This window comes from Trachypithecus francoisi, unplaced genomic scaffold (genome assembly GCF_009764315.1).
Source record: "Trachypithecus francoisi isolate TF-2019V2 unplaced genomic scaffold, Tfra_2.0 Lachesis_group3, whole genome shotgun sequence".
NCBI classification, from domain to species: Eukaryota; Metazoa; Chordata; class Mammalia; order Primates; family Cercopithecidae; genus Trachypithecus; species Trachypithecus francoisi.
This window is the reverse complement of record NW_022681468.1, coordinates 34,789,740-34,861,828: the sequence shown is the minus strand read 5'-3', so window position 1 is coordinate 34,861,828 and position 72,089 is coordinate 34,789,740. Positions and strand designations below refer to the sequence as shown.

The following is a 72,089-nucleotide window of genomic DNA, read 5'->3' as shown; positions in this document are numbered from 1 at the left end:
ATGCTCAAGTGTACAAAGTTCTCTTAAGTGTTGTAGAGTTATAATGATCAGCTGGGATACATCTTGAAGTTACACTAGAATACAAAGTAGTATCAGGCGGAGTTCAATTTGGACTGTAAGAGAGTTACATAGTATTCAAAGTATAGTTGCATAGGTTTCAGAGTTAGAGTATTCAAAGAAGTAAATCAGTCAGATCTAGTGAAGTTATCTAGAAAGGCCTTGTCAATGAAGTGGCACCTAACTAAATTTTTTTAATTTTAATGCTACTTCAGTATATACAAATGAATAGTATGTTTTTATTCAACTCTAACTTTTTTTCTTTTTTTTTTTTTTTGAGACAGTCTTGCTCTGTTGCCCAGGCTGGAGTACAGTGGCAAAATCTCGGCTCACTGCAACCTCCGCCTCCCAGGTTCAAGTGATTCTTCTGCCTCAGCCTCCCAAGTAGCTGGGACTACAGGTGTGTGCCACCACGCCTGGCTTATTTTTGTATTTTTAGTAGAGACGAGGTTTCACCATATTGGTCAGGCTGGTTTCGAACTTCTGACCTCGTGATTTGCCCGCCTTGGCCTCCCAAAGTGTTAGGATTACAGGTGTGAGCCACCATACCCGGCCTAAACTCTAACATTTTTTAAATGTGTAACATTAAATACAAACTAAATGGCAAAACCAATAAAAATTTAATTTACAACATATATGTGATAGGCAGTAATGTGTTGCTAAAATAAAATCCTTGCTTGCCATGTAAATTAATATAGGTTAGTGTTTTAAAGTGAAGGCTTTTGGGCCAGCCTGCTTGAGTTTGAATCCTTGGCTTTGCTGCTTTCATTGTGTTTGCTTATAGATAAATTGATAGCCTCTCTATACTTCAGTTTTATCACTTATAAAATAGGGGTTCCTAACTTACAGAACCATTGTGAAGACTAAATGAGTTAATACATGTAAGATGAACAGACAGCTCCAGACATGGAGCTGCAATAATTCTCTGCAATTATTACTGACTACTATGGCAAAGATTATTTTAAGCCCAGTATTTCTACCATTTAATGTGGTGACCCAATTATCTCATTTGCATTTATATTACTATGAAACCCTGGCTCTGATATTGAGCTGTGACATCATTTGGCATTCATTGACATGACTGCATCATTAACTTACTTGTCTGCCTCTAAAGAAAATACTTATTTCTTTATAATGAGAAATACAGCTATCACATGGGCTAGATTACTTAAGTGAGCATTCTCATGACGGTCAGCAATCTCACACCTATTCTGTCTCCCAGGAGATAACTAGAAAATTGAGTCATTGAGAATTCATTGTGATAGTTATAGAAATCCTAAAGTTCTTTCCCTACAGCATAGCTACCAAGAAAACCAAGGCATAACATGAAATTAAAGACCCTCAACTAGAAAACTGTATTCATTTCTACACTGTAGGTAGCAGGACTGATCCTTTTTAAAGATCAATCTTGGAAGATAAATAGAATTTTTCAAAAGAGAAAGGCATCTAGGTGGTAGATACAGTTTGAGCACAGGTATAAAGATAAAACATATGTTTTATGTCCCAGTCAGTGAGTTATGTGACTTAGCTAGAGTATAGGATATAGTAAAAGAAATAGAGATTAACCTGAGAAGGTAGGTTAGAGCCATTTCCCGGAAGACTCTCCATATCAGCATAAAAAACAAGGTGTGTACTCTTTCCTTGCTCCCCAATTTTGTTTTTGTTTTTTGAGCAGTAAAGTGGTACTAACAGAATTGTACTTTAGGAAGATTAATCTGGAGACCTAGTGTTTGAATCGGTTCGAACCTAGAGAAAAGTAAATCAGAGAGAAGTGATCACAGTAGTTCAACCAAGAGTATTTTAAACCAAGAGTCTTCTAAATTGATTGAAGTTTCTTTTGCCAAGGTTAAGGACACACCTAGGAGACAGGTATGTACCTTTCTCCAAAGATGATTTTGAGGGCTTTAATGTTTAAAGGGGAAAAGTAGGCTGAAGAGCAAAGAGGGAAGGTGTGGTAATCCACATGTTGCCAGAGGAAAGGAGCAAGAAAGGGAATAATCAATTATGTATTTTCTTTTGCTTAGTAAGTTGGGACTTTACATAAGATAAGGTGAACGTAGAGTAATTACCTGTGGAGATAGTTAACCTGTTATCTGTAGCTATCTGCTTAGGAACAAAAGGAAAAGCAGTTTATTGCATGACTCAGCTTGCAGCTTAATTTTTTTTTCTTTTGATGTAGTGGATTGGGGACCCAAGTTTTTATTTTATTTTTAGTGTCAACAGTCTAAAACAGGCAAGAAAATACTTTGTGAGAGATGTCATGGTGTTAGACTATGGAGTTTGGCCATCTATTGTATATGACGGTTGACAGCAGAGAGACAATTTAAAACTGTTACCAAAATTGTAGCCTGGGCTAGGTACAATGTCTCACACCTATAATCCCAGCACTTTGGGAGGCTGAGGCAGGAGAATCACTTGATCCCAGGAGTTCAAGTCTCCAGTCAGCCATGATCACACCACTGTGACAGCCTGAGTGACAGAGCAAGACTCTGTCTCAAAAAAAAAAAGTTTGAAGGAATGATAGTGGCAATAAGAAGCCAGGTATGTAGTCTGATTTTTGTGGAAAGTAATAAAGAGGTTTTGGATATGTGGAATTAGGGTCTAGCAGAGCATACACATATAGGCATCCAACAAGTAACTGGCAAATCCAGAAGTACAAGTAGGGATACAAATTTGGGAGTTATCTTACAGATTATCGTTGAAATTGTTAAAGCTCACGGTGGGGAGAAAGAAAGAAGATAGAGGATTGACACTGAACAACCTTGATTCACCTTCAGGAGAAAGAAAGGGGAGAGGAAATCCGGAAAGGAATAATTTAAGAACTAAGAATGCTAAGTGTTCATATGCCAAGATAGGAGAAAATTACAAAAGGGAGGAGGTGGTCTGAAGACAAAAAGGACTATAGGATTTGGTGATTGGAAGTCATTAGTGACCTTTAGAAAAACATGTTCTTCCCTTCTACCTCATATATTGTGATATTACAGGGGAATAGAGAATGAATGCTGAAGAAATAGAGGTAGTGCATGCAAACTGTTCTTACAACAAATTTTGCAGTTAAAGAGGAAAGAAGATGGGAAGAGAGTGATAATGGGTTCCAAGAAATAGTTGTTTTGTTTTCTTTATAGAGGTATATAATTTTAGTTGAGAGAACGAGCAGAGAAAGATAATAAGTAATCAAAAGGACAGAGTGTCTGCGTGAGTTTTGTAAGGAGGCTACAAGAAGTATGATCAAGATCACCAATGGATGGTTTCACCTTGAAAAGGAAATAGATCTGATTCAGAGACTAGGGGAAAGGAGTAGTGAGAAGATGTAAAGAAACTTTGAAGGAGAAGGAAAGAAAATGTAGAAAGCATTTATCAGAAGTCCTCAGTGTTCTTACAAAAGATAAAGGAATTAGCTAGGGAGAGAGGTAGAACTGGGGTTGGAGATGGTGGTGGAAAAAGGTCTGGAACAGCCATCACTGCGTGTTTATTAAGGAGTTCAGTAAATGAGTAAAAGGGGTTTTAAGGATGAGCTGGAGTCAGCTAGCATGGTTATATGGTGGAGAATGAGAATATATCTTTTTCCCAGAATATTCAACTCAATGATGGCAAGAAAAGTATTGCAGAATATGGCCCAGGACTGGAAAGATGGCAGAAGATCATGGGGACAAAGGATTCTAATGATTTACCAAGTACTTTGTTGAAATTACAACAGGAACTCCTAGATGGGCAAGGATGCAAGTGAAGTCTAAAAAGGTTACAAGGAGGAAATTCAGTAGATGAATAGAAAGTGTGAAAAGAGTGGAAATTGCTGTCAGGTTTTTAAGAGTTTGAGATATTGGAGCTGAAGTATGTCTTAATATTGAAGTCTAAGTTTATGTCAATTGGTGACTGAAGTGAAATGGAGTTGAAAACTATTGGTTTACAAAGATAGACAGTCTATAGGGCAGAAGTGTTGGTAGATTCATTCACCAAGTGTATTGGCAAGAGAGAGAGTAGAGGGAAGATTATGAATGCCTTGGAGAAGGAAGATTGTGACAAGGAAAATGAGAGAGTTCAATAAGTGAATGACTTGAGCATTAGCTGAGCAGAGGATAGTTGGTGAGTCAAGATGGAAGAATAGTAGTACAGAAGGAACAATGAAATGCAAGGGCACTTTGATCTTTCTTTCATTATTTACAAATCCTAGCCCTAGCTCCAGCACGAATCTCACTGAGTTTCAAGTTTCTTCATCTGTGGAAACAAGATAAAAATAATGTCTACCTCATAGGGTTAGCATGAGAATTAAATGAGATAATGTATGTAAAGTACAGAACCTATCAAAATAAATATATCAGATGTTCTTGTCGCTGCTGCTGTTAACGATGACATTGACATTTATAAAAGATATGTAATCTTGCTGTGCCACTGAATACAGCGTAGGATAGATTATTACATGTGACCGATGTCACTCCTAACAGCAAAAAGTATTAATACAAGTATTCCTTCACATCTCTCACCTCTAAGTGGTAGCAGTGACCTACATGGAAATTTTTTTAAGGATTTATATCATCACAGGAATATGGTTTTTACTAAATTTTGATTAAAAAATGACTAATTCACTAATTTGGATGTAATGGATAGGAGTATCCGTGGAATCACGGGAAGTTGTTCACTATGAAAAGCCCAGTAGAATGGGCTAGTGTAGATTTATACCACATCAAAATAAATTGGTGGAGAGTTTCATAGAGTTATATTTTTACAGTTGCAGCTGGCAATGCCAGGGCTTAGGAATATAAAGGATAGGGTGGTAACCTGGAAGAACATGCTGTCTGTAAGGAAGCAGGTTAACACTCATGGAAGACATACTAATACAGTAACAGATTCTCAAGTGTCAAAACGAGACAGGCATAGAAGCTAAGAGGAAGGAGAAACCACTTTTTATTTTACCTAGGTTCTCTTCAGACAGCCTGTGGAACTTCAGTTCTAGGAAAACAAAATTTTGAAAATGAAAAAAGTTCTAAGTTCTGAGCTCTAAGTAACTTTGCCCATCCTCCTAGTCCTTGCAATTTGCTCTGAATGAGTTTACTATTTAAAGTTTGGCCATTTGAAAATAAATTGTTGGCTTGTAATAGCTTTCTTCCTTTCTTACTACTCTTTTTTGCTGTTTTGACAGGTAAATGGCCAAGACCTAAAGAACCTGCTGCACCAGGATGCTGTAGACCTCTTTCGTAATGCAGGTTATGCTGTGTCTCTGAGAGTGCAGCACAGGGTAGGTATCACCTCGAGCCAGAAACCTGGCACCAGGCTTTCGCACTGTACTTTGAATAAACCCAATGTGTGTAATCTTCAGTGTTGCTTTTTGTTTGTTCATTTTACACTCATTCCCCTGAAGAGTTTCTCAGGCAAAGGGAGGGATCCATTGGTACTTCTGCTTATCACTGAAGGACATTCAGGCCAGGCACGGTGGCTCACGTCTATAATCCCAACACTTTGAGAGGCCAAGGTGGGCGGATCACTTCAGGCCAGGAGTTCGAGACCAGCCTGGCCAACATAGCAAAACCTCGTCTCTACTAAAAATACAAAAGATTCAGACACAGTGGTGCACATCTGTAGTCTCAGCTACTTGGGAGGCTAAGATGGGAGGATTGCTTGAGCCCAGAAGGTGGAGGTTGCAGTGAGCCAAGATCATACCACTATACTCTAACCTGGGCAAGAGAATGAGACCCTGTCTAAAAAAAAAAAATAGAAAAGGAAAAAAAAGGAGAAATTCACAACAGTAGGGCTTATAACCGAGGTCCTTGCTTCAAGGTAATATGCCTTAAAGATAAAGCTTGACAACCAAATTAAAATTAAAAAAGAAAAGCCAGGTGTAGTGACTCACATCTGTACTCTCAGCACTTTGGGAGGCCAAGGTGGGATGATTGCTTGAGCCCAGGAGTTCAAGACCAGCCTGGGCAACATAGAGAGACCTCACCTCTTAAAGTAAGAATAATAATAATAAAAATAAAGAAAAGATTTTAAGAGTCACATGGACCAATGGAAAATAAAGAAAGAAAGAAAGATGGTTAAAAAAAACATAGCTGATTTTACTTTTTGGTAGGGAAGGAACCATATGTCTACCCTTGAAAACTTATTTATAAAACCATTTGATAAAACACTACAAAGATGGTGGGTTTTCTGGTACCCACTATATGCTTTTCCCTGTCACTGCCATGAACCCTTCATTTATCAACTTGGTGACCCTCTTAACCAAATCTTTAGTGTTCATAGGGGAACTCCAGGAAAAAGGAAATGAAATTCAGAATTCAGTCAAGGCAGCACCTATCCCTGCATCTGTTTCTTATTTCCTAGTGTTTTATAATTTGGATGATGATATAAAGGGAAGCCTGGATATGTATAATTCCTCCTATAGCATTGAGAATTTCTGAGTGTATTCACAAAATAGGTTCCATGTGCCTTTAAAGTAAATCCATTTGCTACTTATAGGTGCACTCTTTTCCTCACTCAGTGGCTAAGGATTTAGAAGCTTAAGAAGATTTAGAAGAGTTCCTAAAAAAGTAGAGAAGGCAGAACGTGAGAGATACCTGAGAAAACAACCAGTTGCAAGCAGAATCTGGGTGTAATGGATTAGAAAACAGGTTAATAAGAGATAATATTGGTCATCAGTTGCTTCTGCCTTGGCTCTTCTCTTTCTAAAGCATGGGAGCATTTGTGCAGTAGATAAGAACAAGTAAATATAGGCACACACTTCAATATGATTACAGTTCTTTTGGAGGGTATGTGAGAAGTTATTTCCAGTGTTCACTTTTAAGGAAACATCCATAAATAATTCCTAATAAAAAAGACCCTTCTGTTCAGGGAATTGTCCGATCCCTAAAAACCTGTTCTTTCAGGACAGCTCATCAGCAAATGAGTGAAAAATGTAGAGGTGGAATAGAGGGTATAATGGTATTTCGTGCAGTCTTGCCTTTCAGATTGAAGTGTCAGTTTTATGAGTTGTAATGAGGAAGTTAACTCTAACTGAAATACGATGGTGCCATAATTATTGCAACTTAGCCACTAAAAGTTGATATTAACAAGAGCTACCCTGAAAACCATCACTAAAATGAAGACCATCCAGCCTCAAAAGGAAACACTTAGCCAATAGAAAATTATAACTACCAGGATATAATTTCCTTTTACTTTTTTACATCTGTTCCATATAGATTCACCTTCATCTCTCTCTAGTATTATAAATGAACAGATGAAGGGCAAAACCCCGTCTTTGGAGGGAGTTGGGTGCCTTCTGGGATTTGGAAAGCATTTTTCAAGTAATGGCATTGGACCTATGTTGGTATTGCACCTATGTTGACATTGCCCACATCTGCTCTTACTACATTTCGATGACTGATTAAGTAAACATTTCCAGAAAGATCCCCTTCTTCCTCACCAAGTAATATCCAAGTTCTCTATGGATCATAGGTTTTATCTCATGTCTTCATTTTCCTGATACGATATACAAATAGCAAGGTAGAGGCAGTACAGAAACAGAAATTGCCTGACTTGCCTTCACGGGTCCCTTTAGGTCAGCAAGGTTAAATGCCTCCCCATCAGACCTATTTTCTTTCCAAAGATCCTGTGACACTGATGAATCAGCTCAGGACAAAGAGAGGACTCCTGCTAGGTATTGCTGGGGGTTACAGTTTTGGGTGGTCTAGAGTCTACAAACCCAGGTGATGTATCAACCTGGGAGTTTCAGTTGTAAACACACATTAGTCACCAGAGTTAACATTTTTCTTTCCCTTCCAGTTACAGGTGCAGAATGGACCTATAGGACATCGAGGTGAAGGGGACCCAAGTGGTATTCCCATATTTATGGTGCTGGTGCCAGTGTTTGCCCTCACCATGGTAGCAGCCTGGGTTTTCATGAGATACCGGCAACAACTTTGAAAAACTTGCTCTCTTTCAGTACTCCCAATGAAGATACATTTCACTCACCCTCCATCCCTGCTATTCCGCCATGTCTTTCACTCTCTGCATAGCCAGATTTGAAGTGACTGATACCCACCCCAAACCTTGCTGTTCAGAATCTCCAATTCTTCGTATTCTAATGGGAAAGTAAAGGTATTGTTTGAAGGAAAACTGAAGAAGAGACTTGCTTAGAACAAATGAGTTATATATTTTACTAGGACTTTCGATAGAAATTCAGCTACAACCCAAAGAGAGAAAGATTGAGTCTTCGTGTCACCATAGGCAATATCATTTTTCTTAGCTGGCATGCCATAAAGACCAGCTGTGTGATATTAGAGGAAGAGAGGATTTTTCTTTTTAATGATCTTCCTTGGGAAATTATTGTGGCCTTTATTTAATTTCTAATTACATACCTGGGTGCCTATATCAGACAAAGGAGAGTAAGAAGAGCATTTTTACTTTTTTAAAAAAGCAAATACATATATACACATACATATGTAAATATTATAGTATAATAGTGATACCGATGGAGAATTAAAGGTGAGAAAGCTACTTTGTGGTGTCTAAGTTTCTGATAAAAGGGATGATCTTAATTGAAGAATTTAAAGAGACACTTAAAGAGCAAATGTAGGAGCAACAGAGTGAGCCTTAGAAGAGGACGTTCAGTCTCATTTATTAAAATAATGACTGAGACTGGGAGAGGTGGCTCACACCTGTAAATCCCAGCACTTTGGTAGCATGAAGTGGGAGATTGCTTGAGTCCAGGAGTTTGAGACCAGCCTGGGCAACATAGCAAAACCTCATATCTATTTTTAAAAAATAGAAAAAAAATGTAGTAACTGAAGCAACTAATTAAAAATCTTAGAAGAACAATATTTCTTCTTATAACAACCATGGTGGGTTATTATAAGGTAGATTGCCATAATCCAGCGCTGCTCACATCTAAAAAACTGTGAGGTGTGAAGGTAAATCGTACCAATCTCTGGGCTGCCCTAGTGAATTTGTTGATACCTCACAGTCCTGCTGAAGAACAGTGGAATGATTGTGTTAAGGGCTATGGTGCTGGGGCCAAACACCCCAGCACGAAAACTCCAAAAGGACAGAAGATAGGGTAGTGCCTCCAAGGTGGCACCTGAACCCTCTCAGGCTATGTTTTTGGTTCTAGTACCAAACAAACCTGAGGGAAGGAGCTGCCTCCCTGGCAGGATGGGCATCAAATCAACTCTGCTTCAGATTTAGTTAAAATGAGGCCGGGTGCAGCGGCTCACACCTGTAATCTCAGCACTTTGGGATGCTGAGGCAGGCAGATGACAAGGTCAGGAGTTCAAGACCAGCCTGGCCAACATGGTGAAACCCCATGTCTACTGAAAATACAAAAATTACCTGGACATGGTGGCGCATTCCTGTAATGCCAGCTACTCAGGAGGCTGAGGCAGGAGAACTGCTTGAACCAGGACCTGGGAGACGGAGGTTGCAGTGAGCCAAGATCACGCCACTGCACTCCAGCCTAGGCTACAGGAGTGCATTTTTTTTGAGATGGCTACTCCATCTCAAAAAAAAAAAGGGGGGGCATGGATTGCTAGTATTTTTGAAAGGCTTTATACACTACATACGGTTTTTAATTAATAAACCTTTTTGCAGCAAGAGGGAGGAAATGAGTTTTGTTTGCTTTAGGAGGTAGGGAAATGTGGTAGGTGTTTCATGTGGCCTGGGAGGAAGGTATGAATGAATGAATCCTACAGAATGCCAGTGATATCAATAAGGTGGGAACCATCCTGTTCATGTTCTTTTAGGGCTGGTTTTAAGCACTGTGGGTAGCTGTATTTTCTGGTTTTAAGAAAATCATTTCCATTAGCCAAATATATTGGCCATACTATAGGCCTTATATAATTTTGACAGCAAGATTATCAGGACTCAGGTAATCAATTGTATTTCATTTTTAGCTTGAACAGTCTAGTAATTAAACAAATGTTGATTGGACATCAGCTTTGTCAAGACACTTTTACAAAGAAGTACAGTGCATATCCTCCATCCCATAGGGCTTTTGGGTTCCAGCTGCAAAGAGAACACTCTTATTAGCCACATAGGTAGGACAGTGTAAGTAGGGGTCATGTTTATATTACAGACAGCAAAAGAGAAAAGTTACTGAGAACTGGGGCATTTGAGAAAGTTATGTGGAGGAAAGGGACAAGTTAAAGACCCTTGAGCTCACAGCTTAGTTAAGAGAATTCATAAACAGGTGAGAAGTTAAAAGTATATCAGCAGGCTAAGTGTTAAAAACAATATTAAAGGGGTACCATGCAAAACATGATGCAGCAACAAAGAAAATATGCAGATAATCATCACATTTTCACGCCTGTAATCCCAGCACTTTGGGAGGCCGAGGCGGGCGGATCACAAGGTCAGGAGATCGAGACCATCGTGGTTAACATGGTGAAACCCCATCTCTAGTAAAAATACAAAAAAAAATTAGCCAGGCGTGGTGGCGGGTGCCTGTAGTCCCAGCTACTCAGGAGGCTGAGGCAGGAGAATGGCGTGAACCCGGGAGGAGGAGCTTGCAGTGAGCCGAGATCACACCACTTGCACTCTAGCCTGGATGACAGGGCTCTGTCTCAAAAAAAAGCAAGTGAGAAAAGATGTCACATAATGGCATCAGGCTAGATTGGAAAGGGAAGGCTTTTAAAAATAAAAGGTCCAGTAAGACCTTGCCTCTGGATCACTATTGGTATAGGGAGAAACTTGCTTTAAACAGTCCTGACATAAAGTGCCTTTTGACATCAATTTTTCAATACCTATGAGACTCACTTAGACAACTGGAGTCATTGTAGGTTCCCCAGAAAAACAGACAGTATTCCAGTTGTCACTCCAACCAGCCACACTAGGAGGGCACAGCCTCTGGTACCCTTCCTGTTTCTGAAGGCATGTACAGTGGCTTCTACAGCAAGCCTGCTTACCTCCCAGGATTCACCTCATGGTTTGGACACTAATTCCTGAGAGAACCTTGAGATGCACAAAGTGGAAAAAATGTCAAGCAGGAATGAAAGCTCTAGTTTTTTGCTTGTTGGTATATGTAAATTTGTTTAAAAAGTATTCGTCCTCTCCTGTCATTGGTAGAAGTTTTGCTTTGATAATAGGGATTCTGATGTACTCTTATAACTTAGGTTTTCTCAGAAATTAAATAGCATTTAAGATCAGTGTAATACAGTTTTAAGCAGGTACACTAATTATATTATTGATTCTATAGAAAACTAACATTATAGATGAGGTATCAGAATCCATTATAGGTTGTAAAAAAATTCATGTTCTTCATAGATTGAGTCTAATATTTCTTCTACAGATTGTATCTGATGTTCCTACTACCTAAATTATTACGTTCAAAGTTTTGAAAATTGAACAAAGGTATTTTTAAGTACTTAAAACATTTCTCTATGTTTATAATTCTGTATTACATGTATAATTATAAGATATTGTTTGCTTTGACTATCTGTACTTTGTTTTCCTGTGAAGTTTCAACTTACGTGTTCTTGATTTAACTTAATTGTTCCATGTAGCCATGTATAATGGAAAAAGGAAGTTAATATTTGTTATTGTGTTCTATGCCAGGGACTGTACCAAACTCTGACTGGTACATTATTTCATGCCTCACAACTCTGGGATCTAAGTATTGTCAGAAAGAGACTAAAAATGAGAGAAAAAATTACTTGACTAGGATTCCATAGGTGGGAATAATAGAATCAGGATTAAAACTCAGGACTTCAGATGCCAGCATCAATGATATTCTGTCACTGGAAGTGGTTCTCAAAGCAGGGTCCTGACAAAAGCATCAGCATTACTGGGGAACTTGTTAGAAAAGCAAGTTCATAGGCTGGGCATAGTGGCTCATGCCTGTAACCCCAGCACCCTGCCTAGGTGGGTCACTTGAGCTCAGGAGTTTGAGACCAGCCTGCACAACATGGTGAAACCCTGTCTTTACTGAAAGTCAGACAAATTAGTGGTGCACGCCTGTAGGCCCAGCTACACGGGAGGACTGCTTGAGCCCAGGAGATTGAGACTGCAGTGAGCCGTGATTGCGCCGCTTCATTCTAGCCTGAGCAATGGAGTGAGATCTTGTCTCAAAAAAAAAAAGAAAAGAAAAGAAAAGAAAAGAAAGCAATTTCCCAGAAAAGAAAAAAAAGTCCCAGACCTACTGAATCAAAAACTCTGAGGGTGGCATCTGGCAATCTGTGTTTTAGTAATCCTTCCAGGTGACTGATTCCTGCTAAAGTTTGAGATTCATTGCTCTATGCCAATCATCATTCCCTTTGCTCAGGTTAGAATCATCGGGAGAGCTTGTAAACGTCCCCATGCCCAGGCTGCACACAGATCAATTAAAAAGAACCTCTGAGAGTGGGACTCAAGCAGCAGTAAAATAAAGTTCATTGGGTGATTCTGGTGTGCAGCCTCAGTTGAAAATATCATATAGCATTTAAACCAGATACTATTTAATTAAACTAAACACTATTTAAATTATTAAATTACATACATTGTTTCAGGCAAAACAACCACAAACTTGGGTCTTTAGAGCCCAGCTTTCTGAGCTTCTGCACGAAGTAAGTGGAACATTCATTTCTTCCTGATTTGCTAAGGATTGATCAACCTCCAGCAAAATGTATGAGTAGTGAGTGTTTCAGTTTGTGCATCTGTTAAATGAGAACCAATCATAGAACACTGACGCTAAAAAGGACCAGAGAGCTTCTAGGATGAATCTGTCATAGAGATGAGAAAAATCAAGGCTCAGAGAGAGAAGCTAACTGAACTCTGATCAGACTTAGTTTGTTGCAGAAATGACCTTTCTGTCTCATATTTGTGTCTTGAATATATTCACTACATGAATACACAAACTACCCATTTTATCTTAGTCTACCTCTTTCTTCTCTCTTTGGGCCTGAATAAAGACCAGAAGAACTGATAGACAGCTAAAGGATATTGCAAGCATCATTACTGGAATTGGGAGATTCCACAGAACAATCTGAGAATGATCTCATCAAATCCAATGAGATGAGTTATTCTGAGACTAATTCCTATAGTTCTAAACTAGAGACTTTTTTTTTTTTTAATGGTGGACATTGTTTTTATTGTGTAAATAAGCATTTTTTAAAGTATATTTAAAGAAATGAAACATAAGGAAGTACATAGGCTGTCAAGTATGTGGGGAAGTGAAGGTCATGTAGTTTCCATGTGGAGCCCCATAAAGATTTTATTATAGTCAATTTTAGAGAAATGTATCCTTGGTCAGATGAAGGTTTTTTCCTTTATTCAGCAATAGCTAATAAGTGCCTACTATGTGCTACGTGCTGAAGATACAGAGATAAATAAGACTTAGTCACTCTAAGCTGAAATTGCCCAGCATATGAAAGTGGAGGAATATTTGTAGGTGATTTTGATGTTAAAGTATTTTTCTAACATCACCTAGAAGTAGAAGATTGAGTTATGAAGCTCTCTACCTCTCACCTATAAGTTTTAGAGTTGGTTGCTATTTTGGTGTAAGTCTCTTTTGCTGGTCCTCTTTTAACTGCAGATCTTTTTGAGACCAGCACTCACATCCAAAAGGGCAGTTGTGGTCAAAAAGAAGACAGCATTTTAAGGAATTCTGATCAGAACCAGATTCTTTTTTTATTTTTGAGATGGAGTCTTGTTCTGTTGCCTAGGCTGGAGTGCAGTGGCACCATCTCAGCTCACTGCAACCTCTGCCGCCCAGATTCTAGCGATTCTCCTGCCTCAGCCTCCCCAGTAGTTGGGATTATAGGTACGTGCCACAACGCCTGGCTAATTTTTGTATTTTTAGTAGACAATGGGGTTTCAGCATCTTGGCCAGGCTGGTCTTGAATTCCTGACCTCGTGATCCACCCGTCTCGGCCTCCCAAAGTGTAGAACCAGATTCTTAACTGCCACAGACTCTTGTATTATGTAATTTATTTTATACAAAACACAAAGCACTTGATTTGCTTAACTGATGTACTTGATCATATATAAAACCTGTATTTTGAGAAAGCGTTGCTCCTTCAAAGGAATCAAGTGATAGCAAACACTCAGTCCTGTTCCCAGGTTTTCCTCACTGTTCATGTTCCCTTTGTTCTTGCAGGGGGAGAACAAAAGGGGCGCGGGCTAAAGTTTGATCTCAATGCAAGTCAATCATTAACCAACAATAATTTACAAAAGAACTTTGTATTTGCTGTAATCATTAAATTTAGTTACTAATCCCAGGAAAAAGGGTTAGTCCTTCCTAGTTTGTAGATTAGCAAATAGAGATGAATAATTGAATCCTATTTTAATCTTTTATCTGCAGTAATCTGGCTTCTTATTACTGGATATATTTGCATTTTACCTCCAGGCCACGTTAGTTCTTAGAAGATTATTTTCCTCATGAATCTTATTTTGTTTTGCTTCCTTTCTGCTTCGATTCTAATGTCACATTGCATACCTGGATGTAAACAGCAGTCAGTTTCTCAGATCAAATAGGGCCCTGTAGCAGCTTGGAAGACACAGAAGACACACAGACATAAAACTGTATTTATTATCCAGGGACTGTCACTACAGAGTAATTATGTTAATGAGGCCATCAAAATCTATGGTAATCTTTCAGGCTTTGCTGTTTGATACCAGATACAGCACATGAGATAATAGTGTGTCTAATTGTGCCTAGCCAGTATTGGTATTTAATAAAACTTTGTCATTGAATCTTTACAATCTTTTTTTCACCTTATTTTGAAGACTGTTGATTAAATATCTCCTTTTTTTTTTCTGCCAGATGAGGGTTTTTTCTTTCATCTAGATGTTCTTAGGGTAACACCTCTGACAGAATCGTGGAAAGAGGAAGAAATCTAAATGATCAGTTTGAGGCTTTGACATAGGAGATAAGGAACAGGACATTGATATCCTGTTAACAATTACTGAGCTCTTATCAATATTCCAGCTTTTGTTCTAAGGCCTTTGCATGTATAATATTTATTTAAGCCTCAAAAAAACTCTTAAGATAACTACTGTTGTTATCTTCATTTTATAGATAAAAAGCATAGAGAGGTTAAATAACTTGCCCAAGTTATACAGCTACTAAGTGCCAAAGCTGTGATTTAAACCCAGGCAATTTGGCTTCAAAACCTGCATTCATAACTATAACACCTTACTGTCTCTACTTTCCATGGTACCAGGCACCGCATTAGGCTGTCTTTTTGTATGACTTAATGCCAAATTCTCATATCTATGCAAGGCAGTATCAATATTCCATTTTTATAGGTGAGGTAACTCGATGCTTAAAAGAAGTTAATAACTGGCTCAAGATACATAACTAGTCAGTTCCAGACCTGGGAACTTACTTCAAGCCAATGAGGAGTCCGCTGCCCTTCTACTATTCTAGAAAAGTAAGGTTTACTATACTCAATTTGATTCAACCATGCTATCACATCCTTCCATTATGGATAATAGGAAATTGACTGCACTAGGTTAAATGTTCTATAATAACAGTAGCAGTATCATTGTGTGTTTATTCGCAGTGTTTGAAAGCAGTTGCCACCATATACTATCTTACTTGTATCCCCGTCATCACCCAAAGCCTTATAAGATACATAGAAGGCAGAAGTGGGTTTGTGCCACAGGATGAATAAGGACTTGTCAGAACTGAATATTGTTGACCTTTATTCTAAGTTAGTTTGCATATAGCTGACCTTGATATGAAGAGAAAAGGCAGTTTACATTGGTCATCATTGCTGTCACCCATGTTAAGCAGTTCAGGCCTGAAGTCAAACTGGTAGTCTATAGAATGTATAGAATGGCCTTGTTCTTTCTTGATAGGCAAAGGTGTGTCAGTTACCAATTATGTAACAAACCACTACAAAACATAAGTGGCTTAAAGCATAGTAATAATTTTTTAAAAGATTTTGTCAACTGACTGTTTCTTCTGCTGATATCACCTGGGATGGTTTTACTAATCAATTCTTATATTTTTGCTTGTTTCCTATTTTTTAATTTAGCTTTTATTTTGATTAATTCCCTCATTATGCTTTCTTTTGTTTGTGTTTTTGGTTTTGGGCTTTTCTTGTTGTTCTTTTCCTTTTCATAAGTTGGATATTTGTTTTCAGTCATGTGCAATCATAGAACTTCATATGAAGTTTTTTCCTTTTTGTTAACTACCATATAACATAAGTTCTATTTTGATATCCTCCTCAGTTTGGGGGTTATTCAAAATGTTATTTAATTTGGAAGTGATTGTTTTAGGAAATAGATTCATTTTTGAGGCATCAAGTTCTAATTCTATTAGATGTGCATTGTGTTTTGTTTTATAGGAGACTTTGGGTGTACAATGGTATTTGACTAATCTTTTTTTAAAAAACCAGTGGTAGACAATAGATGTGATTCAAGCACGTAAAACAACACAAAGCACACATACAGACAGGACATTTTTTAATGGTTTCCTTTCAGAAAGTTTATCTTGACATAAAAGTGCACTTCACTTGCTCTCAATTCAAACATTTGTCTTGATATTTCTAAATACAAGTGTTTCTGGAAACTTTTTTTTTAAACATAAAGTTCAATAGATAAAATCCTGTTTCACCACTGACTTCTATTACAAAAGCACCCATCCAGCTACCCAAAAAGGAAACCCTAGTTAATTAATAATATTTAGACAGAAAGCTTTCAGATAGGGCTTAACCTTGTGACAACCAGCAGGCTAGAGTTCCTGCTTTGCTCTACCTGACGAAATTTGTAATCCAGGTAATAGTGTACTCAGGACATTGCAGTTGTCTTTGGATTCATTTCAGTTTCTTTTGTCTGTACAGAAGAGACCTCTAGCACTTTTGTATGGAATAGTTACCTTTGATTCTCTCCAATGTGTTACAAAGCAGGTTTTTGTTTGGTTTGAGAATTACTGGCCGGGCATGGTGGCTCATGCCTGAAATCCCAGCACTTTGGGAGGCTGAGGTGGGAGGACTGCTTGAGCCCAGGAATTTGAGACCAGCCTGGGCAACATAGTGAGACCCTGTCTCTACAAAAAATGAAAACAAAAATAGCCAGGTGTGCTGACATGGACCTGTTGTCCCAGCTACTTGGGAGGCTGAGGTGGGAGGATCACTTGAACCTAGGAAGTTGAGGCTACAGTGAGCCATGTATTCTTCATCCTTCACTGTATAGCATGATATGGGAAGATCCTGCCATTTCCTTGTTGTTGTTTTGTTTTGTTTTTTTGAGACAGGGTCTTGCTGTGATGCTCAGGCTGGTCTCAAACTCCTGGGCTTAAGTGATCCTCCCACCTTGGCCTCTCAAAGTTCTGGGATTACAGATGTGGGCCACCACTCCTGGCTGCTCCTGTCATTTCATTTGTTTTTCCAGAAAATTATGCATTGTGGTTTTACACTATGAAGGAAGTCATGGAAAACAGAAAGGTATTAGACATGATCTCATTTACCCCATATCTTATACTCCATAAAAAGTAATAAGGCAAATACAGCAGTAATTCTAAACTTGGAATGCTCATGATCACTATCATAAGAGAATGTGTATTAAAGAAGAAACAGTTAATTTTCTAGCTGAACAATATCAAGGACAGTTTTAACTGGTTTCAAGTTGGACTGAACTAGACCAACTCTTAGCTACTCTAGTTCTAGCCATAGAAATTAGATTGAATGGAGAAAAGGATTAAAATAAACCTTGGTGGCATGTTGACTTTGAGGTGTTAGAAAACCTGGAAGTGTACCAGAAGTCTTCCACGCTGTGATAAAATTTGAAGCCAACATGAAAGTGGAGTTTAACTAGGGAAAGAGGATGGAACAGTGGTTGTCAGAGTGTGGTCCTCAGACCAGCAGCATCACCCAGAAGCTTGTTAGAAAGGCAGATTTTCAGGCCCCATCCATGATCTACTAAATCTGAAACTCTGGTGAGGGGGCCCAGCAGTCTGTTTTAATGCTTTCCCAGGGATTCTGGTGCACACTGAAGTTTGAGAGTAACTGAGACAGGGAGAAAAGGTGGGACAAAGGACTCCAGTATAAGGTTTGTAAGTTTGAAGACAACAAAAAGAAGTCTCACCGTTGGAGGGAGCCATGGCAGTGAAACTTCCATAAAAGCCACAGGAGGAGTGAATTTCAAGGAGACAGTGTTGTCCAGTTCTACAGGAAATTTAGTTCTGTTTGGGATATTTGTACCACTTCCAAAGTGAGACCTTGTGTTTGCCTCTTACCTTTTCTGAGCCTCAGTTTGTTAAGATGAGTCTGGCATCATGTTCTGCCCCCAACTTCATAAGGTTTTTGAGTGAATCACATTAGATAGTAAGCCTAGCATGGTAGCACACACCTGTAGTCCCAGCTACTCAGGAGGCCAAGCCAGGAGGATTGTTTGAGCCCAGGAGTTCAAGACTGGCCTGAACAATATAGCAGACCCTGTCTCAAAAAAAAAAAAAAAAAAAGTAGATTCAATGGCATTATCAAAGTAAATAAAGATTCATGAAGTAACTAATCTTTCCGTTACCGTAACCATGAATTCTGGCCATAATTCTTTCTCTCTTTCTCTCTCTTTTTTTTTTTTTTGAGGCGGAGTCTCGCTCTGTCGCCCGGACTGGAGTGCAGTGGCCGGATCTCAGCTCACTGCAAGCTCCGCCTCCCGGTTTACACCATTCTCCTGCCTCAGCCTCCCAAGTAGCTGGGACTACAGGCGCCCGCCACCTCGCCCGGCTAGTTTTTGTATTTTTAGTAGAGACGGGGTTTCACCGTGTTAGCCAGGATGGTCTCGATCTTTTTTTTTTTTTTTTGAGACAGAGTCCTGCTCTGTTGCCCAGGCTGCAGTGCAGTGGCACCATCTCCGCTCACTGCAACCTCCACCTCCCAGGTTCAAGTGATTCTCCTGCCTCAGCCTCCCGAGTAGCTGGGATTACAGTCATGTGCCTTCATGCCCAGCTAATTTTTGTAGTTTTAGTAGAGACAGGGTTTTACCACGTCGGCCAGGCTGGTCTCAAACTCCTGACCTCAGGTGATCTGCCCGCCTCGGGCTCCCAAAGTGCTGGGATTACAGGTGTGAGCCCCTGTGGCCGGCCAGTTCTGGCCATAATTCTAAAACCAAACTTTAGGACTAAAGCTCTCAAGAAGACTGGTGTTTTTGTTTTTGTTGTTTTTATTTTATAACAATGCTCCCACGTACTTGCATGAGTTAAATGCCGGTAGAGCAGATACTAGAGGATACTGTAACCTGCCTGGATATCAAGTACATACCAGTCCTCGGGGACTGGCATAGGTGGTGGAGATGCCCCATTTCCTGAATATACATTTTTTTGTATCTTCTTACTTGGAAATGTGACAGTTAAGATAGCTGAGTCAGCATTTTAACTGTTTATTAACAGTGGAAACAGATGGAATTTGAGTCATATTTCTGGGAAGGCAACAGATTCCATACTGATAAGAAATTTTGTGTTCCCTTTTTGTGGGAATTGTAAAATGATAACAAATATCACTTACTATGATTTAACAGATGGAAAAACTGAAGTATACAGTAGTGATGCTCAAGAGGGGCACTATGCACAGACAATGAAATTTACCACCTATGCAGTATGATTTGATAGGTGTTTACATTCCTCGGGATCACAGATTTGGTCCCCTGACAATCTGCCAGCATACTTGTAATTCCTGCTGTTCACAGTTAATCTTTCGGGGCCACATCAAGGTTCTCAATAAATGCCTATTTGAGTGATTGAACAAACAAGATACTAAAGACATAAACTCCCTTAAATTGGATAGCTGCCTTATCTGAAAAGTGTCAGATTATCGACTCCAGCATTATTCTGAATATATGTATATGATTTAACCCATTATTAGCTACTACTTAGATGCAGGGTTTTGATGGAGTAGTATCCAGTAGGCTGATGTTTTGTGTAGTGAAGATGTAGGAAAATGCTAGAGTTTTAGAGCAGTGCCTTTGGCTTCTAGGATCTTAGGGAAAGTAGGAGATGTGATATGCTTAACTAACCTGGATGCCACGTGAGATTTATTTATTTTTGAAACAGGGTCTAGCTCTGCCACCCAGGCTGCAGTGCAGTGGCATGATCACGTCTCACTGCAGCCTGGACCTCCTGGGCTCAAGTGATCTTCCCACCTTAGCTTCCCAAGTAGCTGAGACCCCACCATGCCCAGCTAATTTTTTTTTATTACTATTTGTAAAAATGGGGTCTTACTTTGTTGCTGAGGCTGGTCTCAAACTCCTGGGCTCAAACGATCCTCCTGCCTCAGCCTCCCAAAGTGCAGGTATTACAGGCGTGAGCCACCATGCCTGGTCTGCATGAATTTTGATATATCAAAAGGAAGTAAATAAGATGGGAGAGATGCACCGTTCCTGGGTTTCTGGAGGTATTGAAATACAGGTTGATGTGTAGAGTGGCTGGAGCAAACTCCTATTCCATCTCCTTGCTTCAAAAACCCATTTAACATATTTTCCTTGGATAGAGAATGTGGCATATTAAACTGATAAGAACAGATACTACACTTGATCTTAGCCAAAAGGATAAGTTTCACTGGAGTAGCCTGCAGTAGACCTGGACTTTCTCCTCTGGAGACCACTTAGGAGGCTACTTTAATAGGTGAAAAGATGATAAGGAATTTAAAAAGGAACATTGCAGTGGTAACAGAGAGGCAGGGGCTGATGGAAATATTTCAGGAATAGCATGGAAGATAATATTCCATATCACCTGCACTGTGATTCACTCTGGCAAATGGGACACGTGGGGGATCGGCTTCCTAAGCTATCCCAGAAATTTACACACCTGTTTGTTTCTGTGCCCATGAAATCGCCAGTGTCTTTAAGGTAAGGATCATGTATGTTTATCTCTATGTTCCTAGAACCCTTTCAATGACACACTGAAAGGTGGCCTGTATGGTTGCTGAATCATTGGAAAATAGACATTCATAAATAACTAAAGATTACAGGTTATCTCACAGTAAAATCATTAGCATTAAAGGCTCAGTAATGACAGATAAGACACTACACTGATTACATTTCAACCTAATCTTTTTAGCGATTTGTTTTTAAAAGTCTCCATTAAACTGGTAAATTCCTCATCCCACAAATAGCCATAGAGACTGGGGTACCAGCTTCAAAATACTTTTTTTTTCTTTTTTCTTTTTGAGCCAAAGTCTTGCTCTTGTTCCCCAGGCTGGAGTGCGATGGCGAGATCTCGGCTCACTGCAACCCCGCCTCCCGGGTTCAAGCGATTCTCCTGCCTCGGCCCCCAGTAGCTGGGATTACAGGCGCCTGCCACCACGGCCGGCTAATTTTTGTATTTTTTTAAAAATAGAGACGGGGTTTTACCATGTTGACCAGGCTGGTCTAGAACTCCTGACCTCAGGTGATCCATCCGCCTCAGCCTCTCAAAGTGCTGGGATTACAGGACGCCCATCCAGGCCACCGCGCCCAGCCTCAAAATACTTTTTTCCTTAGCTGTTTTTATCAAGTGGCCAGGTGCCTATGGGGGTGTTCTAAGAAGACGTTAGTCGGGACCCAGAACGTGGGAAGTATTGGTTTCCGTATCGATTTGGTGGTGATCGTAAACTGATTCAAATCTCTGAATCCCAAGTGCACGCCGCATTTACGGAACCAAAAACGCTCTGACGCCCGCATTTATGGGCGGACGCACAAGTATGTTACGATGGCTCGATTGCTTTTGCCTAGCGGAAATCATTCAGTAAGGACCAAGTACTAAATAACCAAGGAAAAGGAAGTGAGTCAAGGACGTACTCCTCTTGGTGACAGCGTGGGCCGCTGAGATTTGGGAGTCTGCGCTGGGTCCGCTTGGAGTTCTGAGCGGATGGAAGATTTCAGTCATGTTTGCACCCGCGGTGATGCGTGCTTTTCGCAAGAACAAGACTCTCCGCTACGGAGTCCCCATGTTGGTGAGTGGAGTGAGGAGGAACTTCCGCAAGGGGTGGGACCCTCCTCCTCGGCAGGATCAAGACCTGGGAGGGAATCTGTAAAATGTGAAGTTAAAGGGGGGGCACTCGGGCTAGGAAGGGGCTAGCGACGGGCTGAGGGCTTTCCTAAAAGCTCTTCTATCAGTCTTTTCCTACCCACACCCCGCACTTCCCCGCCGCTGTCCTCCACTCCCAGTTGGATCTCAGGTGTACTAGGATCTGTCTGCTTATGAGCGTGGCATCTTTCCCATCGTCGAACGCGGTCATTGTTACTACCCTTGATTCACAGTTAAGTGAATTGAAGCTCAGAGAATTCAGTCAGAACCACAGTTTAAGCCAAGTTTGGATGATTACTAAGCTTGCTTCCTCGCCGCCAGCTTAGCTATATTTTGACGATACTGTGGCTCATTGGGACTAGATGTATTCCATTTAACTGTACCAATTCCTGGTATCTTTCTGTTTCATCTTTCTAGTTTGTGAATTAGCTTAATTCCTAAGAGTTGTTGTGATGAACTGATAACACCTTGTGAATAAAGTGTTGAGTACGGTGCCCGCCACATTGTAGCCAGAATGGTTGCTGTGTTATAATTTCTTAAGCACGTTGAAAACAGCTTCCGTGTTTATATGGTTGCATCCAGTTCCACACTGAGTTCCCTAAGGATGTCATGAAAATGCAGGCTGAGGCTGGCTTAAGATAACCAGAGTTGAAATCCAGATGACTCTATTTGCTTTTTGATCACGGGCAATTTATTTTGCTTCAGCAAGCCTTGATGTGTTAGTAAATGAAATAATTGAAGCATATGAACAAAAACTGCTTTCTTTTAAATACAGAAAAGATTTTTATTTTGTATGAATATTGGCACAGATGAAATGACCAACTTTTCCATTTAAGCAGACTAAAGGAAATAAGTGATCTTAGAAAGGTAATGGGTATTTTACACATTTTTGAAAAATACAGATTCATCAAATTTGGATTTTAGGAATCTCCAAAAGATTCAACCATTTAAAGTATCTGGGCCAAGCACGATGGCTCACACCTGTAATCCCAGTGTTAGGGGAAGCCAAGACAGGAGGATCGCTTCAGGTCAGGAGTTCCAGACCAGCAAGACCTCTGTGTCTCCAAAAAAAAAAAAAAGTTCAATTTGTTGTTTTTAGCAAATTCAATATTAGTATATTCTTAGTTATGGACCCATCACCACAATTTTAAAACATTTTCATCACCCCAAAAAAAGCATCATAACTAATAGTAGTCACTTCCCATTTCTTCCTACTTCTTATGCTGGCCTGGTAAACCACTAATCTACTTCTACTCGTAAATTTGCTTATTCTGCACATTTCATATGAACACACTAATACAACATGTGGGTTTTTTGTGACTGGATTCTTCCACTTAGAATGTTTTTAAGGTTCATTCACATTGTAACATATATCAATACTTCATTCCTTTTGATGGATATAATTCCATTGTTTGGATATATTTTATCAATTGATGAACATTTGGGTTGTTTCCATTTTTTACTATTATGAATAATGCTGCTATGAACATTTATGTACACGCTTTGTGTGGAAGTATGTTTTCATTTATCTTGGGTGGGGAATATACCTAGACATGGAATTGCTAAGTCATATGGTAACTCTGTAACTTTTTAGTATGTGCCAGATGTTTTCCAAAGTGGCTGCATCATTTTACGTTCCCACCAGCAATATATGATTTTCAATTTCTCCACATCCTTGCCAACACTTGTTATTGTCCATCTTTTTAATTGTTACCCTTTCTAGTAGGTGTGAAGTGATACCTCATTGTGGTTTTGATTTTCATTTGCCTAACGACTTATTGTGTTGAGCATCTTTTCAAATGTTTATTGGTCATTTGACTATCTTTTTGGAGAAATGTCTGTTCAAATCCTTTGCCCATTTTTAAATTGGACTATGTTTCTTTAATACCTGAAACCAACAAATCTGCCAGTCTTTGTTGAGAGGCTCTGCATGCTTTTTTGGGCATGCTTTCAACATTCAGCCATGCAATTTACAGCTCAATGTATAGCTTTCACTTCTTACTTGCTCAGAGCTTCAAAGTTAGTCATAAGTTGAGAATTTAGGGCCTTCTTACGTCTCTCTTGGGCATATACATTGCTCTAGGCATGTACACAGTTCTGCTTATTTGCATGACTTTCTAAATTCTCAGGAATATATTTGAGCTTTTCAGGGTCCTCTAAGGACACCTTATTCCTATTATCTACCACATCAGACAGTCGTAATGTTAAACAATTACCTCTGAATTTTTTTGATTTTTGACAAACGCTTCCTAGAAGTCTGTTCATACTAGTTGAGCTCCAAGTCAGCTAAACTAAAGAGAGCTTTGTGAATAGCATCTTCCAGGAACTACCAGACTGCTGGAATGATGACAATTCTCACGGAATGGTGTTTTAAAGAGCTCCAAGCTCTCTACCCTCTCCAGTTGGTGTCAGGCTTTACATCATGTTTGCAGGCTGTTGATTTTCATGGTTGTTATGGAGCTTGGGTGGAGGGGTGAGAATATGGCAAATTAAAAATGCCACCAAGCTAACTGTTGTTGCTGAGATTCAGGCATTTTTCTTAGGTAAATACTGTGCACGTTGTTGCAAGTTTTTGCTTAATTTTCAGAGTTCTAAAAAAGTTTATTTGACAGTTTTTTACAAACATTCTCACTGTTTTTGTGGAGGAAAGAATTTTGGAGATACTCCACCATGCCATTGATATCACCCTTTGGTTCTTCTTTATGTCTTCTATGTCTTTGGTGAGATTTTCTAATTTTCCATTTGTTTCAAGAAAATCTGTTGTTGTTTGAAGTATTTTTATGATGTTTCCTTTGAGGTCTTTGTCATCTTTGTCAGATAATTCTAATCTCTGGTTTTTCTCTGTGTTAGCATCTCTCCATAGCCTTTTTAAAATTCAAGTTTGTCTTAGTCCATTTGTGTTGCTAGAAAGCAGGGGTCCCCAGCCCCTGGACCACGGACTGGTACTGGTTTGTGGCCTGTTAGGAACTGGGCTGCACAGTAGGAGGTTAGAGTAGGTGAGTGAGCATTACTGCCTGAGCTCCACCTCCTGTCAGATCAGAGGTGGCATTAGGTTCTCATAGGAGCACGAGCCCTATTGTGAACTGCACATGCGAGGGATCTAGGTTGCATGCTCCCTATGAGAATCTAATGTCTGATGATCTAAAGTGGAACAGTTTCATCCCCAAACTGCCATCTCGTCCCCCCACCCCCGCCACCATCTGTGGAAAAGTGGTCTGCCATGAAACTGGTCCCTGGTGCCAGAAAGTTTGGGGACCACTGTTGCTATAAAGGAATACCAGAGACTGGGTAATTTACAAAGTAAAGAATTTTCTTTTGGCTCATGGTTCAGCAGGCTATATATACCGTGAAGCACGGCACCATCATCTGCTTCTGGTGCGGGCCTCAGGCTGCTTCCACTTGTGGCAGAAGGCAAAAGGGAGCCAGCATGTGCAGAGATATATGCCAAGAGAGAGGGGAGGGTGGTGGCAGGCTCTTTTTGACAACCAGCTCTCAAGGGAACTAATAGAGTGAGAACTCACTCGTTACCATGAGGACCTCATCAAGCTATTCATGAGGGATCTGTCCCTGTGACCCAAACACCTCCCACTAGGCCTTCCCTCCAACATTGGGGGTTAGATTTCAACATGAGGTTTGGAGGGTCAAGTATCCAAACTGTCCTAAAGTTGTTTTCCTGGTTCTTGTCATGACAATGGAATTTTTATTGTATCTTGAATATTTTAAATATTACGTTAGGAAATGATATCCTATTTAAGTCTTCTACTTTAGCAGGATGTCATCATGTTTAACTTGTAGGTAGTAGCCTACTATAATATTTTGGGCTCCCTTTCCTGGCGACTTAGGTTCCAGATTTTGCAGTACTAATCTGGTCTGCTTTGTTCACCTGGTGGTACTGGAATTCGTGCTTGATCATGTCTGTATGGAATGTTGTAATCAACATATGCTTTTAAAGGCATAGGATTGATTAAGATTACAAAATAAGTGAATAGAGAAGAAGAGAAAACATTGTGCCCTGAGGTATGACAACATTGGAGAGTTGAAGTATACAAGAGGAAACAATCAAGGAGACTAAGAAAGAGTGACTCTGTGGCAAAAGAAAAACCAGATATAAGGGAAGAGGAGGAGAGTGTGATCAACTGTATGAAATTTTATTCATGAAATCAGATGAAAATAAGTTAACCACCAGATTTAGTAATGTGGATGTCATTGATGGTTGGAATGGATCTAAGAGAGAGTAGGAAGAGCAGCTAGTACAGGCAACTCATTTGAGAAATTTTCCTGCACACAGGAACAAAGAAAGAGGTTGGTATCTGGTGGGAAAGTGGTGTCCAGGAAAGTTTGTTAATGAGATAGGAGAAATAATAGCATTTTTATGCTCAATCCTGCAGTGGTGAGCAAGATTTTGATGATACAGGATTGATGAATCAGTGTCCTTCAGTAGGTAAGAGAAGACTGGAGATAAATGAAGACATTTAGTTAGGAGTGTGGATTCTATGGTAACAAGCAATAAGTGTTGCAATGCAATTCAAACACTACACACACACATGCACACACACACACACACACACACACACACACACTATGCATAGTCCTGCACAAAACTCCCCTAACTTCCTACACCAGGTACAACCCCAGGATTCTCAGACCACATGTACTTCTGACCAACTGGTTAAAAATGTGGGTATTTAAGCTACCCCCTCAGATTCAATAATTTACTAGAACTACTTACAGAACTCAGGAGAATACTATAGTTATGATTACAGTGTTATTATAAAGGATACAAATTAGGAACAGCCAAAAAAAGAGACTCATATATCGAGGTCCAGGAGGGTCCTGAATGCAGAGCTTCTGTGTTCTCTCACTATGGGGGATCAGGGCATGTCACCCTCCTTGCACATTGATGTGTTTACCAACCAGGAATTTCAACCAAGTTTCAGTGTCCAGAATTTTTACTAGGGTTTCATTATATAGGCATGGGTGATTGAACCATTGGCCATGTGACTGAACTGTCTGCAGCTCTCCTCTTCTCCCTTGAGGTTTGCAGGTTGGGTTGATATCACATAGCTCAAAGTCCCAGCCCTCTAGTCACATGGTTGGACTTTTCAGCATGGCCTGCCTGTATCTTTTCATTGAAACTGAGGCAAAAGTTATTTTGCTTATACAAATAATTCTTACATTTTGACATTGCAGGTATTAGCTGCTTATCTATAACAGATATTTTTCCTGATTTGTTCTCTTTTGATTTTACGTTGTTCTTACTTCATTTATTTGTCAGCATTGAAGTTTTATTTATTATTATTATTGTTGTTGTTTTTTTAAGAGAGGAAGTCTTGCTGTGTTGCCCGGGCTGGTCTCAAACTACTGTCCTCAAGTGATTCTCCCACCTCAGCCTCTGGCGTAGTTGGGATTACAGGGATAAGCTACCATACCCACCCAGAAGTTTTAAATTTTTATGTGGTCACATATACTTGGTTTTGAAATTTATAGCCTTTGATGATGAAATCTTGTGATGGGAAAAAAAAATTAAATTCATAATCTCAAGGTTTTGTTGGTATTCTCAGCTTCAAAATTATAAAGATTTATGTTTTATACCTTTTAATATTTAATTATTTCATTGGTAATATAAATATATTTATTTAAAAAAAGGAAGGTAGGGGCCAGGCACAGTGGCTCACACCTGTAATTCCAGCACTTTGGGAGGCCAGAGCAGGCAGATCACAAGGTCAGGAGTTCGAGACCAGCCTGACCAATATGGTGAAACTCTGTCTCTACTGAAAATAGGAAAAAATTAACCGAGTGTGGTGGCAGGCACCTGTGGTCCCAGCTACTCAGGAGACTGAGACGGGAGAGTTACTTGAGCCTGGGAGGCGGAGGTTGCAGTGAGCTGAGGTCACACCACTGCACTCCAGCCTGGGCGACAGTGCAAGACTGCATCTCAAAAAAAACCCAAAAAACATATATATATATATATACTTCTTACGTAAATATTGCCACTTTTTTCAAAAGAAAAAAAGAAGAAATCTCATGAAATTTACCACACTTCTCAGTATGCAGTAACCTTAAAAGATCCCCAAGCTGTCACTGCTACTTTATCATGTCATCCAAAAATCTAATTAGCTTCACGCCTGTAATCCCAGCACTTTTGGAGGCCGAGGCGGGAGAATCACGAGGTCAGGTTATATATATGATTAAATTAAAAAGAAGGTAGGGATCAAACTTTATTTTTTTCCAAATGCCTACACCTTTCAGCTTCAGAGTGAGGGATTAAAGCTAATTAGATTTTTTTTAAGACGGTCTCACTCTGTTGCCCAGGCTGGAGTGCAATGGCACAGTCTTGGCTCACTGCAACCTCCGCCTCCCGGATTCAAGCGATTCTCCTGCCTCAGCCTCCTGAGTAGCTGGGACTACAGGCGCGCGCGTGCCACCACACCCGGCTAATTTTTATATTTTTAATAGAGATGGGGTTTCACTGTATTGGCCAGGCTGGTCTTGAACTCCTGACCTCGTGATTCTCTCGCCTTGGCCTCCAAAAGTGCTGGGATTACAGGCGTGAAGCTAATTAGATTTTTGGATGACATGATAAAGTAGCAGTGACAGCTTGGGGATCTTTTAAGGTTACTGCATACTGAGAAGTGTGGTAAATTTCATGAGATTTCTTCTTTTTTTCTTTTGAAAAAAGTGGCAATATTTACTTAAGGAGTGAAGATGTCATTTATTTGACCCAGAAATTCCATTACTGGATATTGTTTCTCCAGTATATGTGTGCAAAAACAAATGTAGTTGGGAGGCTGAGGCAGGAGATCTCTTGAACCCAGGAGACAGAGGTTGCAGTGAGCTGAGATCACGCCACTGCACTCCAGCCTGGACGACAGAACGAGACTCTGTCTCAAAAAAAAAAAGAAAAAGAAAAAGAAATACATTTGTGTTAGAGAGAAAATGTATGAGTAAGTAATGCACATAAATAATGTATGTAATATGCATTATGTTTATATATCTATATAGAATTATATAACATATATGTAATTATAAAAATATCTTATATATGACACACATACAAATATAAAAATATCTCCACTGGGCGTGGTGGCTTATGCCTGTAATCCCAGCACTTTGGGAGGCCAAGGCAGGTGGATCACTTGAGCCCAGGAGTTCAAGACCAGCCTGGGCAACATAGTGAAACCCCAACTCTACTAAAAATACAAAAATTAGCTGGGTATGGCAGCAGTTGCCTGTAATCCCAGCTACTTGGGAGGCTGAGGCAGGAGAATTGTTTGAACCTGGGAAGTGGAGGTTGCAGTAAGCCGAGATCGCTCCACTGCATTCCAGCCTAGACAACAGAGGGAGACTCGGTCTCAAAAAAAAAAGTACGGAGCAGTATTATATACTATACGTAAGTATCAATTCCTGGGTTAAATAAATGACATCTTCACTTCTTAAATAAATATTGCCATATTTTTCAATATAGAACAGGACTGGGTAATTTCTCGAACATAGCTGGAAAGGTGAGGACAAGTGAGAACAGGGTGGAGAAGTTGCAAGAGAGATTTATAACCAACGTGGAAAGCACCGTGGAGGCTTTAGAGGTGGGAAGGCTTTGAGAGTGAGGAAGAACGAAGTGCCTTTTCTTGACATAGCATGGTCCTTGCTTTTGAAGGTTTTGGGCTCAGAAGTCCTCCTTTTCTTCTAAGGAGTAAAGAGGAGCGAACAAGGACAGGGACAGAAACTGGCCTTGCATGGGTTGTAGGGCTGCTTGTTTGGCTCCCTGATCTGCTAGAGCATTTCCAGCTGATACAGGATTGTCCGCGGTTTGGTGGCCCCTGCAGTGAATGATGGCGACTTTCTGTGGGAGCCTGGCAGCTTGAAGGAGCTTGCTGATGAGAGAGCCATTGATGACAGGAGTGTTTTTTGTAGTTAGGAAACCCCATTCTTTCCAGATAGACGAGTGTGAGAGTACTATATGGAACACTGAACGAGAATCTGAATATACGTTAATTTGTTGTCCGGCTACTAGAGTGAGATCTCGAGTGAGAGCAATGAGTTCAGCTTTTGGGAGGGGGTGCCTAGGGGGAGCGGATTGGCTTCAGTAGTGTGTGTGTGTCGGGGGGTGACACTATACTATAGCCAGCATGCTGGCATCCTTGACGTAGGAAGGAGCTGCCATCTACCAACCAAGTAAAGGAGGCATCTGGAAGGGGTTGGTCTGTTAGGTTTGGAAAAGGTATAAGAAAGGTTTGAACAGTGTTCACACAGGAGTGTGTAGGGTCCTGGGCAGTTGTAGCTTCAGGTAAGAGCGTGGCCGGGTTTAGACGCGAGCTGGTTAGCACGGTGATTTGGGGGGTTTCTATGAATAGAGCATACAGTTGGAGGAGCCGGGCGGCACAGATGAGACAGTACACTGCGGTGAGCTAGCATGTCTTTGATGTTATGGGTTGAATAAACTGTTAGGTTGGCATGGAGAGATCATTTTAGGCTTTCAAGGATGAAGACAGCAGCTGCCTCCAGTGCTTGGAGGCAGGCAGGCCATCGAGAACTGTAGCTTCAAGCTATCTGGAGAGGTAGGCGACAACCGGGAGGGTGGGTCCCTTAGACTGTGTTAGAACACCTAGTCCAACTCCACACGTTGGTCGGTATCGAGGGAGAAAGGTTTGGTGAGGTCTGGGAGAGTGAGGACGGGGGCTGAGGTGAGAGCCTTCTGGAGTAGATGGAAAGGCTGGGTAATAGGCTGTGCAGGGTTTGAAGGCTCATGGAGAGGGCCTTTAGTGGCTTGGTATAATGGTTTGGCAAGTAGAGCAAAGGAGGGAACCCAGAGCTTAAAATATCCCGCTAGTCCGGGGAAAGAAAGAATGTCTTGCTTAGTTTGCAGAGGTGGGAGGGACTGTAGGAGGGATATGTGGTTGGTTGTGAGCCCTCAGGTTCATGGGGTAAGAGCTAGGTCTAGATAGGTGACTGAGGGAGCTTATATTTGTGCTTTCTTAGGGGAGACCTGATACCTCTGTTCTGCCAAGAAGTTTAAAAGAGAGAGAGCATGGGCATTGCAATCTCTGAGAGGCGCTACACAGGAGCAGATCATTAACACGTTGAAGGAGAGTGGACGGTTTTAGGGATGAGGTACAGAGGTCATGAGCAAGGGCCTGTCCAAAAAGACGGGGGCTGTCTCTGAAACCTTGAGTTAGTATGCATCAGGTGAGCTGACATGAAGGGTGGGTGTCGGGGTTTTCCCACGTAAAGGCAAAGAGTTTTTAGGAATCACTGTGTAAAGGAATTGTGAAAAAAAAGCATCCTTTAGGTTTAGAACAGGAAAATGGGTGGTATTGGAGGGAACTGTGGAAAGTATATGGGTTAGGAACTACTGGACATACTGGGAGTACAGCTTGGTTAATGAGCCTGAGGTCCTGGACTAAGTGATAATTTCTGTCTGGCTTCTTAACAGGTAGAACTGGTGTGTTAAAAGGGGAGTTTGTTGGGTGGAGTAGGTGACTGGCGAGGAGGTAAGAAATGATAGGCTGTAGGCCTGTGAGAACTGCTTGAGGGACGGGACACTGCTTCTGTGACAGGAACTGGGTGGGCTCTTTAAGGGTAATGCGGACGGGGGGGGGGTGTAGTGTTCTGCAACTGAAGGTGTGGAAGTATCCTAAACAGCGGGGTTAACTAGGATGGGGGATAAAGTAAAGTTGCATGTTTTAAGGTGGGAGGTTGGAAGAGTAGAAGAAAGTTAGGTGCCTTGAGGGGTCAGGGTTGATGCGTTGGGTATGGGGAATGTGGAAGCTGAGGGTAGTGTGGAGTTTTGAAAGGATGTCTCTGCCTAGGGGCGGAGTTGGGCATGAGGGCAGGACTAAGAAAGAGCGAGTGAAGGAAAAGGTGTGCAGGGAGCAGAAAAGTGGAGGGGTGGCTCAGGGTTTGGAGACTTGTCCGTCAATTTCCACAACAGAGAAAAGGGAGGACTGAGTGGGTCCTGAAAAATTAGGTAAAGCAGAGTAGTTTGCCTGGTATTAATTTAAAAAAACATACTGGCCTACTTCCACCATCAGGGTTACCCTTGGCTTGGATGCAGCGATAGTAGTTTCCGGGACATCCGTTTCAGGGCACCCTCAGTCTTCAGCAGCAAGGCCAGTGAGATCCAAGTAGGAGGTTTGATCGGCTCTGGAAGGGATGGGGGCGGTCCTTGCAGGGGCCGCTCACAGTCCAACTTCCATTGGGGTCCTCCGCAGAGGGGGCACGGCCTGGTGGGCTTACCTGGATTTGGGCATTGTCTGGACCAGTGGACTTCATTGCCGCACTTGAAACAGGTACCAGGTGGAGGTAGGTTGCTAGGAGGCTTCCGTGTGGAGCTGCGGCCCTGTGGGCCTGCAGGGCCCCTGATGGCCGAGGCAAGCATTTGAAATGCCATCCGTTTTTGCCTTTTACTTTCCTCATCATGATTGTTAAAGACTATGAAGGCTAAATTAAGAAGTTCTTGTTCTGGGGTTTGAGGGCCGTCGTCAAGCTTCTGAAGCTTGCACCGAATATCCGGGGTGGACTGGGAGATGAACCGAAAGTTTAAGAGAGTGGTTCGTTCTGAGGGTTTGAAGGGGGAAGGGAGGTTAAGTTAACAGGCAGTGGAGTTTAGGTAGGGGCGTATGGTGGCAGGATGGATTTACAAGCCTTAGGAGAGGGCAGTGGGGGAAGATAAAGGGTACAGGCAATACTAGAATTGTCCTGAGGAAGGGATGGTGTAGGAAAAGAAGTGGATACAGCTGACTGGGAAGATGGCAGCTGAGGAGACAAGGAGGAGGCTTGAGGGGGTTAAAGAAGACAGTTGAGAGGAAAAGGTAGGGGCTGGGAGGTGTGGACAGCAGTCAACTGGATCAAACAAGGAAAAAGAGGTAGAGTTGGGAGGAGAAAGGTGATAGGGCGGTAAGAATGGAGGGGAAGGATTTGAACAGGTAAGAAGAATTGCAGAGGTCAGGTTGTGATCTGAGTGGAAAAAGGCATGGCCATAAGGAATTTCTCCCCATTTTTCCAGTCATTGGCAATAATTGCTTAAGTCAGTTAAAATTATAAGGCTGAATGTTCTATTTGCGGGCCATTTGGACCCATTATTTAATTGGTACTGTGGCCAGGCTGTATTGCAAAAGAGATAAAGTGCTTAGGGTGAATATCTTGCCTGAGGCCTAAGGTTTGCAGATTTTTTATGAAGCAGCCTAGAGGGCTGTTGTTTGGAATGCAGAACCGGGAGTTTCCCATAACAGAGGGTAGGCTCGGGAGAACAGGGGAAAAGGAGACCGTCCTGGAGAGAGATGATAAAAGGAGCAATTGTCACCGCTGCCGGGAACAGGATGAAATGGCGTAGAGGCATCCCCCTAAGACCAGATGATCAGCGAGTGCCTGGCACACGCCGGAGCCTTCTTGGACCAATGTCGGATTTTTGGACCAGAGAAACTAAGAGAGGCTCTGCGGATTTTCCCTGTTAAACCAGGATTCTGGGGAAACTTAGGAGTAGGTGAGATCAGTGACCAATGTGCATGCACAGAGAAGCAACTAGAGACCAAGGAGCTTCCTTTGCCTGGCTGCTGTGGCTTGCTCTCTGGGGTGGAGGGGTAGGTCCACGGGGGATGTGGATCAGAACCCCTCCTGGGTTTGGGCACCAGATGTAAGGTTCTTGTATTGGTTCAAACCGAGAGCGCACCAACAGACAACATGAGGTGGTGTGTTTTAATGAGTGCCTGGGCGCAGGTGGGCTGAGGCCTAGACAAAGGTTTTATAGTCTCCTGTAAACAGGAAGTGTCCTAGTCTGACGTAATTGCTATGTTGTATACCATGGCCTCTTTCTCAGTCTTCAGGGGTACACACCTTCTTGCCGGCTCTCTTCCTGCTTCTGCTATCTTGCTGGCGCAAGTAGCCTTGCGCCTTGGGACTGGGCCTGAGAAGGAAGGAGTTATTCATCTCCTTAAGCTTTCAGGTCCCAGGGAGAATCTTACACTGTTCATCCCTGCTTTGAGATGCCAGGGAAATCTGCAGGTGTCTTCTGAAATCCAAGTCCGTTCTAAGCTTGTTTTATAAGAGCGACACACAGTAAGTAATGATGAGTGAGTTTCTCCTTGTGGTCATGGACTTTTGTAGCAATACTGAAACCATCTTTGTAAAATTATAACTGAGGAAATTCTGACAGTGAAAGAAATCAGACCTGACTGACTCCATCTTGCTTCTAACCTGTAAGCTGCCCTCGTTCATTCCTGGGCATAGGCTGAACTAACTTTGGGAAGGAATTCAGTTCATGGTTTGACTCTGAAACAAAATTAGATGATAACCCTTTCCCAAAAAGACCCCCTTCTTGCCTGGGGACCAGTCTGCCTTTGCAGGACTAACAAATTAGCTACAAGATTAGAAATTACAGTTGAGGGGTCATGCAGCCTCTGGCTCCAAGAGTCTGAACCTCCCCAAATTGCTCCTGGGGATAACATCCCTATTGTAAAACCTGACATCAGTTCTTGAGATATTTTGCAGACCCTGCACTGGATGGATCAACTGACATTACCCGGATGGGTGATTGGGCTCAACCAGTTCTGCCATCCCACCCAGTGACAGAAAACAGCAAGAAAAGCTCACTTCGCACCCTATGATTCCATCTCCAAACTGACCAATCAGCACTCCCCACTTCCCAAGCCCCTACCCACCAAATTATCTTTAAACACTCTGATCCCTGAATTCTCGGCGAGACTGATTTGAGTAATAATAAAATTCCGGTCTCTGCACAGCCAGCTCTTCAATTCCCCATTGTAATTCCCCTGCCTTGATAAATCGGCTCTGACTAGGCAGCATGCAAGGTGAACCAATTGGGTGGTTACAATTCTTAATTATGAAGTTTAAATCTTTTGAAAATATTGTGCCTTAAAGAGGTGCCAGCAAAAAAATGAAAGTGATTCTGTATATCATAAGATGATGTTTCAGAATTTTAGTATATAGTAAGAATTTGAAAACTTTCTTTACCTGTGATCTGTATAGCTGTATTGTAGCTGGGAATACAATGTGATATAGAGAATATTCTGCATTAATCTTTCATGAGATTTCTTTATCACTTGGTAAGGTAATGAGGACTCCAATTGGCTTCTTTTGAAAAATCATAAAATCAAAAGAAGTCTGGTTTTGAAGGAAAAAAAAAAAGGCGAGTTTTACTGCTGGGTTTACCCTGTGTAATCATGGTATTAAAAGAAACAAAAACCTTAAACAACAAAAAAATAATTTTATAGAGTTTATTTGAACAAAGAAAATTCACGAATCAGGCAGCACTCAGAACCAGAAGAAGTTGAGAGAGCTCCATTCTTCAATATGGGCAATGAGTATAGACAAAACAGGAAAGTGAAGTAAATAAATAGCTTGATTGGTTATAGCTAGGCATCTGCCTTCTATGGACATGGTCTGATCAGTTGATCAGGTTTCAGTTTCTTTACTTACTAAAGAAGATAGCATAGCAATGGAAGTACAGAGACAGCCTTGGGCAAAATTTAAGTTAACAATGGGCAAGTCATTTAGTTGGCTGTGCTTTTATTTCCTCATTTATGAATGGTTTTTTTTGTTTTTGTTTTTTCTGAGTAAGAGTCAAATAACAATGCTTGTTATGATGTCGTTTAAATCATAAGGTCAAATACAGGTATAAGGTGACGATTTTGGTATTTGGTAATGATATGCTATAATGGTTTCCTAGTCAGTATATACTGCATTTACTCTATAGAATTTTTGTATAATGTGCCTCTAATTGTTTAGATAAGCAATCTATAGATAGGCTGAATTTGAATTCTGCTCTTCTGTTTTGCTTAAATGTTTCCTTTCTTTGTTTTAGTTGCTGATTGTTGGAGGTTCTTTTGGTCTTCGTGAATTTTCTCAAATCCGATATGATGCTGTGAAGATTAAAGTAAGAAATATAATTAGAGTTTGACATGTGTCTGTCTATATGTATGTTCTCATTTAGGAAAATTGTATACTCAGTATACTATGCAGTCCGAGTTTGTCTTGCTTTTCAACGCTAAGATGTGATCTTTGTTTTTTTCTTTAAAATAACATTAGTGATTACGTGGCAGTGAATCATGAAATGGAACTAATTTAGTAATCTATCTTTCTTTCTTTTTTTTTTTCCCATGGGGTCTCACTCTGTCACTCAGACTGGAGTGCAGTGGCCTATCCTGGTTCACTGCAACCTCCGCCTCCCAGGCTCAAGCGATTCTCTTGTCTCAGCCTCCTGAGTAGCTGAGATTACAGGTGCCTGCCACTACCACTGGGCTAATTTTTGTATTTTTAGTAGAGACAGGGTTTCACTATGTTGGCCAGGCTGGTCTTGAACTTCTGACCTCAAATGATCCACCTGCCTTGGCCTTCCACCCAGTCTAGTGGAAGTCTGAAATAATCTTTCTTATTTCATTAGAAAATTTGCAATATTGTTAGCATTCTCCCACAAAATATGATCTGGTGTAGCTGTTTTTAGGATTTAGAAGGGATTAAAAAACGTAGGTCAATAATTTTGCTTTATTTTTCTCTAATTATATTTCATATTAATATCCATAATTGTATAAAGTATATTGATATGTATCTTTAATAATTGTTAGTAAAAGAAAGGAAAGCTATTTTTCAGTATAAATAAAGACACCTACATTTATAGTGTCTACTTTGTAGTGGGACTATATTAGTTCATACACACACACACACACAGATCATCCTTGATTTATAATGGGGTTATGTCTTGCTTTAAACTCATTGTAAATTGAAAATATCGTAAGTAAAAAATGCATTTAATACCTGATTAAGTGGACTGTAAAGTAAAAGAACTGTAAGTTGAAACATTGCAAGTTGGGGACTGTCTATATATTATCATCTTTATTTTACAGGTGAGGAAACAGGGGGTCTATACATTAACTATAGTGGGTCTTTACCTGAAAAAACGGAAGAAAAATTAAAAAAAGCTTAATTAAGTTGGCTAAGGTCACATGGCTACTTACGGGTAGAGCTAGGATTCTCACCCTCTGTAATCACACAATTGTGAAATTCAGGTGTTACATAAGAACTCTGTTTTTTTCATTCAGAAGTACATAGCTTTTGTTTGTGGCACATATCTGATATTTGTAGTTTTTTTTTCCCAAGTAATATATGTATTTTATTAGCAGACCTCAGTAATATCGATAGAAAAGTAGAGTATAAAGCCCTATTCAGTTTCCTCAGTTAATTTTATGGTTTTAGAGAAACCAACATCAGCTAGTTTTAAAGACGGTAGGTATTAGGGTAAATATTAAATTTTTAAAAATGTGTACTTTCTGTGAAGGAATAGAACAATTTTATTTAATGAGCAGTTTTACTTAATTTTCAGTTAACTTTCAATTTAACTGTTAGAAGATTTCAGTTAGCATCCCAATTACTTTGTCAAGGAATTTTTTTCTTTTTCCCTTTAAGATGAAAATTATGGTAGTATATGACATTTGAAGGGAGAAAATAAGTATATATTTGGAAAATAATTGAATAGTGGTCATGTGTTAATATTTGTTAGATACTGCAAGTAAAGTATTCAGAAACTAGTACTTATAAAGTTTATAATTGAGGCTGGAAGACAGCTAATAAAAAAAAATGTACCCAGACATATAATATAGCAATGCCAGTAAAATGCCATTATTAGAAGTTCAAGGCTGGGGAGGCCTCAGGAAACTTACAGTCATGGCAGAAGGGGAAGCAAACGTGACCTTCTTCACATGGTGGCAGAGAGAGAAATGAGAGCCTAACAAAGGGGAAAATCCCTTATAAAACCATCAGATCTTGTGAGAACTTACTGTCACGAGACTAGCATGGGGGAAACAGCTTCCATGATTCGATTACTTCCCACTGAGTCCCTCCCATGACATATGGGAACTACAATTCAATATGAGATTTGGGTGGGGACACAGCCAAACCATATCACCCACTTAAGGAGAGCAGGGGAGGATGAGCTACCAGGTGAGGTTTAGGAAATGGAGTCAAAGCAAATGGAACAAGGTTAGGTAAGGTTAACAGAATGAGGTTGATTGAAATTGAGAGGACAAGGTCAGTTGAAGTCAAGGGAATTAAGTTAAAAGAATGGGGGATGGTTAAGGTCTATAGGAGGAAGATGAGAGGACATGGTTGAGGTGAGAAGGATCAGAAGACAAGGCCTATGAGATTTAGAGGCTGAGGTTGGTTGATGTTGAAAAGTCAAACTCAGGTGATCAAGAGTCAGTGTTTGGGTGAGGTTGAGTTCCAGTTAGGTAGAGAAGATGAGGTAATGTTGAGAGGAGTTAAGAAGTTGAGTTTTGTCCTTGAGGATTGAAAGGATAAGACTGGTTGAGGCTGATAGTGGTTGCATGGGTTGAGAGATTGAGGTTAGGGTGGTCAAGAGGGTAAATTGCTGAGGTCAAGGGGGGTTGACAGTGTGGCCTAAAGGAAAAACTTGGATCAAAAGAGGATGGGTTCAGTTGAGAAGTTTGGAAAAGGATGTAGAAAGGACAGTATGGATTTGGGGTGACCAACCATCATTGTTTGCCTGAGACAGTCCTGATTTTTGTACTGAAAGTTTGGCATCCCAGGAAAGAAAACATCTGGCTTCTCAGTAAAGGATGTGCAAAGTTCAGGGGAAAGTATAAGCCTAAAAAAGTAAGAGCTGGAAGCAACAGCTTTCAAGTTTTAGAAAACGATTTGGAATAGTTTATCTGCTGTCCCTAGTGGCTGTTGCTGTTTTTTTCTCATGAGTGCTGATACTAACAACCAAGGGTCCACAATAATGGATCATACATTGTTGCATCAGACCAAGTGATGTGATTTAAGTGTGCAATATAAGTATGCTACATTTGCGAGCAGTAAGTCTTCAACTTTGCCTGCCTGTTGTGCTTTATAACAGATGGTGTTAGTTTAATTTTTAACATTATAAATATTGTGACCAAGTTTTCTAAGATTAGATAATGAAAATGAGAACAATTATAATACCAGTGCCAGTATGATTCAGACATCACTGAAAAAGGAAGCTAAATGACTCTGTTATTTTAATGACATATGGAAGGACACATACAACTGGATTAAGGAATTAAATAACCAAAACAGAGCATACTGCACAATACGCAAACAAGAAATTGAGATTGGGCATGGTGGAGACAGGGATGTGAAAACAGATATGAAGACTGAATCTCACAGGTCCAAGATGAGGCAGGCAAGTACTTATAAATCAATCATAAATTTACTCATCTCCCCAAAATACAATACTATACTCAGTCTAAAATAGAGCTGCTGAGTTAGCTTGTGCATACCGTACCAATGAGAACATGCATTATCATATTGTTCTCTTGATTGCTCTATGAAATTGACTAAAGTGACATTTTTCTGATTCAGAGGTTAGAACTGTTAAAATATCCTATGGATGAACAAAAGGGGGATTGGTACCAGGTCTGTTGTCCTCCTACGTATACTGTTAAATTTTGCCAAGGATCGTGCTTTCTATAGTATATCAATGCTAAACTGAAAAATGGCACCAAGAAATGTCCAGGTACTTGATTAAGAAAAAACTGAGTTTTAAATTATATTCTGGGGCCAGGCATGGTGGTTCATATGTGTTAATCCCAGCACTTTGGGAGACCTAGGTGGGTGGATCACTTGAACCAGGAGTTCAGGACCAGCCTGGGCAATATGATGAAACCTCATCTCTACAAAAAATGCAAAAAATTAGCCAGGCATGGTGGTACGTGCCTGTAGTCCCAGCTGCTTGGAGGCTGATCTGAGAGGATTGATGTAGCTCAGGAGTTTGAGGCTGCAGTGAGCTGTGATCGTGCCATTGCACTCCAGCCTGGGTGACAGAGCGAGACCCTGTCTCAAAAAAACAAACGACCCAAAAAGCCAAATTATCTTCTGATTTCTTTGAAGATTTTAATGAAACCACAGAAAATGTAAAACCAAAAATTGTTCATATCTTGTCAGTTGTTGCTTTTGCCCAGTTTTCTTTATGGGATGCCAATCAGATATATGTTATATTCTTCAACTATGCCCAACATTTCTATTATGATTTTTCAGTGTTTTCCCCCTATTCTTTTTTTGTACTTTATTTTTGTATATTTTCTATTGTTTTATCTTCTAGTCACTAAATTTCTCTTTTGCTGTGTTCAGTGTCCACATAAAGCCATCCCTTGATTTTGTGATTTCAGTTACTATATTTTTTAGTTTTAAAATGCACATTTAATTCTTTATTACACATTCTAGTACTCTGGAGAAATCCTCTATGATGCCATATTTTAATCTATTTTTTCCTTTGATATCTTGAATATATACAAATTATTGTTACTTTAAAGGCCTGTCTCCAACATAAGGATCACTGTAGACCTGCTTTTATTATCTAATTTTTCTCTTGTTTTTTCAGTTATATGATTCTATCTTTAAACATGCCTCATAATTTTTTAATTAAATACTGGACATTAATTATAGAGATTCCAGATGGTATTGTTTTCTTCCATAAAAGGCATATCCTTTTTTCTTGATGCAGATAGATTGAGGGCTGATTGGTCTTTATATCATCCAGGTGTGAGCCAGGTCATGGCTTGATTTCAGTTAAGTAAGACTTAGGCTGTCCTCTCTGTTTCTTCCCTATTCCTAGCCCCTAATCTGTCTGTATTGCAAAAAAAAAAAAAAGATAAACCCTTCCTGGAGGAAAACAATATCATCTGGAACCTCTATAGTTGTTTATAAATAATGTCCATGGACCTACATGGCTTTAAATTGATACTCCAGGAAATTATGCTATACTTTTCAGAGAATTTTCAACCTAGTGGTATACTCCTATCTTACGCAGTTTCAGAATTTCAAAACTGTTGTGTGTGTTTTGATCTCTATTTTTTTGTCATTATAGCCCTGTATGGTGGTTTCTGTAAACCCCAGTAGCAGCCATCTACCTGATTTCAAACCTTGGTTCTTATCCTATGGGTTTACCAGGTGTGTCAAAGGTTTCCAGGGGGAAAATGGGCTTTCAACTATAAGCTCTTTTGGAACCCTTCCTTTAGTGGGTCTTTATCTCTTAAACTCCAAGAGGCTGCAGGTAATAGCGTTTTTTGGTTGATTATTTTGTTTTGCAAATTACTTTGACATTATTGGATAAATTTTAGATTACTGGATAAATTATGTACAGAAAATAAAGACACAGGAAGAAAGTTTATCAAAGTAGTATACAATAGAGTAGCATCTTAGGTAGAGGTTTGATTTTAATGTATGCTGGTAAGGCAGACATTTCACACAATCAAAATTAGCACTGAAAATTTATTTTAAATCACACAAAGTACAGATGTATCTCTCAATAATACAGTCAGTTCCTCGTGCCCACCAGCAGTAGGTCATTTGCTGTTTTCTTAGTTGAAAGCATATGAGGAAGTTAACTTGTATTATAGATTTGTGTTTTATCCCTTTTACATACATGCAGTTATTAATATAGTAATTCATTATTTTATTTATCTAAGTTGTTTTGTTGTGAAACACAATACAGAAACCAGGGAGTGTATTGAACATACATGTACAATTTAATAAATTATCATAAACTGAAATCCCAAGTAACCGCCATCTGTGTCAAAAAGTAAAAATTGTTAGCACTCCAGACACATTCTGTGTGCTGTTTCCTAATCTCTCCTCCTGCTGCTCCATGCCTTCCTCTTGCCCCTAAGATAAACACTACTGTGCTTTGTTTTTTTGTTTTTGTTTTTGTTTTTTTTTTTTGAGATGAACTCTTACTCTGTCACCCAGAGTGCACTGGTGCGATCACTCTTACTCTGTCACCCAGAGTGCACCATCACCCAGAGTGTCACTGGAGTGCAGTGGTGCCATCTTGGCTCACTGCAACCTCCACCTCTTGGGTTCAAGCGATTCTCCTGCCTCAGCCTCCTGAGTAGCTGGGACTACAGGTGCAAGCCACTGCGCCCGGCTAATTTTTTGTATTTTTAGCAGAGACAGGGTTTCACCGTGTTAGCCGAGATGGTCTTGATCTCCTGACCTCATGATCCACCCGCCTCAGCCTCCCAAAGTGCTGGGATTATAGGCATGAGCCACCGCGCCCAGCCCTACTGTGCTTTTTATAGTAATCACTTCCTTGGTTTTACCATCTTAGAATACATCCCAAAACCTTTTGATTAATTTTCTTTGTTCTGAATTTTGTATCAGTGGAATTATATATATTCTTTTGTGCTGACTTCTTTTATTCAATATTATGTATGTGAAGTTCATCTGTGCTTCAAATCTAAGTCAGGGATCAGTAAGCTTTTCATGTAAAGAGCCAGATAGTAAATTTGAACTTTTGCATTTACTGAAGTTTGCTGTTGTAGTACAAAGACAGTCATAGACAAAGGTAAACAAATGAGCATAGCTATGTTCATATGTTTCCATTTTTATTTGTTTCAATAAATTTTTAAAATTTGGTCCTTAATTTTTTTTTTTTTTAACTCTTTGGTCGTTCAGGAGCATTGTGTATAATTTCCATGTATTTGTACAGCTTCCAGAGTTCCTCTTGTTATTGATTTCTATTTTTATTCTGTTTTGGTCAGAATAGACACTTGATATGATTGATACTGTTTTGAATTTGTTGAGACTTGTTTTGTGGCCTAACATATGATGTATCCTGGAGAATATTCTATGTGCTGATGAGAAAAATGTGTATTCTGCAGCAGTTGGATGACACATTCTGTAAATTTGTCTTAGGTCCATTTGGTCTAGGGTATAGTTTAACTTTACTGTGTCTTTGTTGATTTTGTACTTGGATGATCTGTCCATCACCAAAAGCAGGGTGTTGAAATCCCCCAATATTATGTATTGCACTCTGTCTCCCTTTAGATTTGTTAATATTTGCTTTGTATATTTGGGTGCTTAGGTGTTGGGTACATATATATTTACTATTGTTACATTCTATTGCTGAATTGACTCCTTTATCATTATATAATTTCTTTCATTCTCTTTTTAGTTTTTGACTTAAAGTCTGTTTTATCTGATACAAGTGTAGCTACTTCTGTTCTTTTTTTTGGTTTTCATTTCCATGGAATATCTTTTTCTATTCCTTCACTTCCAGTTTATGTGTATCTTTATAGATGAGGTGAATTTCTTATAGGCAGCATACACTTGGGTGTTATATTTTGATTCAGTGAGCCACTCTATGTTTTCTAACTGGAGAGTGTAGTCCATTTATATTCAGTGTTATTACTGATAAGTAAGGCCTTACCACTGCCATTTTGTTGCTCGTTTTTTAGCTGTATAACCCCTCGCTTCCTTTTTTCATTCCTTACTTTTTATGTGATTAAGTGATTTTTATCTGGTAGTATATTTTAATTTGTTGCTTTTTATTTTTAGTGTATCTGTTATCGATTTTTGCTTTGTGTTACTACGAGGCTTACAGAAAACATCCTATAGATATAACAACTTATTTGAAATGGATACCAACTTAACTGTGATTACAGAAAAAGGAAAAACCAAAATAAAAGCCTATACACATTAACTCTCTTTCCTCCAACAATTTGAATTTTTGATGTTACAATTTATTTATTTATTTATTTTTGAGATGGAGTCTTGCTTTGTTGCCTAGGCTGGAGTGCAGTGGTACAATCTCGGCTCACTGCAACTTCCGCCTTCCAAGTGATTCTGCTGCCTCAGACTCCCAAGTAGCTGGGACTACAGGCGCACACCACCACACCCAACTAATTTTTGTAATTTTAGTAGAGATGGGGTTTTGCCATGTTGACCAGGCTGGTCTTGAACTCCTGACCTCAAGTGATCCACCAACCTCAGCCTCCCAGGATGCTGGGATTACAGATGTGAGCCACTGTGCCTGGCCACAATTTACATTTTTATATTGCCAATCTCTTAGCAAATTGTTGCAGTTACTATTTTTAATAGTTTTGTCTTCTTACTAAAGATAAAAGTAGTCTAAACATTAGGATTGCAGTATTAGTATATCATGCAGTGTTCTTATCTTTTAGTTTGAAGAACTCTCTTTAGCATTTCTTTTGGGACAGGTCTAGTAGCAATAAATTCCCTCTGCTTTTGTTTGGCAGTCGTCTCTCCATTTCTGAAGGATAACTTTGCTGGATATAGTATTTTTGGTTGTTACAGTATTTTAGTTTGTTTGTTCTCCTCAGCACTCTAAATATATCGTCCCACTCTCTTCTGGCCTATAAAGTTTCTGCTAAGAAGTCTGCTGCCAGGAATATGGATGTCACTCATATCATTTGCTTCACTTCTCTTGTTACTTTTAGCATCTTATCTTTGACTTTGGTGTTTGAGAGTTTGATTATAATATGTCTTAGGGTATTATTTGGGCTGAATCTGGCTGGTGACATTTTACCTTGCTTTACCCAGATATTTATATATTTCTCCAGGTTTAGCAAGTTTTCTGTTATTATTTCTTTGAGTAAGCTTTCTGCTCCTTCATCTTTCTTAGTTCCCACTTTAACTCCAATAACCTGAATATTTGCTGTTTTTAAGTTGTTCCATAGATCCTGCAAGCTATTTATTACTTTCATTCTTTTTCCTTTTTTCTCTTCTTATTGTGTATTTTCACATAGTTTCTCTTTGAGCTCATTGATCTTTCATCTGTTTGCTGAATTCTTCTGTTGATGCTTTGTAGTGCATTTTTTGTTTCATTCATTGTATTTTTCAGCTCCAGGATTTCTGTTTGATTTTTTAAAAATTATTTCAACTTCTCTGTTCAATTTCTCGATAAATTTCTAAATGGTTCTCTGTCTTTTAGTGAAGTTTATTTAACTTCCTTGAAACAGCCATTTTCAGTTCTTTGTCTGAAAGATTACACATCTCCATCATTTTAGGGTTGGTCTCCAGTGCCTTATTTTGTCCATTTGATGAAGTCATATTTTCCTAAAGGTTTCTGATACTCGAAGAAATGTGACAATTTGTATGCATTGAGAGCCTCTGTATTTATCTTAGTCTGTGCAGTCTGGTTTTGTTTGTGCCTGTCCTTCTTCAGAGGGTTTTCCAGGGATTCTAAGCACACTGACTGTTGTCTTCTCTGAGCCTGTGACAACTTGAGCTACCTGAGCACTAGAGAGTGCTCAAAGCCCAGGCTTGCCATGAGTCTCATGAGGGCTCCAAGGTTGGCATGGCTTTCTGGCCCAAATGGATCTGTGGAAGATCCAAGGTAGGTCCTGGGCTGTGTGGGAATGCTGACCAGGTACTTGAGTCCAGAAGACTGTCTCAGTGCCCCAGACAAGCATGCCTCCCAACAGCTCTCTGCATAGGCAGGATGGGTTCTTGACCGTAGCAAAAGGAACTGGAGTTGAGACTGGACCCCTTTTGGATCTGCTGTGGGGAGGCTGATGACCCCCTCTCATTGCCACAGATGAGCATGTGTCACTTGGCAGGTCACTGCATCAGTGGGGTAGTTCCTCAACTTCTACAGGAGGGGCTGAAGCTGAGACTGAGCTGCCTTGGGATCTGCTGTAGAAGAGAGGATGGCATGCCTATCACATTGGCTCAGGTGGGTGTGCATTTCCCAGCAGGTCCCTAGATAGACAGGATAGTTCCCCAACTGTGGCAAGAGGCTGGAGCTGAGACTGGGCCCCCCTGGGATCTGCTGTGGCCTGGAGGCTAGAGAGCTGGATCTTGTTGGCTCAAGTGGGGCACTTGTCTCCCTGGAGGATCCTGCACAGACAGGATCGTTTCTCAACTACAGCAAGAGGGGCAGCAGCTGAGGCTGGGCCCCCTCAGGATCTGCTGTGACAGGAGGTTGGCAAGCCCACTGGGGAGGCCTATACTCCTGGGCTGCCAGATATGGTTGAGTCTCCCTTTGGGTCCTTGTGTAAACAGCTCTGAGCTGGGACCTCCAGCTGAAGGTTGGAGCAGAGCCACAGGGCCACTTTCAGGCTTACTGTCAAGACCAGTATCAGCAGGCAGACAAGCCTTTCTGCTAAGTCACTAGCATGTGTGATTCTTTCTGGACCTCTTGGCAGCTGGTTTTGGTTGTAGACTGAAGGCCAAATGGGGCTGTTAGCTAAGCCCCTTGAAGGACTGGGCTGTTTTCCAGGCTTGAACTTAGAAGCAAGCTCAGTGAATCATCCACCTAGGTGTGAATGCATTCAAAACAACCTTCCTAGGTCCTTGGCTCCATCAGGGTTTGACAACCTCCTACCTGAATTCTGAGGCTCCTGCAGAGAGACTTTTTACTGTGGATAGGTGCAGGATTCTTGTTGCTGTGGGGGGATATGAGCAGGTTACCTTCTATTCTGCCATCTTGGTGACATCCTGAACATTCCATTCTTGTATGCTTTTCTCTTGTACATGTACAAAAAGGAATTGCTAGATTATAGGGTGTTGTATCATACTTCAATTTTATTTGATAGTTCCAAACTGTTTTTCAGAATGACCATCTGTCTATACTGTTACCAGCAATTTATCATTAAGGCTGCAAATACTTTGTATTGTCAGTTTAATTTTGTTTTGTTTTTTAAAATCATTCTGGTGGGTGTGTTATGAATTGCTAATTATGAGGTGAATTTAAATTTTCCATGGTGACTGATGAAGTTAATCACTTTTTTTTTTTGAGACGGAGTCTCACTCTGTCCACCAGGCTGGAGTGCAGTGGCGCAATCTTGGCTCACTGCAAGCTCCGCCTCCTGGGTTCACGCCATTCTCCTGCCTCAGCCTCCCTAGTAGCTGGGACTACAGGCGCCCGCCACCGCGCCCGGCTAATTTTTTGTATTTTTAATAGAGACGGGGTTTCACCGTGGTCTCGATCTCCTGACCTTGTGATCCGCCCGCCTCGGCCTCCCAAAGTGCTGGGATTACAGGCATGAGCCACCGCGCCCCGCCGAAGTTAATCACTTTTTATATGTCTGTTGGCCATTTTTATATTCTATTTTGTATATTCATTTTTGTGATATGTCTATTGAGGCCTCTTCCTCATTTTTTTCTACTGGATTATTGGGGTTTTTCCTACTATTTTTTAGGAGTTTTTTTATGCATGCCAGATTATAAAACTTTTAGTCTTCACTTTCTTAATGGTATCTTTTGATGAACAAATTTTCTTAAGTTTAATACAGTTGGCTAGGCACGGTGGCTCACACCTGTAATCCCAGCACTTTGGGAGGCCAAGGTGGGTGGATCATGAGGTCAGGAGATCAAGATCATCCTAGCCAACATGGTGAAACCCTGTCTCTACTAAAATACAAAAAATTAGCTGGGCGTAGTGGCACGTGCCTGTAGTCCTAGCTACTCAGGAGGCTGAAGCAGAGGAATTGCTTGAACCCAGGGGGCAGAGGTTGCAGTGAGCCAAGATCATGCCACTGCACTCCAGCCTGGTGATGGAGTGAGATTCCCATGTCAGAAAAAAAAGTTTAATACACTATACTTTATTCCTCTTTTACTTTATGATTTTTTTTTCTTTTAAGAAACATTTTCCTTACTCCAAAGTATAAATATTTTTCTATGTGAATTACTAAGTGTTTTGAATGTTGCCTTTTATATTTGGGTCTACATTCTATTTGGAATTGATTTTTTTCTTTTTTTGTATGTGATGTGAGGAATATATTCTCTAATATTAATAGTTAAGAAATTGCGCAGTCATCACATACTGACAATAGCATTGTTTCCTGACTGCTCTTCTGTGCCTAATTTGTCATAAATCAGCCGTTCATATAAGTTTTTAAGTCTGCTTCAGGATTCTCTGTTCTGTCGCATTAGTTTATTGGCAAATTACATTGTGATTTCCAAATTAACTCTGCCTTTCTGGAATAAATTCAACTTGATTATGGTGTGCTATCTTTTTGGTATGTTGCTGAATTCTTTTTACACTATTTTATTTAAGAATTCTGCATTTGTGTTCATATATGAAACTGGCCTGTTGTTTTAATTTTCTTGTGAAGTTTGATATCAGGGTTATGCTTACCACATAACTCATACAGAATATTTGTTACCTTGGCATTATTTCTTCCTTGGGGTAATTCACTGGCACAGCCATCTGACCCAGGAGTTTTCTTTGTGTGAGGTTATTAATTGTAGATTTAATTCTTTATAGATTGTAAAACTATTCAAGTTGTCTATTCTTCCTTTGTCAGTTTTGGAAAGTTGTATTTTTCTATTAATCTGTCCATTTTGTCTAAGTTTTCAAATTAATGGCATAAAATTACTCATATTTTTATACTATCTCTTTATTGTCTACAGAATTTGTGCTGTTGACCTTTTCATCTAAATACTCTTTGTGATTTCTCTTTTTTCTCTTAATCAATTTCACTTTGATTAAAAATGTTTTTGTTTTGTTGTGCTTATTTCTTAACTGTGTTATTTCAGTCTGAGGACTCACTGCTTTGTAGTGGGGAATTCTTTGCTATTTTTATTTAATTATTGCTCTCCCTCCCTTTTCTTGATTTTCTAATTCTGGAACTCCTATTAGCTATGTGTTAGAACTTTTAGGTCTAGCTTTTGTAAAATACTTTTTTTCATTCATCTCATCTTTATCTCATCATCCATTATTCCAGTGAAATCCTCTGGTTATGCTTTTATTTTACTTACTTGATCTTTGCTTTTTTGTAGTTGTTGTTTATTAATTTCAGCCATCATACTCTTCTTTCCTGAAGGCTTTACCACATACAGAAAGACTTTTTATACAGGTAATATAGCATTAGCTCCTTTTTACCTGTATGGATTTTTTTTTTTTTTTTTGTAGGTACCTACTTCTGGCCCATGGAAGGTATTTTTGTTTTCAAGTGCAGCATTATATTAGTATTTTTATGTTATTTCTCCATAATATAATTTAGGTTGGTGGTTAATAGTGTGACCTCTGGAGGCAAAGAACCATTACTCAAGCCAAGCTCTGCCTCTTTGACATGTTATTCAAACCCCCCATGTCCCATATTCCTTACATATGATAATACAGATAAAGTTAATATATATCTCATAGATTTTGTGAGGATGAAACAAGACAGTATATGTCAAAATGCCTGTCACATAACAAGTAATCAGTAGATATTAACTCTTGTTAGTTGAATAATGGTGGCAGTAGTACATTAGTTATCATTATGTGATCAGAGTAGATGGTGGAGATTTTGCCATGTGTTTGTATTTGGCCATACTATTTCAGCCATCTCCTCTATTACTTAAAATTGAAAATTGAGTCTAACAGACTTAGATAACTTACTACCTTTTTTCCTTTTCTACAGATGGATCCTGAGCTTGAAAAAAAACTGAAAGAGAATAAAATATCTTTAGAGTCGGAATATGAGGTACGGTATGTTAATATAGTCTCTGTCTTATAACAATCAGTTACTGGTTTTATCTGCCTTAAAATAAAAGTATTAATAGTACAGAAAAAAATTATCTTGAATATATAGTATTTGATAAACTGTATAGTCATTTGAAAAGAAAATAAAGATGGATCCATACTTAATATACTACAAATAAATAAATTCCAGATGGATGAAGAATTTAAAAGTAAAAAGCAAAATGCTAAAAGTACTAGGAGAATATAAATGGGGAATTTTGTTTGTTGTCTTGAGTCAAAAAAGCCTATTTAAATGTGATATAAAACCCAGAAGCTCTAAAAGTAAAGATTAATGGGTTCATACATACAAATTCAAAAGTTCAGACTAAAAAAATGTATATGAAGTCACAAGTTATATGAGAAATCCTACAAATATAGTTTAATCTTATCATGGCACATTAATTTACTTAAATATGAAGACCATCTCCAAATCAATGTGAAAAGTTCAACAATTCATTTGTTCAGTAAGAACATGGGAAAGCATAGCACGTAAAACTTTTGGACAAAAGGAAATAAGTATCATTCTTAAACATATGAAGAGATGCTCAATTTATCATAATAGGAATGTCAGAGTGTAATGAGGTATCACTTTTCACCCATCTAATTAGCAAAAATCAAGGAGTTTAATAGCACACTATATTATGGGATGTGGTGAGGTGGGATGTTCTTCGTGTCTTAGAGTTTGTAATTTTTTTGACTGGATTATATTTTCCTGTTTCTTTGTATCTCTGGTCATTTTGTATCGAAAGGTAGTCATTGTGAATACTACACTGAAGAAAATTCTGAAGAGTGTTGATTTTTGTTTTAGCAGACAATTTAATTGTTGGCTAATCACCTTGAACTTCATTTTGTGCTTTGTAGGGAAGTATCTGTTGAAGGGCTATTATCTTTCCTTGACCCTTCTCCCTTGTTGGGACTTAATCTCCAAACTGTCTCCCCAGAGAATCTTGTCAAGGCTTGGCTTGAAGCTTTGTTGGGATGAATCTCAAGAAAATCTTATTCTCAGACATAATTTTTACTCCTGAAGAACAGCCCTTTTGGTGTCTTAGGTGGATGTCAGCGTAGCAACAAAATGTTAAAAGACAGTTCTCCACTGGGCCGGGCGCGGTGGCTCACGCCTGTAATCCCAGCACTTTGGGAGGCCGAGGCGGGCGGATCACGAGGTCAGGAGATCGAGACCATCCTGGCTAACACAGTGAAACCTCGTCTCTACTAAAAATACAAAAAATTAGCCGGGCGCAGTGGCGGGCGCCTGTAGTCCCAGCTACTCGGGAGGCTGAGGCAGGAGAATGGCGTGAACCTGGGAGGTGGAGCTTGCAGTGAGCCGAGATCACGCCACTGTACTCCAGCCTGGGCGACAGAGCTAGACTCTGTCTCAAAAAAAAAAAAAAAAAGAAGAAAGTTCTCTACTGTGGCAGGCCTAAAAACTCCATATTCTTGACACTGTTTTTTCTCAGCATTTCTTCATGCTATTCCACACTCAAGCCTATGCCAGTTGGCTGTGAAGTGTTATTTCTTGGGTGGTTTTTCTCAGCACATTTACACAGCCCATTCTTCAGCCACTGTGCATGTTTTGTAGAATTCTACAAGGAATCTCCTTCACCAAAGATCTGTAAAGACTAGAACACTTTTACATGAACTTGTTATCTAACAATTTTCTTCAATTCTGTTGAGCGTATATATCTTTTTCTTTTCTTCTTTTTTTTTTTTTTTGAGACGGAGTCTTGCTCTGTCGCCCGGGCTGGAGTGCAGTGGCCAGATCTCAGCTCACTGCAAGCTCCGCCTCCCGGATTCACGCCATTCTCCTGCCTCAGCCTCCCGAGTAGCTGGGACTACAGGCGCCCGCCACCTCGCCCGGCTAGTTTTTTGTATTTTTAGTAGAGACGGGGTTTCACCGTGTCAGCCAGGATGGTCTCGATCTCCTGACCTCGTGATCCGCCCGCCTTGGCCTCCCAAAGTGCTGGGATTACAGGCTTGAGCCACAGTGCCTGGCCAAGCGTATATATCTTATGTTACCTGGATAATGGCCATTATTCTTTATTAAAATCTTTTAATAACTTTAGATCATTTCATAACTATACTTGAAAATACTTTAAATTCTTTTTGCATGCTAAATTAGTTGAATTTTATTCCTTCGTGTATATGTGTAATACAGACTCCTGGTAAAACTATAAGTGAACAGTATTTTCACTTACTACTTTCCCATTGATTAAAAAAAAAAAATCCTGTAACTTGCTAACTTGTAGTTCTACAAGTGCTGTACCAGTAGTGATGCTATGGAGATTTTGTCTGGGAGTAGATTTTCCTTCTAGTTCTTCTAGGACCTGTAGAATCTGAGAGCTGAAGAAACCATGTAGACTATTTGGTCCAACCTTTTCATTGTTACTTATCAGAGAGTTAATTCCCAGGTGGCTTAAATCACTTTCCAAAGATTATATAGCTAGTTAGTAAGAGAGTAATGCTTAGTATCCAAGTGTCAAGGTAAATTTATATCCTTTTCCCTGTCTCTGGCTATAAGCTATCCTGTGTTTTCTCACTTTTTTTTTTTTTTTTTTCCCTGTCTTACTCAATTATTCCAGAACAACCAAAACAGCAGATATGTAAAAGTTAATGTCAGAGTGGTGGTCAGTAGGAGAAAGGTGAAGAAACATTTATTTTCCCCCTTTTATTCCACCTTTATTTTTGTGCTTGAGAGGTACTTCAGACTAAATGAAGGTAGGATGATCCATAATGTAGTTGCAACTAGTTTCAGTTGCCCAAAAGTGTTTTGCTTATGGTAGCTGTAGGAAAAGTCTTTTCATTCCTAAGACCAGACATAAGACAAATTATCTTGGTCTCTTTTCTTTTTTATAGAAGACTTTAGGGTCTCCATCTTTGTTCTTTTCTTCTTATTTTCTACCATCATCCCTGATAATCCTTTCAGTCATTATCGTGCTGGATCAGCCTTCAGATTTGTACTTTTGTTTTCCCAGCTTCGGCCTTTTCCTTGTCCTCTCAAAAATAAGGCATGTAGATTCTTTCTGTATTTTAATAGTTTTATGGTTAAGGTGGGGTCAGATAGGCATTAACATCAATAACAAACAAGAAAAGTTCTAAATCTTCAGATGACATTTCATCAATGATTATGATTGTAGTTGATTTATTTGTTACAATTGTAACTGAGGACCTATCGGATACTTTCTACTCATTTATTCATTCAGTTAGTTGTGTCCTAATCAAAGCCACAGGGCTCTTATACTAATATTTATACTTTAATTTTCTGCGGTTCTATAGAAAATAAAAGACTCCAAGTTTGATGACTGGAAGAATATTCGAGGACCCAGGCCTTGGGAAGATCCTGACGTCCTCCAAGGAAGAAATCCAGAAAGCCTTAAGACTAAGACAACTTGACTCTGCTGATTCTTTTTTCCTTTTTTTAAAAAAATAAAAATGTTATCAACTGGACTTCCTAATATATACCCCTATCAAGTGGAAAGGAAATTCCAGGCCCATGGAAACTTGGATATGGGTAATTTGATGACAAATAATCTTGATAAAAGGTCATGTACAGGTTTTTATACTTCCCAGCTATTCCATCTGCGGATGAAAGTAACAGTGTTGGCCACGTATATTTTACAACTTGAAATAAAAAATGTAAATACTGCTCCAAAACAGAGTCATGTATTCCACTCTCCAACTACCCACGTATTCCTTCTCCAACTACCCACGTATTCCTTTTGCAATAGTCACTAGGGCATCATTTTGATATTTCATTGTGATTTCTGATTCCTAATGAGGACAGTAGGTCTGGATCCAAATTCTCACAGTAAAATCAAGCAGTAATTTTCTGTCAAATCTATTAGGGAAAGAAAAATGATCACAATCTGCTAAGAGTCTTGATTTTCTTTGTAATACCTCACATAGTATGATAATCAGCCTCCAAAGCATCACCTGATAATTACAATGATAACATGTCAAGGAAATTATATTATTTATGGTTGTCAAAAATAATTAAGTAGTGTATGATTATAAGTGGATATGACAAATTTGTTCAGTAAATCCACAGATGACTACATTTTGAGAAATACTAAGATATGCTTTATACCTTAGTATAATTTGCATGCAAAATTGCCCTCCATTGTTGTTTTGTTTTGTGTTTTAATTTGGCGTTTGCAATGATCTGATCCCTAGGCAAAAGGACAGACTTGAGGATTGTTTTGTTTTGTTTTATTTTTTGAGACAGAGAGTCTTGCTCTGTTCACCCAGGCTTGAGTGCGGTGGCGCGATATGAGCTCACTGCAAGCTCCACCTCCCAGGTTCACGCCATTCTCCTGCCTTAGCCTCCCGAGTAGCTGAGACTACAGGCACATGCCGTCACATTCGGCTAATTTTTTGTATTTTTAGTAGAGACGGGGTTTCACCATGTTAGCCAGGATGGTCTCCATCTCTTGCCCTTGTGATCCGCCCACCTCGGCCTCCCAAAGTGCTGGGATTACAGGCATGAGCCACCGCGCCTGGCTGAAAGTTAAGTTGTTTTGAACTCATTTTCTCCTTTTTACCCCTGTCTTTATCAGCTTCTACCTTCTGGTTTCATGCTGAGTTCTAGCTGCCTAAAGTCTCCGTTGAAACACTCCCCTTATAATTGCCATAAAATCATAAATCCACTCCACCTTTCTCCTCCTAGTCAAAATTTGTATTCTTTTCAGCAAGTTGGTTTTAACAAAAAGTAAATTAAGTTGATTAGTGATAATAATTTGTGATAGACATGATTCATAAGATAGTTATCTGGGGGAGCAATTGGATTTCATAGGAGAAAAAAAGAGTCTCCGCTTATTATTCACTCATTAAACAAGTCACTCATAAAAGGATCATTGATTTAAACGTAAAATAAGTATAAAACTTTTAGGAAAAAACACAGGAGAAAGGCTTCAACTTACTGAATAGCTCTTACCAAAGAATATTCATAAAAGAAAAACTTGACAAATTGACGCATCAATGTTACAAACTTTTGTTTGCCAAAGGCCCTGTTAAAAGGATGAAAAATGTAGAGACTGAGAGAAAATACATGTAAACCACATATCTGGCAAAAGACTCATATCTAGAATAAATAACTCTGTAAACTCAGTTAAAAAAAATCCAATTGGAAAATGGGCAAAAAACAGACATTTCACTGCAGAGGATACACTGATGGCAAATTAGCTCTGAAAAGAATGTCTGACATCACTATGAAGGAAATGCAGTTTTAGACTACACTGAGATCACTACACATCTATTAGAATACCTAAAAAAAAATTAGTGACTGAAATGCTGGCAAGGATGTGGAGAAATGAAATCTCTAATACATTGGTGGTATCATGTAATATGGTACAACTCATCTAGAAAATTGGCAGTTTCTTTAAAAGCATAAGGGAATTCTGGTTTCCAGTTTGACATGTAAAAAGTTTGAAAAATTTAATTCCCATCATAGCAAAGAAAAAAGCTGAACAACTAAACTCTTACTTTGAGTTGAAGTCACAGAACAAACCACCACCCTGAAAACGGGAGACACAGGCAGGTGCAGAAAATCATAGTTTACCTGGAGGAGCACCTGCCCAGAAACCACCACTGGAGCCAGCATTGGGTAGGAATACCTAAAGGTAATTGAATACTTCCTGGAGGCTGATCGTGGACTAATTGAGAGAAAAATCTCTTAAGAGAAGGCCAAGCCGTGTGTGGATTGGAGAAGGGACACTTGTGAGTTTTACCTCTAAGAGTCCCACCTGATTTTCATAATGAATATCAGAGAAAAATCACCTTGTGCTCCTAACAGGTGTAGGTGAAAGTAACTATTCTGAAATATGCCCAGAGAATTCTGTTTTCTTTAATGTAAGCCTGGCCCCAAAGTAAACTCTTGCTAGAACCTAATCACATTGGGTTTTACCAGTGCCTAGCCAACTGGAGGAAGGGGAATAACCACCCCAGCCTCCTCCAACCTTCCTGTTTTACCTAAATGGGGGTGAGGAGACTGAAAAACACTTGTGAATGTTCAGTCCGGGGACCTAGGCTTACTAAGAAGCCTAATCATAGGACTTACAGAATGCTCCCTACCGCATATATTACCACCACATCACTGAAGGCCTATTCATTTGAGTTCGTTTTACCCAGTACATCATGTCCAACATTCAACAAAAATGAAAGACAAAAAGCACAGTTTGAAGAGACAAAACAAGCATAAGAATCAGATTCAGACATGGCAGGGATATTGCAATGATCACACGGGGAATTTAAAATATGATTAATATGCTAAGAGCGCTGAAGGAAAAAGTGTACAACGTGCAAGAACAAATGGGCAATAAAAGCAAAGAAGTGGAGAATTAAAAGGAAATTCTTGCATTAAAAAACTAACAAGTGAACAGTGCCTTTGATGAGGTCATCAACAGAGTGGACAGAACTGAAGAAAGAGGGAGAAAAGTACATATAGTATGTTAACACTAATCAAAAGAAAGTTTGAGTAGTTGTATTAATCTCAGACAAGTCAGACTTCAGAGCACTGAAAATCATGGAAGAAGACAGGCATTACATAATGATAAAGGGGACCCATTCTCTCCAAGAAGACAAAATTCTTAATGTATATACATCAAACAAAGCAGCAAAATACATGAGCAAAAACTGGTAGAGATGCAAATATATGAGAAATATATGAATAGACTTAAAGAGACTTAATCAATCCTCTTATCAGCAATTGACAAATCAAGTAGGCAGAAAATCATTGAGGACATAGTTGAAGCGCACCATCAATCAGCTGTATCTAATTGACATCTAAAGCATACTCCACAACAACAGAATAGGCATTCTTAAGTTCAAAAACATTCATCAAGACAGACAACCACATAACACAGCTCAACAGATTTGAAAGAATAAAAATCATACAAAGTATGCCCTCTGACTGTTACGGAATTAAACTAGAAATCAATGACAGAAGGATAGCTAGAAAATTCCAAAGTACTCGTAAACAACACTCTTCTAAATAACACATGTGTAATGAAATGTAAAGAAATTAAAGATATTTTGCACTAAATGAAATAGAAAATAAACCTTACCAAATCTGTTGGATGCAGCAAAAGAGGTGCTTTGAATGAAGTTTATAGAATTGAATGTGTTTAATAGAGAAAAGAAGATATACATTAGAGATAGGGTCTTGCTCTGTTACCTAGGCTGGAGTCCAATGCCACAATCATAGCTCACTGTAGTTTCAAACTCCTTGGCTCAAGCAATCCTCCTGCTCATCCTCACTGGTCATTACAGAAATGCAAATCAAAACCACAATGAGATACCATCTCATGCCAATTAGAATGGCGATCATTAAAAAGTCAGGAAACTACAGATGCTGGGAACATCACACACCAGAGCCTGTTGGGGGGTGGAGGGCTAGGGGAAGGATAGCATTAGGAGAAATACCTAAAGTAGATGATGGGTTGACAGGTGCAGCAAACCTCCATGGCATGTGTATACCTATGTAACAAACCTGACAAAAACAAGCAATGTGGAAAGGATTCCCTATTTAATAAATGGTGCTGGGAAAACTGGCTAGCCATATGCAGAAAACAAACCCCTTTCTTACACTTTATACAAAAATTAAGTTAGGATGGATTAAAGACTTAAATGTAAGACCTAAAACCATACAAACCCTAGAAGAAAACCTAGGCAATACCATTCAGGTGTAGGCATGGGCAAAGATTTCATGTCTAAAATACCAAAAGCAATGGCAACAAAAGCCAAATTTGACAAATGGGATCTAATCAAACTAAAGAGCTTCTGCACCACAAAAGAAACGATCATCAGAGTGAACAGGCAACCTACAGAATGGGAGAATATTTTTGCAATCTATCCATCTGACAAAGGGCTAATATCCAGAATCTACAAAAAACTTAAATTTACAAGAAAAAAACAACTCCATCAAAAAGTGGGTGAAGGATATGAACAGACACTTCTCAAAAGACATTTATCCAGCCAACAAACATGAAAAAAAGCTCATCATCACTGGTCATTAGAGAAATGCAAATCAAAACCACAATGAAACACCATCTCACACCAGTTAGAATGGCAATCATTAAAAAGTCAGGAAACTACAGATGGTGGAGAGCATGTGGAGAAATAGGAACACTTTTACACTCTTGGTGGGAGTATAAATTAGTTCAACCATTGTGGAAGACAGTGTGGTGATTCCTCAAGGATCTAGAACCAGAAATACCATTTGACCCAGTAATCCTATTATTGGGTATATACCCAAAGGATTATAAATCATTCTACTATGAAGACATATGCACACATATGTTTATTGCGGCACTGTTCACAATAGCAGTAGACTTGGAACCAACCCAAATGCCCATCAGTGATAGACTGGATAAAGAAAATGTGGCACATATACACCATGGAATACTATGCAGCCATAAAAAAGGATGAGTTCATGTCCTTTGCAGGGACATGGATGAAGCTGGGAACCATCATTCTCAGCAAACTAACACAGAGACAGAAAACCATCACATGTTCTCACTCATAAGTGGGAGCTGAACAATGAGAATACATGGACACAGGGAGGGGAACATCACACACTGGGGCCTGTTGGCAGGTGGAGGGCTAGGGAAGGGATAGCATTAGGACAAATACCTAATGTAGATGACGGGTTGACAGGTGCAGCAAACCACCATGGCACATGTATACCTATGTAACAAACCTGCACGTTCTGCAGAACTTAAAGTGTGTATATATATACTTTAAGAGTATATATACTCATATATATGAGTAATATGTATATATTACTCTTAAAACTATCAAATAAGAAATAAAGACAAAATTACAACAAATATTGAAGAGTCTTTAGGATATGTTGCAAATATGAATACATATGCCACTAATCATCTCCACGTGAGCAGTTCCTCTCCAGTAAATTTACATTGCAGTAAAAAGTGATGTTTTACAGTTCTCACATATTTTTTCATCATGTTTACTGCAATACCATAAACCTTGAATAACACCATGGGACCCATGCAGAGTGCCACTAATGATGTTCAAAGTGCTCCAAGAAGCAGATAAAAGTCATGACATTATAATAAAAAGTTGAAATGCTTGATATGTACCATAGATTGAGGTCTGCAGCTGCAGTTGCCCACAATTTCAACAGACATGACTCCAGCATAAGGGCCTTTGTAAAAAAGAAAGAAAAGAAAAAGAAAAAAAGAAAAGAAAATTTGTGAAGTCATCACTGCAGCTATGCCAGCAGATGTGAAAACCTTACACTTTTTGCAAACTGTCTTTTCATCTCATTTTGAAAATGCAGCTTTTATGTGGGTGCTGGGTTGCTATAAGAAAGGTATACCTATAGACTAATATGAGTCAAGAGAAAGTGAAGTCATTATATGACAAAGCAAAAGGAAGGTGAAGAATCTAAAGCTGAAGAATTTAATGCCTGCAAAGGATAGTTTGATAATTTCATAAAGATGTTTGGCTTAAAAAAAAAAAAAAAGAAAAAACGTCACTCCAGCCTGGCCAATATGGTGAAACCCTGTCTCTACCAAAAATACAAAAATTAGCTGGATGTGGTGGCGGGCACCTGTAGTCCCAGCTACTCGGGAGGCTGAGGCAGAAAAATCGCTTGAACCCAGGTAGCAGACGTTGCAGTGAGCTGAGATCGTGCCACTGCACGCCAGCCTGGGCGACAGAGCGAGACTCCGTCTCAAAAAGACAAACAAAAAAAAAACAAAAAAACACTCATTCATAAGTGTGGAAGTACACTGGGAGTTTCCTTATTTGCCACTTGACTGTCCTAATCATACTGCAGCAAAGAGGTAGAGATATGAGAAATAGTGCTCCAACCCTACTGGTCAGTTTCATAAGAGGCATCAGCTTAGAACTGGGTGTCTCATGGAGTATAAAGGGTAGAACTGAGTGTTGGCATGTCATTTGATTCAATGGGGCCTAAAAAGCAGGGCAGTTGGGAAACTGGGAGTTTGTATAGACGTAGTCAAATTGTCGCCTTCTTCTGGACTTCATTTTCTCTTAACTGTACAATAGAAGGTGGGGTAGTAAACACCTATAGGAGTGGCATTAGGATATGGTAAGACTGTAAGCACAAGAGCAGGGAATGTTTCTTTGAAATGTTCTGCTTCATTTCTCCTCCTCTCCTCTCTCTCTACCACAACAGCAAAGCTGAACTGGCCTGATGTGGAAGGTATTTTTATTGGGCTTTCCAAGATTCTGGTAATGTATTAACCTTTCAGTGTAAGATGTGGATTTCTTTTGCCTTTGAAAGTCCATGAGAACATTTAAATTTACAATCCAGTTAATTGGTTGTTTTCTACCACTGTCTTTGAGTTGCCCACCCTAAAAAAATTTACTCCAACACAAAGTATTAGTAATCAATGTAACATTTACTAATAATTTCATAGGGAAGAGAGGAGATGGTTTATACTGTACCACACAAGAAGTAACTCAAGAAATCCCCCTTTTGACTGGATGTGGTGGCTCACACCTCTAATCTAGCACTTCGGGAGGCTGAAGCCGGTGAATGACTTGAGGTCAGGAATTCAAGACCAGCCTGGCCAACACAGTGAAATCCTGTCTCTACTAAAAATACAAATTAGCGCTCACGCCTATAATCCCAACACTTTGGGAGGCCGAGGCGGGCAGATTGCCTGTGGTCAGGAGTTCGAGACCAACCTGGCTAACGTGGTGAAACCCTGTCTCTACTAAAAGTGGAAAAATTAGCTGGGCGTGGTGGTAGCCGGGTGCCTGTAATCCCAGCTACTTGGGAGGCTAAGGCAGGAGAATCGCTTGAACCTGGGAGGTGGAGCTTGCAGTAAGCCAAGATGACACCATTGCACTCCAGCTTGGACGACAAGAGCGAGACTTTGTCTCAGAAAACAAAACAAAACAAAACCATAGTCAGGTTTGGTGGTGGGTACCACAGAGGCTGAGGCAGGAGAATCGCTTGAACCTGGGAGGCGGAGGCTGTGGTAAGCAAGCCAAGATTGCCCCACTGCACTCCAGGCTGGGTGACAGCGCAAGACTCTGTCTCAAAAAAAAAAAAAAAAGTTCCTATCAAAATGTCACACCTAAAATAATATTTTAATAACATTACTCAGTAGCCTATTCAATTAGTAGCAATAAATTCTGTGTGGGTGGAAGGAGCAATCTAAATAATATTTTTATACATCTCTTTTCTGCCAACAGTGAAGTTCAGTGGAAAACCATGCAAACTGGTAGCCCTGAATTGGACTCTGGACTTTGTCACTTACAAACTGTGTAATCTTACACAAATTACCTAACCTCTTTGAGTTCCAGTTGCCTCATCTGCAAACTGCAGTTTTGTGACTGTGTCAACAGTTACGTGACTGAGTGAGGTATGCATGGAACTCAACGAAGAGACAGGAAAGAAAAGATAGTTATTAAAGGAGTAGTTATTGATCAGTACAAGGAAAATAGTCTGCTTATAGATGATAGATTGTTCTACAAGCATTGCTTCATATAATACAGTTTTTAAAAAAAATTTTCTGGTTTTCTGCCTTTTGAAACTTAAACAATGTTTAGCCTACTGTAATCATTACTAGAATAACAGAAGGAGAGTGGACAAAAGGTTTCTGAAATAGGACTTTCAGTTGGATGACATTTGTATGCATTCCTTTTGTGAGAGTGGAGACCAGATTTTGAGGATAGACTTTGGTCTAGGATACTCCCAACGGAAATGATCCTGGTCTGGGCAAGCCTTCAGGAGTCACTGCTCACTCCACAGGAGGGTGCACAAAGGCCACACAAAGTTACTGAGTTGTGAAGCCAGAACTCTTAGGTGGTGTCCAACTTTCTCTAGGGCCTTGTCCTCCGCAGGGAGCCCCACAGTCAAGAATCCTGATTTGTTCTCTGCATTTTCCCTTTAGATGCTGTGAGGCCAGAAGATTCCTGGCTGGATGAATTGGCTACTCCAGCTACTGTATCCTCTTTGTGCAGAGCTGCCTCCCTCAGGGGTGTCTGATGCCTGTGGTCCAGCAGAGCCTCACAAACCCTGGACCCCAAAGGAACTGCTCAGGAACCCTGAGGAACTGCTAACCACCTGTGTCTGAGCTGGGCTCTTCTGTCTCCTTTCAGCTATTTCCTCTTGCCTTCATCCTTTTTGCTCAGTTTTCTCCGATTCCTTCTCAGCTCCCTTTTCCTTACCCAGGTATATCAACCACAAGAAACCAGGGCTCCCCTGCATCAGATGTCTCTAGGCAGTAATAATAAAATCCTCCTGCTGGTCCCTTGGACTGCCTGCTTCACAGACATACTGATACAAAACACACACACACACACACATACACACACACACACACACCAGCTACAAATGCTCCTGCTGGTCCCTTGGACTGCCTGCTTCACAGACATACTGATACAAAACACACACACACACACATACACACACACACACACACACACCAGCTACAAATGCTCCTGCTGGTCCCTTGGACTGCCTCCTTCACAGACATACTGATACAAAGACACAAACATATACACACACGCGCGCACACACACACACGTGCGCGCTAATCCCTCCACAGTGGCCGGTGCGTGGGAAGGGGCCACCTGGGACAGCAGCCCTGGGAGGCAGCTGTGAGGCCTGACCTCAGCATAAGTCTCAAGTCTGTGCCACACCTGAAAGGGGCATATTTACTCCCATGACCGAGGATACAATGTCAGATAGCATTGCCCCGGACCTGGGCAGTCTCTTTGGGGCCAAAGTTCTCTTCAGGTTCTGGGAAAACAAGGTAAGAAACTCCAAAGCCAACGCTGTCCACTGTGTGTGAGAAGATGCCCAGCTTCCAGAAATCCTAGCACTCTGCTGGCAAAGGCCCCGCAGTAAGATTCTTCCTGGCTTGTTTGATGATTTTCATGGCAGGGAGTCTAGGTGAGCAGACTAATTCAATTGTTGTATAACTCTGTTTAAACACACAGAAAAAAGAATCTTGACAAAACCCTCTTAGTTGGACTTCACAACACTGTGAAGCACAAACTGCCCCAAGAGCAGCCTTGTCTGCCCTACCTGCTAGATTCCCCTTCCCATCTCATCAAGGCAGGGCAAAAACCACTACAGTTGTCACCTCTCTTCTCTCCCTTTGCTATGCTGTATTAATTGCTTTTAACGGGAGCTTTCTCTGAAGTTCGGATATGTGAAGGTCCAAGAGGCCTGTACTATACCATTCCTTGAGCTCAGGACACAGTTCCTGATGTGGCTCAGAAAATATACTAGACCCTACAGTTTGCTAGGAAAAAAAATCTAGGTTATCAATTTCCCCCAGATAATAATCTCAGCTTTTCCTACAACAGATACAGGGCCTATTTTTATTAAAGAATGAGAATTACAAAATGGGAAATTGAGAAAGAAACTTAGAGATCACCCATCCTAGACCAAGGGTCTCACTTTACAGAAGGCAAAGATGAGGCCAGAAAAGAGAGGTGACTTGCCTGAGGTCACACAGCTGGTTGGTGGAAGATTCTGGGCTGAAATCCAGTTACCCTGATTACCAGGTGAAGACAGTCCTGTTCACCTCAGTTTAAAGCATTGTGTAGAAGCCAGTTAATTTTTTTCCAATAAAGTCTGCATGTCTCTATTTGTGAATGTGGGTGAGAATACGAGGCCCTAGAAGAGGTACAATATCTCTGGAATGTACCAATGCTTGGCAGGTGGCAGGTACATGCTAAGAAAATATTTATTGAATGAATGGATGGACCTGTGGGAACGCAGAGAAAGGGAGTGGATATATGCCTAATATTACCCATGACTCAAGACTCAACAAAAGCAGACAAATCAGGGACATACAGATATTAGGAGTATGTTTTTCCACTGGATATGAAGCCTGAGTGAGGGAAGGGAGTATCTATTTATAAGTGATGTCTGAAAGCATCAGGTGTGCTGAGTCCAGTCTGTGATCCCAGGATTGGACTTAGCTTCCTTGGGCTCCATTTCCTAATCTTCCTTAACATTAAATAACTAGAGTGTATCTCCCAGATTGTCCCAGATCTATGTCAGGCCACAGGCCTCAAGGAGGGAATGGATTTCATAGGAAAGTCATCTTATCTTGTGATGGTGTGCTCTTTGGGTAGTAGGTCCCCGTAGTGGATAGAAGGCCAGCATTTCCACCTCTTAGCCTCTAACACATCTACTCCCAATCCCAAGCTTCATTTCTCCCTTTCCTCTGTTCACAAGAGTTCATTCTCTGGACTGATAACTTGGAAGAGAGATGCAGGATTCAGTTTTGAATTGCTTGTATCTTATGAAACAATCTTGGTAGAACAAGTGAACTATTTAAATTTTTAGCACCTATCTGGCCATTTATTTCATTTCATATACCAGTCCATATCCGGTAACAAAGAATTGAAATCCTGTAACAATTTATTCTTCTCTTATCTGCTATAGAAAATGTCTCCCCAATCTCTGCCAAAGAAGCTGGTTACTTAAATTGTATTTCATACTTCCCTCCCTGGACCACCCGCCACCACTTAGGAATACATCTGCTGCAAAGCTCCAGCGCTGCTGCATCAGATAGACAAAAGGCAGAGGGAAGGGACTAGAAGAGGAGGGCCAGCATAAAATGGCCCATCTCTTTTGGGTATTAGGTTCCAGACACTTGACAGGTACCCTAAGGATTGCTGGGCAGATTCTGCTGCTTTCAGTATCAAGGAGCAGGCTTGGCCTGGGTCCATAATGCCTACAATGAGGAATTTCTACCATCATGGCTGGAAAGCATCTCAGGTGCTGAGCCAAATTATACTGTGTTTCTCTAGACATGGGAATTAACTGGTGCTAAAGTCTTACCTTTGAAAAATAAAAACCAGATGAACTACAAGGTCAGATACTCCCACACTGCCGTAATATGCACTGAATTTTGTATGCAGAATGGGTTAACTTAAGTTCTCTATGATCTTATCACTTAACGGATAACATGCTTGTGAACCCCAAAAATCTGAGATAGGTCTCAGCTAATTAGGAAGTTTATTTTGCCAAGGTTGAGGATGCGTGCCCATGACACAGCCTCAGGAGGTCCTGAAGACATGTGTCAAAGGTGGTCAGAGCACAGTTTGGTTTTATAAATTCTAGGGAGACATGAGATATCAATCAACACATGCAAGATGAACACTGGCTCGGTCTGGAAAGGTGGAACAACTCAAAGCAAAGGCAGGAGGACCCGAAGTGGGGAGGGGACTTCCAGGTCATAGGCAGATAAGAGACAAATGGTTGCATTCTTTTGATTTTCTGATTAGCCTCTCTAAAGAAGGCAACCAGATATACATTTATCTCAGTGAGCAGAGGGGTGACTTTGAATAGAATGGGAGGCAGGTTGGCCCTAAGCAGTTCCCAGCTTGACTTTTCCCTTTAGCTTAGTGATTTGGGGGCCCCAATATTTATTTTCCTTTTACATTTCCCCCTTTTTCTTTTTAAAAATCTTTTGGAGAAAGCATTTTAGAAGAAAATGAGTCTCTGGTCTCACATTTTGTCTGATCTTTCATGTTTAGGATGGTTTATTCCTAGACGCGTAGGTCCCGAGTTATTAGGAAAGCTCATTTTCAGCAGGTTGTGAAGTCTCATATCCTATGAAGAGAAAATAGGGGGAGGAAGGGAGAAAAACAACATCAGACTAAAGAACAATCCTGAGAAATCAATATAGGCCACATTACTATGAAGTCCACATATCAGTAGGCAGGTATGAAAGTGGCTTAGGTATGTAAACAGGTTGCTGTTATTTTCTTCTGAAATTTAGTTGTCTAGCTTCAGTTCACAGGGCTTTACAAAAGCACAACTTAGTTTTTGGTGATTCCAAATTAGGAAAAATGGGAGAAAAAAAGAAGGAAAAAAATTGAAAACATTATTTTGCAGGCTTATAGCCAAGAAAAATTAGAATTCAGTCCAAACTGTAGAAAACAATAAAACTGAAAAAACATTAGGCAAGACTAGAACCTAAAAACAGGTGCTGTATTCGTCAATTTTCATGCTGCTGATAAAAACATACCCGAGACTGGGTAATTTATAAAGAAAAAGAGGTTTAATGAACTCACAGTTCCACATGGCTGGGGAAGCCTCACAATCATGGCAGAAGGCAAAAGGCACGTCCTACATGGCAGCAGACAAGGGAAAATGAGAACCAAACAAAAGGGGTTTCCTCTTATAAAACTATCAGATCTCATGAGACTTATTCACTACCACGAGAACAGTATGGGGGAAACTGCCCCCCCCACCATGATTCAATTATCTCCCACCAGGTCCCTCCCACAACATGTGGGAATTATGGGAGCTACAATTCAAAATGAGATTTGGATGGGGACACAGCCAAACCATATTAAGTGTACCATAGGTTTTGAAACATAATTTTTCTCTCCAGTTTTCCTTTTCGTTGAATGGAGTCTTGCTCTATCGCCCAGGCTGGAGTGCAGTGGCACAATCTCGGCTCACTGCAAGCTCCGCCTCCTGGGTTCACGCCATTCTCCTGCCTCAGCCTCCCGAGTAGCTGGGACTACAGGCGCCCACCACCACGCCCAGCTAATTTTTGGTATTTTTTTTTAGTAGAGATGGGGTTTCACTGTGTTAGCCAAGATGGTCTTGATCTCCTGACCTCATGATCCACCTGTCTCAGGCTCCCAAAGTGCTAGGATTACAGGTGTGAGCCACCGGGCCTGGCCTAGTTTTCCATTTTTACAAAAGACAAATCATGGTAGGACTGATTTGCTTTATTATACTTGGATTGATTTTTTGTATATAGTGTAGCAAGAATAATTTTTTTTTTACATAGGCTTTTAAATTGGATTTCATGGAATTTTGTTCCATAGAAGGAATCTCACATAAGAATTTTTTAAAGCTGAGCCAAGCCATGGATTTGGACCATTAAATACCTATGAGTTGGGTGAATTCCTCTCCTCTTCAGGTTCCAAGATAAACTTGGGGCTCCTGAGCCTGTCAGAAAGTGACATTCTTTACTTACCACAGGTCAGGAACCCTGTACAGGGACTGTGCAGACAAAGGTATGAAGCCAGTTTTTCCAAGGAGCTTATCTTGGCTCCATAAGTCAAGTTTGATTCCTTAAAGGAAAGCACACCATTCCAGTCAAAGCCTTGGTAAAATAACCAGTTTCTCCAATTGTGAATAACCAGTTTCTCCAACTATTACAAATGAAAACAGATTCTTATTGTACTTATGCAAATAACTATTATCATAAATTAAGAATACTCACATGCCAGGTACGGTGGCTCACGCCTGTAATCCCAGCACTTTGGGAGGCCGAGGCAGGTGGATCACAAGGTCAGGAGTTTGAGACCAGCCTGGCCAATATAGTGAAACCCCATCTCTACCAAAAAATATAAAAATTAGCCAAGCATGGTGGTGGGTGCCTGTAGTCCCAGCTATTCGGGAGGCTGAGGCAGGAGAATGGCCTGAACCTAAGAGGCGAAGGTTGCTGTGAGCTGAGATCGTGTCATTGCACTCCAGCCTGAGCAACAGAGTGAGACTTTGTCTCAAAAAAAAAAAAAAAAAAAAAAAGAATGCTTACAAATCATTTCCAAATTATGTAGAAATCAGGTAAAGAGAAACAAAATGCTCCAAATTTTGTTCAAAGAAATATACTTTACTCAATTGTTAAAAGTTGTAAATAGCTTAAAAGTCTTGACTCTGAAAAACAAAACAAAGGATCAGCAATGTTTTAAGCAAAAAGTTAAAAAGATTACTTTAGACTTCTATTAGTTTAGTCCCTGCAGTTAATTCCTATTCTGCTTGATATTCAGGAGCGTTTCAGCTCTCCATGAGCCCTGAAAGTTTTCCCTGTATTCTGATGTCACAATCTCCAAAGTTATCAGAAACCTGCATTCAAGAGTACCTTACAGTTTTATAGCTGATTATAAAACCCCCTTCTAAAGAGGACCAAAACAAGACAAGGGCAGCCATAGTCAAAGACACAATTGACAAGGAAATTTGTTACCTCTGTGTCACACAATAATTTAACATAATTATAATTATTACAGATAACATACACTGAGTCATATCAGAATAACAGGAGTTTCCCATAATTTTGGAACACATACCAGTAACATATTTATTCAAATACAGCCCAAAGAAAAACCAAACACCATTTCATATTTGACAATGATTCTTGTGTAATTTCTATATCAAATAAGCCAAACATCATTTTTTGACTTTAGGGATCCTTTTAATAATATCTTAAAGGATTAATTAGGTCAGAAGAGGCATAATTTATAATTTGATTTTGGAAAGTTTGTCAAATATCAAAGGTTTAAAATACTTGATACCAGGCCAGGCATGGTGGCTCATGCCTGTAATCCCAGCACTTGGGGAGGCCAAGGTGGGTGGGTCACCTGAGGTCAGGAGTTTGAGACCAGCCTGGTCAACATGGTGAAACCCCATCTCCACTAAAAATACAAAAATTAGCCGAGTGTGGTGGTGCACATCTGTAGTCCCAGCTACTTGGGAGGCTGAGGCAGGAGAATCACTTGAACCCAGGAGGCAGAGGTTGCAGTGAGCCGAGATCATGCCATTGCGCTCCACCCTGGGTAACACAGCGAGACTCCATTTTAAAAAGTAATAATAATAAAAACAAATAAATAAAACACTTGATATCACAAAATGAGATTACAGGCCATTGTAAAGTAAGTCATTCATTTAACCAAATTGATAGGGATTTCAAAAAAAGAGAAAACCTTCATTCTTTGAGAGAGAAGACTTAAGTTTCCAAACAGTAAGCCCAAATAAAAACAGCATGAAGTCAATTAAATTTGTTTTTCAAAATTTACCCATATGCTAGTCTTGCATCAGTGTGACTTTGACATTAATGGTTAATTTGTAGAGAAACTGAACTAATTTTATCTCTTAAAATCAACCCTCACAATCTCACATGCCCAACTCTTCCATGATAGTCCCTGGGCCTTGTGGAGCTGAATGGCTTTAATTTCTGGCCCTGTGTCTCAGGAATGAAGTTTATTTTGATTGGCATCTTCTATGGGGCCTGAAGATGAGGCTTTAATTGCTGTCAATGTTTAAGATTTAGCAAGGGATGGCCGAATATGAACAGCTCCAGTCTACAGCACCCAGGGTGAGCAACGGAGAAGAAGGGTGATTTCTGCATTTCCAACTGAGGTACTGGGTTCATCTCACTGGGACTTGTTAGACAGTGGGTGCAGCCCACACAAGTGTGAGCTGAAGCAGGTTAGGGCATCACCTCTCCTGGGAAGCGCAAGGGGTCAGGGAATTCCATTTCCTAGCCAAGGGAAGCCGTGACAGGTGGTACCTGGAAAATCGGGACACTCCCACCCTAATACTGTGCTTTTCCAATGGCCTTAGCAAATGGCACACCAGGAAATTATATCCCATGCCTGGCTTGAAGGGTCCCATGCCCACAGAGACCTGCTCACTGCTAGCACAGCAATCCGACATTGAACTGCAAGGCAGCAGTGAGGCTAGGGGACGGGTGTCTGCCATTGCTGAGGCTGGACTAGGTAAACAAAGTGGCTGGGAAGCTCAAACTGGGTGGAGCCCACTGCAGCTCAAGGAGGCCTGCCTGCCTCTGTAAACTCCACCACTGGGGACAGGACACAGCTGAACAAAAGACAGCAGAAACTTCTACAGATTTAAACGTCCCTGTCTGACAGCTTTGAACAGAGTAGTGGTTCTCCCAGTGTGGAGTTTCAGATCTGAGAATGGAAAGACTGCCTCCTCAAGTGGGTCCCTAACCCCCAAGTAGCCTAACTGGGAGACACCTCCCAGTAGAGGCCGACTGACATCTCATACAGCCAGGTGCCCCTCTGAGATGAAGCTTCCAGAGGAAGGATCAGGCAACAACATTTGCTGTTCTGCAGCCTCTGCTGGTGATACCCAGGCAAATAGGGTCTGGACTGGACCTCCAGCAAACTCCAACAGATCTGCAACCAAGGGTCCTGACTGGTAGAAGGAAAACTAACAAACAGAAAGGAATAGGATCAACATCAACAAAAAGGACATCCACACCAAAACCGCATCTGTAGGTCACCATCATCAAAGAACAAAGGTAGACAAAACCACAAAGATGGGGAGAAACCAGAGCAGAAAAGCTGAAAATTCTGAAAATCAGAGTGCCTGTTCTCCTCCAAAGGAGCGCAGCTCCTCACCAGCAATGGAACAAAGCTGGATGGAGAATGACTTTGATGAGTTGACAGAAATAGGCTTCAAAAGATTAGTAATAACAAATGAGGATGTTCAAACCTATTGCAAAGAAGCTAAACACCTTGAAAAAAGATTAGACGATTGGCTAACTAGAATAAACAGTGTAGAGAAGACCTTAAATGACCTGATGGAGCTGAAAACCATGGCACAAGGACATGACGCATGCACAAGCTTCAGCAGCCAATTTGATCAAATGGAAGAAAGGGTATCAGTGATTGAAGATCAAATGAATGAAATGAAGTGAGAAGAGAAGTTTAGAGAACAAAGAGTTAAAAGAAATGAACAAAGCCTCCAAGAAAGATGAGACTATGTGAAAAGACCAATCTACGTCTGATTGGTGTACCTGAAAGTGACGGGGAGAATGGAACCACGTTGGAAAACACTCTTCAGGAATTTATCCAGGAGAACTTCCCCAACCTAGCAAGGCAAAACAACATTCAAATTCAGGAAATACAGAGAATGCCACAGAGATACTCCTTGAGAAGAGCAACCCAAGACACATAATTGTCAGATTCACCAAGGGTGAAATGAAGGAAAAAATGGTAAGGGCAGCCAAAGGGGCAAAGGGAAGCCCATCAGACTAACAGCAGATATTTCAGCAGAAACTATACAAGCCAGAAGAGAGTGGAGACCAATATTCAACATTCTTAAAGAAAAGAATTTTCAACCCAGAATTGCATATCCAGCCAAACTAAGCTTCATAAGTGAAGGAGAAACAAAATCCTTTACAGACAAGCAAATGCTGAGAGATTTTGTCACCACCAGGCCTTACAAGAGCTCCTGAAGGAAGCACTAAACATGGAAAGGAACAACTGGTACCAGTCAGTGCAAAAACATGCCAAATTGTAAAGACCATCGATGCTAGGAAGAAACTGCATCAACTAATGGGCAAAGTAACCAGCTAACATCATAATGACAGGATCAAATTCATACATAACAATATTAACCTTAAATGTAAATGGGCTAAATGCCCCAATTAAAAGACACAGACTGGCAAATTGGATAGAGTCAAGACCCATCAGTGTGCTGTATTCAGGAGACCCATCTAATGTGCAGCGACACACATGGGCTCAAAATAAAGGGATGGAGGAAGATCTACCAAGCAAATGGAAAACAAAAAGAAAGCAGGGGTGCAATCCTAGTCTCTAATAAAACAGACTTTAAACCAACAAAGATCAGAAGAGACAAAGAAGGCCATTACATAATGGTAAAGGGATCAATTCAACAAGAAGAGCTAACTATCCTAAATATATATGCACCCAATACAGGAGCACCCAGATTCATAAAGCAAGTCCTTAGAGACCTACAAAGAAACTTAGACTCCCACACAATAAGGGAGACTTTAACACCCCACTGTCAACATTAGACAGATCAACAAGACAGAAAGTTAACAAGGATATCTAGGACTTGAACTCATCTCTGCACCAAGCTGACCTAATAGACTTCTACAGAACTCTCCACCCCAAATCAGCAGAATATACATTCTTTTCAGCACCACATCATACTTATTCCAAAATTGACCACATAGTTGGAGGTAAAGCACTCCTCAACAAATGTAAAAGAATGGAAATGATAACAAACTGTCTCTCAGACCACAGTGCAATCAAATTAGAACTCAGGATTAAGAAACTCACTCAAAACCACACAACTACATGGAAACTGAACAACCTGCTCCTGAATGACTACTGGGTACATAATGAAATGAAGGCAGAAATAAAGATGTTCTTTGAAACAAATGAGAAGAAAGATACAACATACCAGAATCTCTGGGATGCATTTAAAGCAGTGTGTAGAGGGAAATTTATAGCACTAAATGCCCACAAGAGAAAGCAGGAAAGATCTAAAATCAACACCTCAATATCACAATTAAAAGAACTAGAGAAGCAAGAGCAAACACATTCCAAAGCTAGCAGAAAGCAAGAAATAACTAAGATCAAAGCAGAATTGAAGGAGATAGAGACACAAAAAACCCTTCAAAAAAATTCATGAATCTGGGAGCTGGCTTTTTGAAAAGATCAACAAAATTGATAGACTGCTAGCAAGACTAATAAAGAAGAAAAAAGAGAAGAATCAAATAGACGCAATAAAAAATGATAAAGGGGATATCACCACCAATCCCACAGAAATAAAAACTACCATCAGAGGATACTATAAACACCTCTATGCAAATAAACTAGAAAATCTAGAAGAAATGGATAAATTCCTGGACACATACACTCCCCCAAGACTAAACCAGGAAGAAGCTGAATCCGTGAAAAGACCAATAACAGGCTCTGAAATTGAGGCAATAATTAATAGCTTACCAACCAAATAAAGTCCAGAACCAGATGGATTCACATCTGAATTCTACCAGAGGTACAAAGAGAAGTTGGTACCATTCCTTCTGAAACTATTCCAATCAATACAAAATGAGGGAATTCTCCCTAACTTATTTTACGAGGCCAGCATCATCCTGATACCAAAGCCTGGCTGAGACACAACAAAAAAGAGAATTTTAGACCAATATCCCTGATGAACATCAATGCAAAAATCCTCAATAAAATACTGGCAAACTGAATCCAGCAACACATCAAAAAGCTTATCCACCATGATCAAGGGGGCTCCATCCCTGGGATGCAAAGCTGGTTCAACATATGCAAATCAATAAACGTAATCCATCATATAAACAGAACCAAAGACAAAAACCACATGATTATCTCAATAGATGCAGAAAAGGCCTTTGA

General features: G+C 40.1%; 2 protein-coding genes and 1 non-coding gene across 3 annotated transcripts in view; 2 read left to right on the top strand and 1 right to left on the bottom strand.

Annotated features, from left to right (window-relative positions):
* SYNJ2BP (synaptojanin 2 binding protein) overlaps positions 1-10,105 on the top strand; it is a 47,317-nt gene extending 37,212 nt beyond the window's left edge. Inside the window, exons 3-4 of the mRNA XM_033187587.1 lie at positions 5,195-5,290; positions 7,810-10,105. Coding sequence (XP_033043478.1) covers positions 5,195-5,290; positions 7,810-7,950 — 237 coding nt within the window. The 3' untranslated portion in view covers positions 7,951-10,105. The remainder of the gene's footprint in view (positions 1-5,194; positions 5,291-7,809) is intronic.
* A 10,195-nt stretch (positions 10,106-20,300) lies between these two features.
* LOC117071828 lies at positions 20,301-20,496 on the bottom strand. Its single transcript, XR_004432568.1, has one exon. It is a non-coding gene; the product is annotated as a U2 spliceosomal RNA (small nuclear RNA).
* A 950-nt stretch (positions 20,497-21,446) lies between these two features.
* LOC117069397 (cytochrome c oxidase assembly protein COX16 homolog, mitochondrial) lies at positions 21,447-52,835 on the top strand. The gene is made up of 4 exons (XM_033187588.1): positions 21,447-21,869; positions 35,760-35,831; positions 49,084-49,146; positions 52,458-52,835. The coding sequence occupies exons 1-4, from the start codon at positions 21,801-21,803 to the stop codon at positions 52,572-52,574; spliced, it is 321 nt and encodes a 106-aa protein (XP_033043479.1). The 5' UTR covers positions 21,447-21,800; the 3' UTR covers positions 52,575-52,835.
* Positions 52,836-72,089: the final 19,254 nt, after the last annotated feature.

Bases quoted from the DNA above. Each gene is read 5' to 3' on its own strand.
- LOC117069397 (XM_033187588.1), top strand. From the start codon at position 21,801: ATGTTTGCACCCGCGGTGATGCGTGCTTTTCGCAAGAACAAGACTCTC. The intron at 21,870-35,759 runs GTGAGTGGAGTG...TCTTTGTTTTAG, and splicing joins GCTACGGAGTCCCCATGTTG to TTGCTGATTGTTGGAGGTTC. The intron at 49,147-52,457 runs GTACGGTATGTT...GCGGTTCTATAG, and splicing joins CTTTAGAGTCGGAATATGAG to AAAATAAAAGACTCCAAGTT.